General features: G+C 45.5%; 1 protein-coding gene across 1 annotated transcript; it reads right to left on the reverse strand.

Annotated features, from left to right (window-relative positions):
* Positions 1–45,012: 45,012 nt before the first annotated feature.
* Positions 45,013–47,581, reverse strand: LOC125535593 (protein ETHYLENE-INSENSITIVE 3-like 2). Its single transcript, XM_048698660.1, has 2 exons — positions 47,421–47,581; positions 45,013–47,170 (listed from the first exon to the last, which is right to left on the reverse strand). Exon 2 carries the CDS (start codon positions 47,064–47,066, stop codon positions 45,204–45,206), a length of 1,863 nt encoding a protein of 620 aa, XP_048554617.1. The 5' UTR covers positions 47,067–47,170; positions 47,421–47,581; the 3' UTR covers positions 45,013–45,203.
* Between the last annotated feature and the right edge of the window lie 24,508 nt (positions 47,582–72,089).

Below are 72,089 nucleotides of genomic sequence, written 5' to 3' on the forward strand. Positions count from 1 at the left end.
GCCTGTCCCCGTAAGTTAGTGCCACTTTGGGTTCACGACTAGTCATGTCGACCCGGGTTCTCTGTCATATGGATGCTAGCGACACTATCATATACGTGAGCCAAAAGGCGCAAACGGTCCCGGGCCATGGTAAGGCGACACCCGTGGGAATACCGTGCGTGAGGCCGCAAAGTGATATGAGGTGTTACAGGCTAGATCGGTGTGACTTAGAATCGGGGTCCTGACAATATCATTTAACTTAGTAAGATGTGCCACAACAGTTTCAGATTCATAGCCATAAAACGAATCAGATTCAACCAAAGTAATTATATCAGGATCAACACAGAATTCATAATCCTTATCAGGAACACAAATAGGTGAAGTAGCAAAAGCAGGGTCGGGTTTCATTTTATCTCTAAGTGATTCTTTGTTCCATTTAACTAATAACCTCTTGAGGTCATGTCTATCTTTGCAAGCTAAAATAGCGGCAGAAGATTCCATATCAAAAAGATAGCCCTCAGGAATAACAGGCATATTTTCATCATCACTATCATCATCGTATTCAGATATAATAATTTCTTTTTCTCTAGCCCTAGCAATTTGTTCATCAAGAACTTCACCAAGGGGCACAGTAGTATCAGGCGTAGAAGCAGTTTCATCATAAGTATCATGCATAGCAGAAGTGGCATCATCAATAACATGCGACATATCAAAACGAATAGCAGAAGCAGGTGTAGGTGTCTCAAACTTACTCATAACAGAAGGTGAATCAAGTGCAGAGCTAGATGGCAGTTCCTTACCTCCCCTCGTAGTTGAGGGATAGATCTTGGTTTTTGGATCTCTGAAGTTCTTCATAGTGTCCAGCAGATATAAATCCCAAGTGACTCAAAGAATAGAGCTATGCTCCCCGGCAACAGCGCCAGAAATTTGTCTTGATAACCCACAAGTATAGGGGATCGCAACAGCTTTCGAGGGTAGAGTATTCAACCCAAATTTATTGATTCGACACAAGGGGAGCCAAAGTATATTCTCAAGTATTAGCAGCTGAGTTGTCAATTCAACCACACCTAGAAACTTAGTATCTGCAGCAAAGTGTTTAGTAGCACAGTAATATGATAGTGGTGGTAGCAGCAACAAAAGTAAAGACAGCAAAAGTAATGTTTTTGGTATTTTGTAGTGATTGTAACAGTAGCAGCGGGAAAGTAAATAAGCGTAAACCAGTATATGGAAAACTCGTAGGCACCGGATCAGTGATGGATAATTATGCCGGATGCGGTTCATCATGTAACAGTCATAACATAGGGTGACACAGAACTAGCTCCAATTCATCAATGTAATGTAGGCATGTATTCCATATATAGTCATACGTGCTTATGGAAAAGAACTTGCATGACATCTTTTGTCCTACCCTCCCGCGGCAGCGGGGTCCTATTGGCAACTAAGGGATATTAATGTTGGGGAACGTAGTAATTTCAAAAATTTCCTACGCACACGCAAGATCATGGTGATGCATAGCAACGAGAGAGGAGAGTGTTGTCTACGTACCCTCGTAGACCAAAAGTGGAAGCGTTAGCACAACGCGGTTGATGTAGTCGTACGTCTTCACGGCCCGACCGATCAAGCACCGAAACTACGGCACCTCCGAGTTCTAGCACACGTTCAGCTCGATGACGATCCCCAGACTCCGATCCAGCAAAGTGTCGGGGAAGAGTTCCGTCAGCACGACGGCATGGTGACGAGCTTGATGTTCTACTGTCCCAGGGCTTCGCCTAAGCACCGCTACAATATTATTGAGGATTATGGTGGAGGAGGGCGCCACACACGGCTAATAGATCTCAAGGATCAATTGTTGTCTCTATGGGGTGCCCCCTGGCCACGTATATAAAGGAGTGGAGGAGGGGGGAGAGGGCCGGCCCCTATGGCACGCCCTGGAGGAGTCCTACTCCCACCGGGAGTAGGATTCCCCCCTTTCCAAGTAGTAGGAGTAGGAGTCAAGGCAAGGGAAGAGAGAAGAGAAGGAAGGAGGGGGCGCAGCCCCTCCCCCTAATCCAATTCGGACTAGGCCTTGGGGGGCTCCCAACCTCTCCTCTCTCTTTCCCCTAAAGCCCAATAAGGTCCATATACTCCCCGGCGAATTCCCGTAACTCTCCGGTACTCCGAAAAATACCCGAATCACTCGGAACCTTTCCGATGTCCGAATATAGTCGTCGAATATATCGATCTTTACGTCTCGACCATTTTGAGACTCCTCGTCATGTCCCCGATCTCATCCGGGACTCCGAACTCCTTCGGTACATCAAAACTCATAAACTCATAATATAACTGTCATCGAAACCTTAAGCGTGCGGACCCTATGGGTTCAAGAACAATGTAGACATGACCGAGACACGTCTCTAGTCAATAACCAATAGCGGAACCTGGATGCTCATATTGGCTCCCACATATTCTACGAAGATCTTTATCGGTCAGACCGCATAACAACATATGTTGTTCCCTTTGTCATCGGTATGTTACTTGCCCGAGATTCGATCATCGGTATCTCAATACCTAGTTCAATCTCGTTGCCGGCAAGTCTCTTTACTCGTTCCGTAATACATCATCCTGCAACTAACTCATTAGTTGCAATGCTTGCAAGGCTTAAGTGATGTGCATTACCGAGAGGGCCCAGAGATACCTCTCCGACAATCGGAGAGACAAATCCTAATCTCGAAATACGCCAACCCAACAAGTACCTTCGGAGACACCTGTAGAGCACCTTTATAATCACCCAGTTACGTTGTGACGTTTGGTAGCACACAAAGTGTTCCTCCGGTAAACGGGAGTTGCATAATCTCATAGTCATAGGAACATGTATAAGTCATGAAGAAAGCAATAGCAACAAACTAAACGATCAAGTGCTATGCTAACGGAATGGGTCAAGTCAATCACATCATTCTCCTAATGATGTGATCCCGTTAATAAAATGACAACTCATGTCTATGGTTAGGAAACATAACCATCTTTGATCAACGAGCTAGTCAAGTAGGGGCATACTAGTGACACTCTGTTTGTCTATGTATTCACACATGTATTATGTTTTCGGTTAATACAATTCTAGCATGAATAATAAACATTTATCATGATATAAGGAAATAAATAATAACTTTATTATTGCCTCTAGGGCATATTTCCTTTAGTCTCCCACTTGCACTAGAGTCAATAATCTAGTTCACATCGCCATGTGATTTAATACCAATAGTTCACATCACCATGTGATTAACACCCATAGTTCACATCGACATGTGACCAACACCCAAAGGGTTTACTAGAGTCAATAATCTAGTTCACATCGCTATGTGATTAACACCCAAAGAGTACTGAGGTGTGATCATGTTTTGCTTGTGAGAGAAGTTTAGTCAACGGGTCTGCCACATTCAGATCCGTAAGTATTTTGCAAATTTCTATGTCAACAATGCTCTGCACAGAGCTACTCTAGCTAATTGCTCCCACTTTCAATATGTATCCAGATTGAGATTTAGAGTCATCTGGATCAGTGTCAAAATTTGCATCGATGTAACCCTTTACGACGTACCTTTTTTCACTTCCATAATCGAGAAAACATATCCTTATTCCACTAAGGATAATTTTGACCAAAGTCCAGTGATCTACTCCTAGATCACTATTGTATTCCTTTGCCAAACTCAGGGCAGGGTATACAATAGGTCTGGTACACAGCATGGCATACTTTATAGAACCTATGGCTGAGGCATAGGGAATGACTTTCATTCTCTCTCTATCTTCTGCCGTGGTCGGGTTTTGACTCTTACTCAACTTCACACCTTGTAACACAGGCAAGAACTCCTTCTTTGACTGTTCCATTTTGAACTACTTCAAAATCTTGTCAAGGTATGTACTCATTGAAAAACTTATCAAGCGTCTTGATCTATCTCTATAGATCTTGATGCTCAATATGTAAGCAGCTTCACCGAGGTCTTTCTTTGGAAAACTCCTTTCAAACATTCCTTTATGCTTTGCAGAATAATTCTACATTATCTCCGATCAACAATATGTCATTCACATATACTTACCAGAAATGCTGTAGTGCTCCCACTCACTTTCTTGTAAATACAGGCTTCACCGCAAGTCTGTATAAAACTATATGCTTTGATCAACTTATCAGAGCGTATATTCCAACTCCGAGATGCTTGCACCAGTCCATAGATGGATCGCTGGAGCTTGCATATTTTTGTTAGTACCTTTAGGATTGACAAAACCTTCTGGTTGCATCATATACAACTCTTCTTTAATGAATCTATTAAGGAATGCAGTTTTGTTTATCCATTTGCCAGATTTCATAAATCGCGGCAATTGCTAACATGATTTGGACAGACTTAAGCATAGATACGAGTGAGAAACTCTCATCGTAGTCAACACCTTGAACTTGTCAAAAACCTTTTCGCGACAATTCTAGCTTTGTAGATAGTAACACTACTATCATCATCCGTCTTCCTCTTGAAGATCCATTTAATCTCAATGGCTCGCCGATCTTTGGGAAAGTCAATCAAAGTCCATACTTTGTTCTTATACATGGATCTCATCTCAAATTTCATGGCCTCAAGCCATTTCGCGGAATCTGGGCTCATCATCGCTTCCTCATAGTTCGTAGACTCATCATGGTCAAGTAACATGACCTCCAGAACAGGATTACCGTACCACTCTGGTGCGGATCTCACTCTGGTTTACCTACGAGGTTCGGTAGTAACTTGATCTGAAGTTACATGATCATCATCATTAGCTTCCTCACTAATCAGTGTAGTAATCACAGGAATAGATTTCTGTGATGAACTAATTTCCAATAAGGGAGCAGGTTCAGTTACCTCATCAAGTTCTACTTTCCTCCCACTCACTTCTTTCGAGAGAAACTCCTTTTCTAGAAAGGATCCATTCAAAGCAACGAATATATTGCCTTCGGATCTGTGATAGAAGGTGTACCCAACATTTTCTTTTGGGTATCCTATGAAGACGCACTTCTCCGATTTGGGTTAGAGCTTATCAGGTTAAAACTTTTTCACATAAGCATTGCAACCTCAAACTTTAAGAAACGACAGCTTTGTTTCTTGCCAAACCATAGTTCATACGGTGTCGTCCCAACGGATTTAGATGGTGCCCTATTTAACATGAATGCAGCTGTCTCTAATGCATAACCCCAAAACGATAGTGGTAGATCGGTGAGAGACATCATAGATCGCACCATATCTAATAAAGTACGGTTATGACGTTCGGACACACCATTACACTGTGGTGTTCCAGGTGGCGTGAGTAGTGAAACTATTTCACATTGTTTTTAACTGAAGGCCAAACTCGTAACTCAAATATTTTACTTCTGCGATCATATCGTAGAAACTTTTATTTTTGTTATGATGATTCTCCACTTCACTCTGAAATTCTTTGAACTTTTCAAATGTTTCAGATTTGTGTTTCATCAAGTAGATATACTCATATCTGCTCAAATCATCTGTGAAGATCAGAAAATAATGATACCTGCCATGAGCCTCAATATTCATCGGACCACATACATCAGTATGTATGATTTCCAAAAAATCTGTTGCTCGCTCCATTGTTCCAGAGAACGGAGTCTTAGTCATCTTGCCCATGAGGCATGGTTCGCAAGCATCAACTGATTCATAATCAAGTGATTCCAAAATCCCATCAACATGGATTTTCTTCATGCGTTTTACACTAATATGACCTAAACGGCAGTGCCACAAATAAGTTGCACCATCATTATTAACTTTGCATCTTTTGGTTTCAATATTATGAATATGTGTGTCACTACGGTCGAGATCCAACGAACCATTTTCATTGGGTGTGTAACCATAGAAGGTTTTATTCATGTAAACAGAACAACAATTTATTCTCTTACTTAAATGAATAACCGTATTGCAATAAACATGATCAAATCATATTCATGCTCAACGCAAACACCAAATAACACTTATTTAGGTTCAACCCTAATCCCAAAAGTATAGGGAGTGTGCGATGATGATCATATCAATCTTGGAACCACTTCCAACACACATCGTCACTTCACCCTTAACTAGTTTCTGTTCATTCTGCAACTCCCATTTCGAGTTACTACTCTTAGCAACTGAACCAGTATCAAATACCGAGGGGTTGCTACGAACACTAGTAAAATACACATCAATAATCTGTATATCAAATATACCTTTGTTCACTTTGCCATCCTTCTTATCCGCCAAATACTTGGGGCAGTTCCGCTTCCAGTGACCAGTCCCTTTGCAGTAGAAGCACTTAGTCTCAGGCTTAGGACCAGACTTGGGCTTCTTCACTTGAGCAGCAACTTGCTTGCGTTCTTCTTGAAGTTCCCCTTCTTCCCTTTGCCCTTTTCTTGAAACTAGTGGTCTTGTCTACCATCAACACTTGATATTTTTCTTGATTTCTACCTTCGTTGATTTCAGCATTACGAAGAGCTTGGGAATCGTTTCCGTTATCCCTTGCATATCATAGTTCATCATGAAGTTCTACTAACTTGGTGATGGTGACTAGAGAATTCTATCAATCACTATTTTATCTGGAAGATTGACTCCCACTTGATTCAAGTGATTGTAGTACCCAGACAATCTGAGCACATGCTCACTGCTTGAGCTATTCTCCTCCATCTTTTAGCTATAGAACTTGTTGGAGATTTTATATCTCTCAACTCGGGTATTTGCTTGAAATATTAACTTCAACTCCTGGAACATCTCATATGGTCCATGACGTTCAAAACGTCTTTGAAGTCCCGATTCTAAGCCGCTAAGCATGGTGCACTAAACTATCAAGTAGTCATCATACTGAGCTAGCTAAACGTTCATAACGTCCGCATCTGCTCCTGCAATAGGTCTGTCACCTAGCGGTGCGTCAAGGACATAATTCTTCTGTGCAGCAATGAGGATAAATCTCAGATCATGGATCCAATCCGCATCATTGCTACTAACATCTTTCAACTTAGTTTTTCTCTAGGAACATATCAAAATAAACATAGGGAAGCAACAACGCGAGCTATTGATCTACAACATAGATATGCTAATACTACCAGGACTAAGTTCATGATAAATTTAAGTTCAATTAATCATATTACTTAAGAACTCCCACTTAGAAAGATATCCCTCTAATCCTCTAAGTGATCACGTGATCCAAATCAACTAAACCATGTCCGATCATCACGTGAGATGGAGTAGTATCAATGGTGAACATCAATATGTTCATCATATCTACTATATGATTCACGCTCGACCTTTCGTTCTCCGTGTTCCGAGGCCATATTTGTTATATGCTAGGCTCGTCAAGTTTAACCTGAGTATTCCGCGTGTGCAACTGTTTTGCACCCGTTGTATTTGAACGTAGAGCCTATCACACCCGATCATCACGTGGTGTCTCAGCACGAAGAACTTTCGCGACGGTGCATACTCAGGGAGAACACTTGTACCTTGATAATTAGTGAGAGATCATCTTATGAAGCTACCGTCGAACTAAGCAAAATAAGATGTATAAAAGATAAACATCACATGCAATCAAAATATGTGACATGATATGGCCATCATCATCTTGTGCCTTTGATCTCCATCTCCAAAGCATCGTCATGATCTCCATCGTCACCGGCATGACACCATGATCTCCATCATCTTGATCTATATCAATGTGTCATCACATGGTCGTCTCGCCAACTATTGCTCTTGCAACTATTGCTATCGCATAGCGATAAAGTAAAGCAATTATTTGGCGCTTGCATCTTATGCAATAGAGAGACAACCATAAGGCTTTTGCCAGTTGCCGATAACTTCAACAAAACATGATCATCTCATACAACAACTTATATCTCATCATGTCTTGACCATATCACATCACAACATGCCCTGCAAAAACAAGTTAGACGTCCTCTACTTTGTTGTTGCAAGTTTTACGTGGCTGCTACGGGCTTAGCAAGAACCGTTCTTACCGACTCATCGAAAACCACAACGATAGTTTGTCAAGTTAGTGATGTTTTAACCTTCTCAAGGACCGGGCGTAGCCACACTCGGTTCAACTAAAGTTGGAGAAACTGACACCCGCTTGTCACCTGTGTGCATAGCACGGAGGTAAAACCAGTCTCGCGTAAGCGTACGCGTAATGTCGGTCCAGGCCGCTTCATCCAACAATACCGCCGAACCAAAGTGTGTCATGCTGGTAAGCAGTATGACTTATATCACCCACAACTCACTTGTGTTCTACTTGTGCATATGACATCTACGCATAAAACCTAGGCTCGGATGCCATTGTTGGGGAACGTCGTAATTTCAAAAATTTCCTATGCACACGCAAGATCATGGTGATGCATAGCAACGAGAGAGGAGAGTGTTGTCTACGTACCCTCGTAGAGCGAAAGCGGAAGCGTTAGCACAATGCGATTGATGCAGTCATACGTCTTCATGGCCCGACCGATCAAGCACCGAAACTACGGCACCTCCGAGTTCTAGCACACGTTCAGCTCGATGACGATCCCCGGACTCCGATCCAGCAAAGTGTCGGGGAAGAGTTCCGTCAGCACGACGGCGTGGTGACGATCTTGATGTTCTACCGTCGCAGGGCTTCGCCTAAGCACCGCTACAATATTATCGAGGATTATGGTGGAGGAGGGCACCGCACACGGCTAATAGATCGCAAGGATCAATTGTTGTCTCTATGGGGTGCCCCCTGGCCACGTATATAAAGGAGTGGAGGAGGGGGGAGAGGGCCGGCCCCTATGGCGCGCCCTGGAGGAGTCCTACTCCCACCGGGAGTAGGATTCCCCCCTTTCCAAGTAGTAGGAGTAGGAGTCAAGGCAAGGGAAGAGAGAAGAGAAGGAAGGAGGGGGCGCAGCCCCACCCCCTAGTCCAATTCGGACTAGGCCTTGGGAGGGCGCCCAACCTCTCCTCTCTCTTTCCCCTAAAGCCCAATAAGGCCCATATACTCCCCAGCGAATTCCCGTAACTCTCCGGTACTCCGAAAAATACCCGAATCACTCGGAACCTTTCCGATGTCCGAATATAGTCGTCGAATATATCGATCTTTACGTCTCGACCATTTTGAGACTCCTCGTCATGTCCCCGATGTCATCCGGGACTCCGAACTCCTTCGATACATCAAAACTCATAAACTCATAATATAACTATCATCGAAACCTTAAGCATGCGGACCCTACGGGTTCGAGAACAATGTAGACATGGCCGAGACACGTCTCTAGTCAATAACCAATAGCGGAACCTGGATGCTCATATTGGCTCCCACATATTCTACGAAGATCTTTATCGGTCAAAACGCATAACAACATACGTTGTTCCCTTTGTCATCGGTATGTTACTTGCCTGCGATTCGATCGTCGGTATCTCAATACCTAGTTCAATCTCGTTATCGGCAAGTCCTAATCTCGAAATACGCCAATCGAACAAGTACCTTTGGAGACACCTGTAGAGCACCTTTATAATCACCCAGTTACGTTGTGACCTTTGGTGGCACACAAAGTGTTCCTCCGGTAAATGGGAGTTGCATAATCTCATAGTCATAGGAACATGTATAAGTCATGAATAAAGGAATAGCAACAAACTAAACGATCAAGTGCTAAGCTAACGGAATGGGTCAAGTCAATCACATCATTCTCCTAATGATGTGATCTCGTTTAATCAAATGACAACTCATGTATATGGTTAGGAAACTTAACCATCTTTGATCAACGAGCTAGTCAAGTAGAGGCGTACTAGTGACATTCTGTTTGTCTATGTATTCACACATGTATTATGTTTCCGGTTAATACAATTCTAGCATGAATAATAAACATTTATCATGATATAAGGAAATAAATAATAACTTTATTATTGCCTCTAGGGCATATTTCCTTCAATTAAGGCCTCCTTTTAATAGAGAACCGGAACAAAGCATTAGCATATAGTGAATACATGAACTCCTCAAACTATGGTCATCATCGGGAGTGGTCCCGATTATTGTCACTTCGGGGTTGCCGGATCATAACACATAGTGGGTGACTATAGACTTGCAAGATAGGATCAAGAACTCACATATATTCATGAAAACATAATAGGTTCAGATCTGAAATCATGGCACTCGGGCCCTAGTGACAAGCATTAAGCATAGCAAAGTCATAGCAACATCAATCTCAGAACATAGTGGATACTAGGGATCAAACCCTAACAAAACTAACTCGATTACATGATAAATCTCATCCAACCCATCACCGTCCAGCAAGCCTACGATGGAATTACTCATGCACGGCGGTGAGCATCATGAAATTGGTGATGGAGGATGGTTGATGATGACGACGACGATGAATCCCCCTCTCCGGAGCCCCGAACGGACTCCAGATCAGCCCTCCCGAGAGGTTTTAGGGCTTGGCAGCGGCTCCGTATCGTAAAACGCGATGATTTCTTCTCTCTGATTTTTTTCTCTCCGAAAGCAAATATATAGAGTTGGAGTTGGCGTCGGAGGGCATCCAGGGGGCCCACGAGGTAGGGGGGCGCGCCCTAGGGGGGGGCGCCCCCCACCCTCGTGAACAGGGTGTGGGCCCCCTGGTCTTCATCTTTGGCGAGGATTTTTTATTATTTTTTCTAAGATGTTCCGTGCAGTTTCAGGTCATTCCGAGAATATTTGTTTTCTACACATAAAACAACAGCATGGCAATTCTGCTGAAAACAGCGTCAGTCCGGGTTAGTTCCATTCAAATCATACAAGTTAGAGTCCAAAACAAGGGCAAAAGTGTTTGGAAAAGTAGATACGACGGAGACGTATCACGCCCCGCTCCCCCCCGCGCCATCCCGCGCCCGCTCGCTGCATCCGCCCGCCGCGCCCCGCCTCTGCCTCGCGCCCGCGCCCGCCGGAGCTCTGCCGCTCGGGCCGCTCACTGCACCCGCCTCCTCCTCCAAGCGCCGCACTGCCGCCCGCCTGCGCCGGTGCCGCGCCGACGACCAACTCCGGCACCCCGTCGCGTCCCGGCGGTCGTCGTCCTCGTGCCGGGGTTCGCCCCATCGGGCGGCTAGCGCCGCATGCCCGTAACCGCACCGCCCGATCCGCTAAGGCCCTCTGGGCCTATGACGGCTGGGCCCCGCCCCCATGTGCCAATGACAGGTGGGCCTTGCCTAGAACGAAAACGATTTTAAAAAAAGCAATTAAAAATAAATAAATAAAAAGTAAATAAAATGTTAATTAATTAATTAATTAAATAAATTAACTTAATTAATTCTGTTTAATTAAACTAAATAAACATTAGGTACCTAATTAACTAATTAAACTGATTAATAGGTTGATTAGGTAATTATACCTATGACATGCGGGACCCACACGTCAGCCACCCAGTCAACATCTCTGTTGACTGCTGACGTCATGCTGGCATCAGCATGCACTGTTCTGGATAATGTTAAATTAAAATAATTAAATAAATGCTAAAATTAATTTAAATTTTTTAAAATCAATATAAAATAAACCGTAGCTCGGATGGAAAGACTTTTTACATGAAAGTTGCTCAGAACGATGAGCCGAATCTGGATACGCCGCCCGTTCGCCCACCACGCATCCCTAGCATAGCGAACATGCAACTTTCCCCCTCCGGTTCATCTGTCCGAAAACGCGAAACACCGGGGATATTTTCCCGGATGTTCCCCCCCTTCACCGGTATCACCTCATACTGTGTTAGGTCACCCTAGCACCGCGCATTGCCATGTTATGCTTTGTGTTGCTTTGTTTGCTCTGTTATTTATTGTGTTCCCCCTCCGTTACTTCTTTCCAGTAGACCCCGAGACCGCTGCCGGTACCCCCGATCGACTACGGTGTTGACGACCCCTCCTTGCCAGAGCAACCAGACAAGCCCCCCTCCTTGATCACCAGATATCGCCTACTCTTCTCTATACTGCTTGCATTAGAGTAGTGTAGCATGATACCGCTTTCCGTTAATCCTATCCTGATGCATTGATGACCCACAAGTATAGGGGATCTATCGTAGTCCTTTCGATAAGTAAGAGTGTCGAACCCAACGAGGAGCAGAAGGAAATGATAAGCGGTTTCCAGCAAGGTATTCTCTGCAAGTACTGAAATAAGTGGTAATAGATAGTTCTATGATAGGATAATTTGTAACGAGCAATAAGTAACAAAAGTAAATAAAGTGCAGCAAGGTGGCCCAATCCTTTTGTAGCAAAGGACAAGCCTGGACAAACTCTTATATGATGTAAAGCGCTCCCGAGGACACATGGGAATATCGTCAAACTAGTTTTCATCACGTTCATATGATTCGTGTTCGGTACTTTGAAAATTTGGTATGTGGGTGGACCGGTGCTTGGGTGCTGCCCTTACTTGAACAAGCATCCCACTTATGATTAACCTCTATTGCAAGCATCTTCAACTACAACAAAATTAATAAGGTAAACCTAGCCATAGCATGAAACATATGGATCCAAATCAGCCCCTTACGAAGCAACGCATAAACTAGGGTTTAAGCTTCTGTCACTCTAGCAACCCATCATCTACTTATTACTCCCCAATACCTTCCTCTAGGCCCAAATAATGGTGAAGTGTCATGTAGTCGATGTTCACATAACACCACTAGAGGAGAGACAACATACATCTCATCAAAATATCGAACGAATACCAAATTCACATGACTACTAATAGCAAGACTTCTCCCATGTCCTCAGGAACAAAAGTAACTACTCACAAAGCATAAACATGTTCATAATCAGAGGGGTATTAATATGCATATAGGATCTGAACATATGATCTTCCACCAATTAAACCAACTAGCATCAACTACAAGGAGTAATTAACACTACTAGCAACCTACTAGCACCAATCCCGGACTTGGAGACAAGAATTGGATACAAGAGATGAACTAGGGTTTTGAGATGAGATGGTGTTGATGAAGATGTTGATGGAGATTGCCCTCTCCTGATGAGAGGAGCGTTGGTGATGACGATGGCGATGATTTCCCCCTCCGGGAGGGAAGTTTCCCCGGCAGAACAACTCCACCAGAGCCCTAGATTGGTTCCGCCAAGGTTCCGCCTCGTGGGGGCGGAGTTTCGTCCGAGAAGATGGCTTATGATTTTTTCCCATCGAAAGACTCCATATAGCAGAAGATGGCCACTGGAGGGCCACTAGGGGGCCCACAAGGTAGGGGGCGCGCCTTGGGGGGTAGGGCACGCCCCCACCCTCGTGGGCAGGGTGTGGTCCCCCTGGTGAGTTTCTTCCGCTGAGTATTTTTTTATATATTTGGAAAACACCTTCCGTGAAGTTTCAGGACTTTTGGAGCTGTGCAGAATAGGTCTCTAATATTTGCTCCTTTTCCAGCCCAGAATCCCAGCTGCCGGCATTCTCCCTCTTTATGTAAACCTTGTAAAATAAGAGAGAATAGGCATAAGTATTGTGACATAATGTGTAATAACAGCCCATAATGCAATAAATATCGATATAAAAGCATGATGCAAAATGGACGTATCATGCATAGCCTGTCATTATTGCTACAGTTATTGATACCTTACCTGCAATCCTTAATGCTTAGTATAGGGTGCTAGTTTATCATCAGTGGCCCTACATTCTTGTCCGTCTGCCATGTTATACTATCGGGTCGTGATCACTTGGGAGGTGATCACGGGTTTATACTTATGTATATATTATATGATACTTGTGGTGACTAAAGTCGGGTCGGCTCGTAGAGTACCCGCGAGTGATTCACGGATTGGGTCCGAAATGACGTTTGTCCCGACGGCCCTCTGAGTGGATCTTTGTGGCGGAGCGACAGGGTAGGTTGAGACCACCTAGGAGAGAGGTGGGCCTGGCCCTGGTCGGCATCCGTGGTTATTTCAAAATAACACGCTTAACGAGATCTGGGTATTTGATCTGAGTCTGGCCACTGGCCTATACGCACTAACCAACTACGCAGGAACAATTATGAGCACTCGACGTCGTGGTATCAGTCGAAGCCATCGTGACGTCAGCAACTGAGCGGCGCGCGCCGGGTTGGACTGGAATGCCTGCTCTTGTATAAGGGATGCTAGGTTTGCTCGTCGGCCGCGTACGCAACGTGCATGTGTGCAATGGGCGATGGGCCCAGACCCCTACGCCATAGGATTTAGACCGGCATGCTGACCTCTTTGTTGTGCCTAGGTAGGGCTGCGACGTGTTGATCTTCCGAGGCCGGGCATGACCCAGGAAAGTGTGTCCGGACAAACGGGATCGAGCGTGTTGGGAAATGTGGTGCACCCCTGCAGGGAAGTTTATCTATTCGAATAGCCGTGTCCCTCGGTAAAAGGATGACTCAGAGTTGTACCTTGACCTTATGACAACTAGAACCGGATACTTAATAAAACACACCCTTCCAAGTGCCAGATACAACCTGGTGACCGCTCTCTAACAGGGCGACGAGGAGAGGATCGCCGGGTAGGATTATGCTATGCGATGTCACTTGGTGAACTTACCTTCTACTCTCTTCTTCTGCTGCAAGATGGAGGTTACCAGAAGCGTAGTCTTCGATAGGACTAGCTATCCCCCTCTTATTCCGGCATTCTGTAGTTCAGTCCACATATGTTACCCCTTTTCCATTTGATACCAATGCATACATATGTAGTGTAGTTCCTTGCTTGCGAGTACTTTGGATGAGTACTCACGGTTGCTTTGCTCCCCCTTTTTCCTCTTTCTATACCCGATTGCTGCGACCAGACGTTGGAGTCCAGGAGCCAGACGCCACTGTCGATGACGACTGCTACTACTCGGGAGGTGCCTACTACTACGTGCAGGCCGCTGACGACGACCGGGAGTAGTTTAGGAGGATCCCAGGCAAGAGGCCTGCACCTCTTTCGATTTGTATCCCAGTTTGTGCTAGCCTTCTTAAGGCCAAGTTGTTTAACTTATGTCTGTACTCAGATATTGTTGCTTCCGCTGACTCATCTATGATTGAGCTCTTGTATTCGAGCCCTCGAGGCCCCTGGCTTGTAATATGATGCTTGTATGACTTATTTTTATTTGTAGAGTTGTGTTGTGATATCTTCCCGTGAGTCCCTGATCTTAATCGTACACGTTTGCATGTATGATTAGTGTACGGTCAAATCGGGAGCGTCACACAAGGCCATATATTTCATGATTACGAAGTTCCGTTTTGCCCTTCTTTGCACGAAGAAGTTACTATACTTTTTCATCTAGATGTGAGACATGTCACATTCTTGCCTCAAACAAACCCAAAGGTCAAAAAACAAAATACCTATGCTACCACAAGCATATGCCGTCAATAAAGAAAACCTCACCCCACAACTGCAGACAAAAGGAGTAAATCATACTCACATCAAGCATGTGATGCAAGAACGATATCCCTGTGCTGCAGTTGGCAATGCCGGTGTCGTCAAGGCACAAGGCGAGACTGAAATTTTTGAAAGCAATAAGAAGACGCTAGTAGGGAAACTGAACGACACAAAGTAGATGATCAAATATAAACTAGGCTTTCTACTAGGCACAAATCTTATCATGAGGCTGCAGCAAAGCAGAAATAGGAGAAATCAAATCAATGGCACAGAAATAACCTGCGTAGTCTTCAGGCGCCACCGGAGAGCCGTTCACTCCGACGCCGCCGGCAGACATGGCAGGCGTCCTCCGGCGAAGCAACGGCCCGTACGGCCGAGCGGGGAAGGCGACCCCGGCTCGGCTCCTCGGCGAGGATCTGGGGAACGGAAAGGCCCACTCGGAGTGTAGTGGGGAGAGGGAGAGGGAGGGGGAGACGGACGGCGTGGTGGTCATCAGCGAGAGCCTGCGGCGGGCGCGAAATCCAGCGGGCCTGTGCTGGGGTTGGAGCTAGTGACCGGGCAGTTCGGGCAAAGCTGCACTGAGCTCAAGCTCGGATCGAATATGCTCGGCAACAACGCGGCGACGGGACGGAATCCGAAGCTGGGGAAGATGGGGTGGGGCTGTCGAGAGACCGGGAGGGGCGGCATCGAGCCCAGAGAACCTCGGGGCGGCGATGGAGTGTGCTCGAGTGAGGACCGGAGGAGGAACAGGGGTCGTCGGCGGCTGCCGGTGTCAAAACCGGCGGATCTCGGGTAGGGGGTCCCGAACTATGCGTCTAAGGCGGATGGTAACAGGAGACAGGGGACACGATGTTTTACCCAGGTTCGGGCCCTCTTGATGGAGGTAAAACCTACGTCCTGCTTGATTTATTCTTGATGATATGAGTATTACAAGAGTTGATCTACCACGAGATCGGAGAGGCTAAACCCTAGAAGCTAGCCTATGGTATGATTGTATGTTGTCCTATGGACTAAAACCCTCCGGTTTATATAGACACTAGAGGGGGCTAGGGTTACACAAGGTCGGTTACAAAGGAGGAGATATACATATCCGTATTGCCTAGCTTGCCTTCCACGCCAAGTAGAGTCCCATCCGGACACGAGACGAAGTCTTCAATCTTGTATCTTCATAGTCCAACAGTCCGGCCAAAGGATATAATCCGGCTGTCCGGATACCCCCTAATCCAGGACTCCCTCAGTAGCCCCCAAACCAGGCTTCAATGACGACGAGTCCGGCGCGAAGTGTTGTCTTCGACATTGCAGGGCGGGTTCTTCTCCATATTTCGAACATTTGTAAAGCAGTGTCCGACCCCATAAATGTTTGGACCTCTTGGCTTCTGTGCCCAATAAGGGCTATTTTCCACGCGTCGAATGAATACGAGGCGCCAGGGCATTTTTACATTCGCCCCTAGCCAGATAAATAAATTTTCTATTAAAAGGACGGGGATTCTCAGATCCGATCCACACCATCCTCCCCCAGCGAGAATCCATCAGAGCGTGCTTCGAAAAGGTCCATTCCAGCATGGCCGACCTCCGCAGCTCCTCCTCCCGCCCCCGTAGCCCTAAGCTCGGTGATTGGGAGAGGTGTTCCATCCCACACAGTCGATTAATCGAACTACAGACTAAGGGATTCCTCCCTCCAGCATACATGGTGCCCGTTCGAGCCGGGCTTGCCACCTACAATGGCGGGGAGCAAGCGGAGAGCTTCCCCAGTCCCTCTACGGGGGAGCGGGTCTGCCTTGTTCCCTATTTATTAAGGGGACTCAGATTTCCAATTCATCCATTCCTCCGTAGGCTCCTGGAGTTCTACGGCCTCCAACTACACAATTTCACCCCTGCCTCCATTCTACACATCGTCGGCTATGTTGCTCTCTGCGAGTTGTTCCTGGGCTGCGAGGCTCACTTCAAGCTATGGAAAAGGCTATTTTGCCTCGTCCCTCGCACACAGAGGGGGTCACTTTATCAAGTGGGGAGAGCCGAAATATGGCGCATCGCTGGTACCGGATACCTGTCCGGCACCCCGAAGAAGTCGTCCGAAGACTGGCCTTCGGAATGGTTTTATATGGAGGACGTTCCCCTTCCGGACCCTGTTCGGCGGGGTCTTCCCGAGTTCAGCAATGCCCCTTTGAAGAAACGCCGAAGTTGGCTCCCATGGAGCCCCCAGGTGGAAGACAATGGAGAAGTCCTCTACCTGATGAACCGGATTAAAGCACTGGCTCAATCAGGATTGACAGTAATCGAAGTTATGTCGATTTGCATAATGCGGGGAGTGCAACCACTTCAATATCGTGGGCACCCCTTGTGGTGTTTTAACGGGACGGATGATGCCACCCACTGCGGGCGTAAGGGTCCGGGCAATGCTGCCGCTTAGCAAAAATTCTGTCAGAATTGTTCAAGGGAGAGGAAGAGGAGTTCATCCACATCAAGCCACGGGATGGATTCTCCATGTACAATCCTCCAAGCTGGGTAAGTTATATCTCCTTACTCCCATTTTTCCCGCATTCTTTGTCGTAAATATTCACCTTGCCACTTTGTGGCAGGAACTGTGAAAAGCCATAAAGGAGGTCAGCAGCCCTTCTCCACAACCCGAGGACCCTGACCGGGCCCTCGACTCCGGACTCGAAGAAGATCCGGTTATATTCTTGGAGCTGATAGATCGGCAGTTCTATCAGTTAAGCTACGATGATGCCATGGTGGCCATTACAGCCGACTATCCCGGACTGCTTCCTGCATCGCACGTAAGAAAACCAAAAAATCCCAACTCCAAAAACTAGGATCCCCTGTTAGACACTTCACCTACCATATGCATATGGCGTTTTTACAGGGAAGGCATTCGGGACGCCTTGCCAAACCCGCAGCAACTCGCCAACAAGAGGCAGTGAGGCCGGGCAGGCCAAAAAGGAAGGCGGTCAGGATGGAGACGCCGGCGCAAAGGTATAATAGAAACCCCCCTCCATGGTTGTCGTCTTTCTCGAAATGTAACGACGCCCGTGTTTCTTTAACCGAAAAAATGCTCGTCGGAATATGTCCGACGATGTTGCTAATCACGCTTCCACCAGTCGGGCGCCAGGACCGGACATAGAGACGGAAGCCGATATGGGGCGGGCGCCGGATAATCCCCCTACAGAGGATGTGGATAGATTATCCGCTACAAACTCAGAAGTGGAAAGCGCCATGAATCATAGGCGTCGCCGGGCCATACTCCGCAACGCTTGTTTCTCACCAGAGGCATTTGATGCCTTCAATTTTGGAGAGGCGTACCTCCGTGCTGCTCAAGATGGTCTAGCCATTGCCACGGATCAGTATGTAAAGGATGTACGGGTAAGTAAATCTGACGATTTATGTGTATCAGTAGCCCCTGAGACTTGAAACAGTTAGCAGAACTGATTTAAGGATCATCTTTATTGTGCAGGTTCTTACAGAGAAGAATACTAGGCTGTCACAGGAGCTGGAGGAATGCAAGACCCAACTGCGGGCCGCTGTTGCCGCATTGAAGGAACCGAAAAAGTCCCCCGCTGGTAACATTTACTTTAAAGAATGATGGTTTCCATATAGTGTGCGGCGTGGCTGCAGATCTAACAAAGATGTTGCAGATGAATCCGGAGAAAATCCGGAGGACCAGCATGTCGTGCGACAGCTAGAGGCTAGCAGACGCGTGCTGACTGAGGTTAGGCGGGAGAAAAACAATCTCCAAGACGCCAATATCAAGCTGAGCGTGGAACTAAAAGACGTTCGAGCCCAGCTTGCAGACTCCGAGAAGGAGAATAAGCGGCTTCGACGCGGCATTTTCAATAAGTGCTTGAACGAATCCTTTTGAAGGAGTTCGGCGAAGAAGCCGACTAACAACGTTATGTCTGTAGGTATGCTGATGGGTCGTCCCGCGGAGGAAATTCCCGGGTCTGCGGGTGATCTTCTATCCGAGCTCTCACATCTGCATGAACAAGTTCGGCAGGTGATGCAATGTGTTGCTCAGGCCTTGTGGCCATCCGTCTCCCTGCCAGAAGGCGTTGCAGAGCTTACGGAGAAGCTCAAGGGAGCTCGGCGGCGCTTCCGATTATGGAAGATATTGGCCTGCCGTCAAGGTGCCAGAGAAGCCTGGGCCATGGTGAAGACGCGGTATACCAAGGCTGACCCAAATCACATGGCCGAGGTCAGACCTGTGGGGCCCGGCGGAAAAGAGATCCCCGTTTGCTTAGTTTATGGGCAAGTAGAATTAGCCGCAAAGTATTCCCAACAGGATTGTAGGCTAGACCGCCTGTTGGATGGTATAGAAGAGGAATTTAGTCAGTCTGCATGACTATGTAATTAAAGTGACATGTGTAATGCTTTCTAGCCGGATTGTAGATCATTTGTCATGGCGGACCTTTTCGCTTCAACCTTAGGACCCGATAGTCCGGAGTGTATCCGAATACCCGCTCAGTTATATAAGAACCGGGGTATGCGTGGAGACCAAGCGTAGGGGTCATTAGTGCTTGAACAGACAAGTGCCCAACTAGTTATGTTATATTACATGGGTAGTAAGAAACATCTTCCAGGGAGAATAGTTCCGTTAAGGGTTCCTTTCCCTAGGTATGCATGCCCTAAAGTGCATGTCCGGACTGTGATAGGAAACACAGGAAAACACATCTGGGGGCACATATGGAAAATAAATAGAAATCATCTTTTGTTCACTGACCGAATATTCCCTTAAGAACGCTAGCTTTCGGCTTCACCCAGTCTGAGGTACACATCCGGCTAACCCGGCAGTAACAATCGCAGAGGTGCTCCCCTTATGCCCTAGCCGAATTAACGGGAACGTAGGGCATAAATACAAGAGCCAGGCAACCCAGCTTGGCCAAAACTTAAGTCATATCGATGCATATAATGGCGAAAAAAGGTACATGCGGAAGTATAATACATGTGCGGGGCATGAGGCCCAGATAAATAATTAAGCTTCTGTGAAAGAAGCCCCCAGGTATGATGAGCGCGGCTAGCGCATCCATAATGTGCAAGCGAGGCACAAGTTGGCCCTTGAAGGCCTAGAGAAAGAATAAAAAGAAATAAAGAAAGGAAAACAAGACAGATAATGTATATGCAAAAAATGGACAGAGGAAGGGGACGAACATAGAGTCCGGCGCTAGGCGTAGAATCTTCGGAGCCTGGCCGTGTTCCATGGGTTCGGCTCGAGTCGATTAGTCGATGCATCCCGCAGTCAGTACGCTCCACCGGTTAGAACTTGGTCAATAATGAAGGGACCTTCCCATTTGGGCTGGAGCTTGTTCTTTTTCTTATCCGGCAGGCGTAGAACTAGTTCTCCAACATTATAAGTTTTGGCCCGTACTTCTCTGCTTTGGTATCTGTGAGCCTGTTGCTGATAAAATGCAGAACGGGCTTTTGCTATGTCGCGCTCGTCCTCTAGGGTGTCCAGACTGTCCCGCCGATCGAGCTCGGCTTCTCTTTCTTCGTACATGCGCACTCGAGGTGAGTCATGAATTATGTCACAGGGCAAGACTGCCTCTGCGCCGTACACCATAAAGAAGGGTGTATATTTAAGGGGTCCAACTGAAGGAAATATGCCCTAGAGGCAATAATAAAGTTATTATTTATTTCCTTATATCATGATAAATGTTTATTATTCATGCTAGAATTGTATTAACCGGAAACATAATACATGTGTGAATACATAGACAAACAGAGTGTCACTAGTATGCCTCTACTTGACTAGCTCGTTGATCAAATATGGTTAAGTTTCCTAACCATAGACATGAGTTGTCATTTGATTAAACGAGATCACATCATTAGGAGAATGATGTGATTGACTTGACCCATTCCGTTAGCTTAGCACTTGATCGTTTAGTTTGTTTCTATTGCTTTCTTCATGACTCATACATGTTCCTATGACTATGAGATTATGCAACTCCCGTTTACCGGAGGAACACTTTGTGTGCCACCAAACGTCACAATGTAACTGGGTGATTATAAAGGTGCTCTACAGGTGTCTCCAAAGGTACTTGTTGGGTTGGCGTATTTCGAGATTAGGATTTGTCACTCCGATTGTCGGAGAGGTATCTCTGGGCCCTCTCGGTAATGCACATCACTTAAGCCTTGCAAGCATTGCAACTAAATGAGTTAGTTGCGGAATGATGTATCACTAGATCAATAGCTCGCGTTTAGCTCCCCTGTTTTATTTTTGATATGTTCCTAGAGAAAACTAAGTTGAAAGATGTTAGTAGCAATGATGCGGATTGGATCCATGATCTGAGGTTTATCCTCATTGCTGCACAGAAGAATTATGTCCTTGATGCACTGCTAGGTGACAAACCTATTGCAGGAACAGATGCAGATGTTATGAACATTTGGCTAGCTCAATATGATGACTACTTGATAGTTTAGTGCACCATGCTTAAACGGCTTAGAATCGGGACTTCAAAGACGTTTTGAACGTCATGGACCATATGAGATGTTCCAGGAGTTGAAGTTAATATTTCAAGCAAAAACCCGAGTTGAGAGATATGAAGTCTCCAACAAGTTCTATAGCTAAAAGATGGAGGAGAATAGCTCAAGCAGTGAGCATGTGCTCAGATTGTCTGGGTACTACAATCGCATGAATCAAGTGGGAGTTAATCTTCCAGATAAAATAGTGATTGATAGAATTCTCTAGTCACCATCACCAAGTTAGTAGAACTTCATGATGAACTATGATATGCAAGGGATAATGGAAATGATTCCCAAGCTCTTCGTAATGCTGAAATCGACGAAGGTAGAAATCAAGAAAAATATCAAGTGTTGATGGTAGACAAGACCACTACTTTCAAGAAAAGGGCAAAGGGAAGAAGGGGAACTTCAAGAAAAACGGCAAGCAAGTTGCTGCTCAAGTGAAGAAGCCTAAGTCTGGTCCTAAGCCTGAGACTAAGTGCTTCTACTGCAAAGGGACTGGTCACTGGAAGCGGAACTGCCCCAAGTATTTGGCGGATAAGAAGGATGGCAAAGTGAACAAAGGTATATTTGATATACAGATTATTGATGTGTATTTTACTAGTGTTCGTAGCAACCCCTCGGTATTTGATACTGGTTCAGTTGCTAAGAGTAGTAACTCGAAACGGGAGTTGCAGAATGAACATAGACTAGTTAAGGGTGAAGTGACGATGTGTGTTGGAAGTGGTTCCAAGATTGATATGATCATCATCGCACACTCCTATAATTTTGGGATTAGTGTTGAACCTAAATAAGTGTTATTTGGTGTTTGCGTTGAGCATGAATATGATTTGATCATGTTTATTGCAATACGATTATTCATTTAAGTAAGAGAATAAATTGTTGTTCTGTTTACATGAATAAAACCTTCTATGGTCATACACCCAATGAAAATGGTTTGTTGGATCTCGATCGTGGTGATACACATTTTCATAATATTGAAGCCAAAAGATGCAAAGTTAATAATGATAATGCGACTTATTTGTGGCACTGCCGTTTAGGTCATATTGGTGTAAAGCGCATGAAGAAAATCCATGCTGATGGGCTTTTGGAATCACTTGATTATGAATCAGTTGATGCTTGCGAACCATGCCTCATGGGCAAGATGACTAAGACTCCGTTCTTCGGAACAATGGAGCGAGCAACTGACTTATTGGAAATAATACATACTGATGTATGCGGTCCGATGAGTGTTAAGGCTCACGGCAAGTATCGTTATTTTCCGACCTTCACAGATGATTTGAGCGGATATGGGTATATCTACTTATTAAAATACAAGTCTGAAACATTTGAAAAGTTCAAAGAATTTCAGAGTGAAGTGGAGAATCATCGTAACAAGAAAATAAAAAGTTTCTACGATATGATCGCAGAGGTAAAATATTTGAGTTAAGAGTTTGGCCTTCAGTTAAAACAATGTGAAATAGTTTCACTATTCACGCCACCTGGAACACCACAGTGTAATGGTGTGTCTGAACGTCATAACCGTACTTTATTAGATATGGTGCGATCTATGATGTCTCTTACCGATCTACCACTATCGTTTTGGGGTTATGCATTAGAGACAGCTGCATTCACGTTAAATAGGGCGCCATCTAAATCCGTTGAGACGACACCGTATGAACAATGGTTTGGCAAGAAACCTAAGCTGTCGTTTCTTAAAGTTTGAGGTTGCAATGCTTATGTGAAAAAGTTTCAACCTGATAAGCTCTAACCCAAATCGGAGAAGTGCGTATTCATAGGATACCCAAAAGAAAATGTTGGGTACACCTTCTATCACAGATCCGAAGGCAATATATTCATTACTTTGAATGGATCCTTTCTAGAAAAGGAGTTTTTCTCGAAAGAAGTGAGTGGGAGGAAAGTAGAACTTGATGAGGTAACTGTACCTGCTCCCTTATTGGAAAGTAGTTCATCACAGAAATCTGTTCCTGTGACTACTACATCGATTAGTGAGGAAGCTAATGATGATGATCATGTAACTTCAGATCAAGTTACTACCGAACCTCGTAGGTAAACCAGAGTGAGATCCGCACGAGAGTGGTACAATAATCCTGTTCTAGAGGTCATGTTACTTGACCATGACGAGCCTACGAACTATGAGGAAGCGATGATGAGCCCAGATTCCGCGAAATGGCTTGAGGCCATGAAATCTGAGATGAGATCCATGTATGAGAACAAAGTATGGACTTTGATTGACTTGCCCAATGATCGGCGAGACATTGAGATTAAATGGATCTTCAAGAGGAAGACGGACGTTGATAGTAGTGTTACTATCTACAAAGCTAGAATTGTCGCAAAAAGGTTTTTGACAAGTTCAAGGTGTTGACTACGATGAGAGTTTCTCACTCGTATCTATGCTTAAGTCTGTCCGAATCATGTTAGCAATTGCTGCATTTTATGAAATCTGGCAAATGGATAAACAAAACTGCATTCCTTAATGGATTTATTAAAGAAGAGTTTTATATGATGCAACCAGAAGGTTTTGTCAATCCTAAAGGTACTAACAAAGTATGCAAGCTCCAGCGATCCATCTATGGACTGGTGCAAGCATCTCGGAGTTGGAATATACGCTTTGATAAGTTGATCAAAGCATATAGTTTTATACAGACTTGCGGTGAAGCCTGTATTTACAAGAAAGTGAGTGGGAGCACTACAACATTTCTGATAAATATATGTGTATGACATATTGTTGATCGGAGATAATGTAGATTTATTCTGCAAAGCATAAAGGAATGTTTGAAAGGAGTTTTTCAAAGAAAGACCTCGGTGAAGCTGCTTACATATTGAGCATCAAGATCTATAGAGATAGATCAAGACGCTTGATAAGTTTTTCAATGAGTACATACCTTGACAAGATTTTGAAGTAGTTCAAAATGGAACAGTCAAAGAAGGAGTTCTTGCCTGTGTTACAAAGGTGTGAAGTTGAGTAAGACTCAAAACCCGACCACGGCAAAAGATAGAGACAGAATGAAAGTCATTCCCTATGCCTCAGCCATTGGTTCTATAAAGTATGCCATGCTATGTACCAGACCTATTGTATACCCTGCCCTGAGTTTGGCAAGGGAGTACAATAGTGATCTAGGAGTAGATCACTGGACATTGGTCAAAATTATCCTTAGTGGAATAAGGATATGTTTCTCGATTATGGAGGTGACAAAAGGTTCGTCGTAAAGGGTTACGTCGATGCAAGTTTTGACACTGATCCAGATGACTCTAAGTCTCAATCTGGATACATATTGAAAGTGGGAGTAATTAGCTAGAGTATCTCCATGCAGAGCATTGTTGACATAGAAATTTGCAAAATACTTACAGATCTGAATGTGGCAGACTCTTTGACTAAACTTCTCTCACAAGCAAAACATGATCACACCTCAGTACTCTTTGGGTGTTAATCACATAGCGATGTGAACTAGATTATTGACTCTAGTAAACCCTTTGGGTGTTGGTCACATGTCGATGTGAACTATGGGTGTTAATCACATGGTGATGTGAACAATTGATGTTAAATCACATGGCGATGTGAACTAGATTATTGACTCTAGAGCAAGTGGGAGACTGAAGGAAATATGCCCTAGAGGCAATAATAAAGTTATTATTTATTTCCTTATATCATGATAAATGTTTATTATTCATGCTAGAATTGTATTAACCGGAAACATAATACATGTGTGAATACATAGACAAACAGAGTGTCACTAGTATGCCTCTACTTGACTAGCTCGTTGATCAAAGATGGTTAAGTTTCCTAACCATAGACATGAGTTGTCATTTGATTAAACAAGATCACATCATTAGGAGAATGATGTGATTGACTTGACCCATTCCGTTAGCTTAGCACTTGATCGTTTAGTTTGTTGCTATTGCTTTCTTCATGACTTATACATGTTCCTATGCCTATGAGATTATGCAACTCCCGTTTACCGGAGGAACACTTTGTGTGCCACCAAAGGTCACAACATAACTGGGTGATTATAAAGGTGCTCTACAGGTGTCTCCAAAGGTACTTGTTGGGTTGGCGTATTTCGATATTAGGATTTGTCACTCCGATTGTCGGAGAGGTATCTCTGGGCCCACTCGGTAATGCACATCACTATAAGCCTTGCAAGCATTGCAACTAATGAGTTAGTTGCGGGATGATGTATTACGGAACGAGTAAAGAGACTTGCCGGTAACGAGATTGAACTAGGTATTGAGATACCGACGATCGAATCTCGGGCAAGTAACATACCGATGACAAAGGGAACAACGTATGTTGTTATGCGGTCTGACCGATAAAGATCTTCATAGAATATGTAGGAGCCAATATGGGCATCCAGGTCCCGCTATTGGTTATTGACCAGAGAGGTGTCTCGGTCATGTCTACATAGTTCTCGAACCCGTAGGGTCCGCACGCTTAACATTCGTTGACGATATAGTACTATGTGAGTTATGTATGTTGATGACCGAATGTTGTTCAGAGTCCGGGATGAGATCACGGACATGACAAGGAACTCCGGAATGGTCCGAAGATAAAGTTTGATATATGGGATAGTAGTGTTTGATCTCCGTAAGGGTTCCAGAATTCACCAGAAGGGGTTCCGTATGTTTCCCGAAATGTTTGGGCACGAGAACACTTTATCTGGGCCAAAGGGGAAAGCCCACGAGGATTTTGGAAAGTGCAAAAGGAAGTTTTGCGGAGACCAGAGGCTAGACGCCAGGAACCCTGGCGTCTACGGGGTAGACGCCGGGAACCCTGGCGTCTAGCCCTGGAGTCCGAGAAGGACTCTTGCCTTTCGGGTGAAACCGACTTTGAGGAGGCTTTTACTCCAAGTTTTGACCCCAGGGCTCAACATATAAATAGAGGGGTAGGGCTAGCACCAAAGACACATCAAGAAACACCAAGCCATGTGCCGGCAACCCCATCCCCTCTAGTTTATCCTTTGTCATAGTTTTTTTAGTGCTTAGGCAAAGCCCTGCGGAGATTGTTCTTCACCAACACCGTCACCACGCCGTCGTGCTGCCGGAACTCATCTACTACTTCGCCCCTCTTGCTGGATCGAGAAGGCGAGGACGTCACCGAGCCGAACGTGTGCAGAACTCGGAGGTGCCTTGCTTTTGGTACTTGGATCGGTCGGACGTGAAGACGTACGACTACATCAACCGCGTTGATATAACGCTTCCGCGAACGGTCAACGAGGGTACGTAGACAACACTCTCCCCTCTCGTTGCTATGCATCACCATGATCTTGCGTGTGCGTAGGAATTTTTTTGAAATTACTACGTTCCCCAATACCAACCATGTCAAGCCCCCAGACCGCGAAGGGCCACGTAATGGGGATTGTTTGGAGGGCGGTGGGTGGCATGTGGCTTTGATTTGCAAAGAGCTGGCAACCGGCGCAACGTTGGACCAAGTCCTGTGCATCTGCCGGGGCCGTTGGCCAATAGAATCATGTATGGAAGGCCTTGCTTACAAGAGCCCGGGCTACGGCGTGGTGACCGTTGAGTCCGGCGTGAATTTCTGCCAAAAGGTTCCGCCCTTTCTCTTCGGAGATGCACCTTTGAAGGACTCCGGTAGTGCTTTTCTTGTACAATTCTCCCTCATGGACCCTGTAGGCCTTGGATCGCCGCACTATGAAGCGTACCTCATTTTGGTCCTCCGGAAGTTCCTGTCTAGTTAGGTAGGCGAGGAATGGTTCTGTCCACGGGGCAATGATAGCCATTATTACGTGGGCTGAAGGTGTTATTTCGGTGGCGGAGCCTCCGATTGTGTCCGAGTGTTCGGTATCGGGTATTTTGGCCGGGTCTGGACTATTGTTACCGGTGTCCCCTTCCCATACTACGGATGGCTTGAACAGCCTCTCCAAAAATATGTTGGGGGGACCGCATCGCGTTTTGCGCCGATGCGGGTGAGGATATCCGCCGCCTGATTGTTTTCCCGAGCCACATGGTGAAATTCGAGCCCCTCGAACCGAGCTGACATTTTTAGGACGGCGTTTCGATAGGCCGCCATTTTCAGATCCTTGGCATCAAAGTCTCCATTTATTTGGGATATTGCGAGGTTTGAATCCCCACGCACCTCCAAGCATTGAATGCCCATGGAGACTGCCATCCGAAGACCATGCAATAGAGCTTCGTATTCGGCTGCGTTGTTGGAGTCTGTATACAATATTTGCAGTACGTACTGAACGGTATCTCCGGTTGGGGACGTCAGGACGACGTCCGCCCCTAGACCAGCCAACATTTTAGAACCGTCGAAGTGCATGATCCAATTGGAGTATGCACCGTACTCTTTAGGGAGTTCGGCCTCCGTCCACTCGGCGACAAAGTCGGCCAATACTTGCGACTTAATGGCTCGCCAAGGTTTGTATGTTATGTTGAACGGGACGAGCTCAATGGCCCATTTGGCAATCCGGCCCGTAACGTCGTGGTTGTTTATAATATCATTAAGTGGCACTTCCGAGGCTACTGTAATCGAACTCTTGAAAGTAGTGTCGCAGCTTTCGGGATGCCATGAATACCGCATAAGTTATCTTTTGATAATGTGGGTACCGTGATTTGCATGGAGTGATGACAGTGGATACATAGTATACCGGCTTTTGAAGAGGGAATTTATGTCCGTTAGCTTCTCGTTCGACGACAAGCACTGCGCTTACAACTTGATGAGTTGCCGCAATATACAACAACATTGGCTCGCCAATGTTTGGTGCGGCCAGGATTGGGTTGGTTGCCAAAATGGCTTTTATTTCTTCCAATCCGGCTGTGGCAGCGTCTGTCCACTCGAAGTGTTCGGTGCGCCGAAGGAGGCGATAAAGGGGTAAAGCCTTTTCTCCTAAGTGGGAGATAAAGTGGCTGAGAGCCGCCACACATCCAGTCAGTTTCTGAATTTGTTTGAGGTCCGTTGGGATAGCCAACTGTGACAGAGCTCGGATTTTGGCCGGATTAGCTTCAATCCCTCTACTGGACACAATGAAGCCCAGGAGCTTTGTGACGCCCCCGTTTTGACCGTACACTAATCATACACGCAAACGTGTACGATCAAGATCAGGGACTCACGGGAAGATATCACAACACAACTCTACCAATAAAATAAGTCATACAAGCATCATATTACAAGCCAGGGGCCTCGAGGGCTCGAATACAAGAGCTCGATCATAGACGAGTTAGCGGAAGCAACAATATCTGAGTACAGACATAAGTTAAACAAGTTTGCCTTAAGAAGGCTAGCACAAACTGGGATACAGATCGAAAGAGGCGCAGGCCTCCTGCCTGGGATCCTCCTAACTACTCCTGGTCGTCGTCAGCGGGCAGCACGTAGTAGTAGGCACCTCCGATGTAGTAGGAGTCGTCGTCGACGGTGGCGTCTGGGCTCCTGGGCTCCAACATCTGGTTGCGACAACCAGGTAGAAGGGATAGGGGGAAAAGAGGGAGAAAGCAACCGTGAGTACTCATCCAAAGTACTCGCAAGCAAGGAGCTACACTACATATGTATGCATTGGTATCAACTGGAATAAGGCTATCATATGTGGACTGAACTGCAGAATGCCGGAATAAGAGGGGGATAGCTAGTCCTTTCGAAGACTACGCTTCTGGCACCTCCGTCTTGCAGCATGTAGAAGAGAGTAGATGATAAGTTCACCAAGTAGCATCACATAGCATAATCCTAACCGATGATCCTCCCCTCGTCGCCCTGTGAGAGAGCGATCACCGGTTGTATCTGGCACTTGGACGGGTGTGTTTTATTAAGTATCCGGTTCTAGTTGTCATAAGGTCAAGGTACAACTCCAAGTCGTCCTGTTACCGAAGATCACGGCTATTCGAATAGTTTAACTTCCCTGCAGGGGTGCACCACATAACCCAACACGCTCGATCCCATTTGGCCGGACACACTTTCCTGGGTCATGCCCGGCCTCGGAAGATCAACACGTCGCAGCCCCACCTAGGCACAACAGAGAGGCCAGCACGCCGGTCTAAACCTAAGCGCACAAGGGTCTGGGCCCATCGCCCATAGCACACCTTCACGTTGCGTACGCGGCCGGAGAGCAGACCTAGCAACCTCCATTACAAAGGAAGTCACGTTACGCGGTCCAACCCGGCGCGCGCCGCTCAGTCGCTGGCGTCACGAAATGCTTCGGCTGATACCACGACGTCGAGTGCCCATAACTGTCCCAGCGTAGATGGTTAGTGCATATAGGCCAGTAGCCAGACTCAGATCAAATACCAAGATCTCGTTAAACGTGTTAAGTATCCGCGAACATCGACCAGGGCCAGGCCCACCTCTCTCCTAGGTGGTCTCAACCTGCCCTGTCGCTCCGCCTCAAAGTAACAGTCGGGGGCCGTCGGGAACCCAGGCCCACCTCTACCGGGATGGAGCCACCTGCCCCTTCAGCCCCCATGTCCGAACAGTATCACAGGTAATGTATCAATGTAGAGTATATAGTATATGCCCGTGATCACCTCCCGAAGTGATCACGGCCCAGTAGTATAGCATGGCAGACGGACAAGAGTGTAGGGCCACTGATGGAACACTAGCATCCTATATAAGCAGTAGGATAGTAGGTAAGGGTAACAACAGTAGTAGCAAGGACAGGCTATGCATCAGGATAGGAATAACGGAAAGCAGTAACATGCTACACTACTCTAATGCAAGCAGTATAGAGAAGAGTAGGCGATATCTGGTGATCAAAGGGGGGGCTTGCCTGGTTGCTCTGGCAAGAGAGAGTGGTCGTCAACAACGTAGTCGTACTGGGTAGCAGCGTCGTCGGTCTCGGTGTCTAGCGAGAGAAGAGGGGGAAGAAACAATAAATATAATGCAAGAATATGCATAGTGATGCATGACATGACAAGTAACGGCGTTAGAGGTGCCCTAACGCGGTAGTAGGTGATACCGTTGAAGGGGGATGACATCCGGGAAAGTATCCCCAGTGTTTCACGTTTTCGGACCGGTGAACCGGAGGGGGAAAGTTGCGAGTTCGATAGGTTAGGGATGCGTGGCGGATGAACGGGCTGCGTATCCGGGTTCGTCTCATCGTTCTGAACAACTTTCATGTAGAAAGTATTTTCATCTGAGCTACGGTTTATTTTATATTAATTTTAAAAGACTTAATTCATTTTTAGGATTTATTTAATTATTTAAATTCAACATTATCCGGAACAGTAAAGGATGACGTCAGCATGACATCATGCTGATGTCAGCAGTCAACTGTGCAGTTGACTGGGTCAACTATGTGTGGGTCCCGCATGTCATTGATTGATTAGGCTAATCAGGGGTTAATTAAGTTAACTAGTAATTAGGTTAACCTAATCAAGATTAATTAATTTAATTTAATTAATTTAATTTAATTAATTAATTTAATAATTATTATTTATTTAATTATTTTTATTATTATTACTTTTTTTTAATTCTTTTTTTTAATTAAAACATTCTGGGCATGGGGCCCATCTGTCATAGGCCCCAGGGCATACAGGGCGCGGGTGATGGTTACGGGCGCACGCCCAGGGGCACGCGGGCGTCGGCGCAGGCGGCCAGGGCGGGGCACGACGACGGCCAGGGATGGGCACAGCCCGGCTGGCCCTGGACGCCGGCCGGGACGGAGGAGGTCGCCGACCAGGGCAGGGGTCGCGGCTGGCGGGGCCTGGCAGCGGCGCGCGGGCTGCGGCAGCCAGAGCGGGCAAAGGCAGGAGCGGCGGGGCTGAAGCAGCGAACGGCACGGGCGGCGGCGCGTCGACGGGGAGCAGAGGCGGCCACGCGCGAGGCGAGGATGGCGCGACGCGCACGCAGTGAGGCACCAGCGGGCGAGCGGCAGTGGCTGTGGGAGGCCAGCGGCACGGCCGGCCGATGCGTGTGTGGCGAAGCGGGGAAGAGGAGAAGGAGCGGTGCTCACGGCGAGGTTGTAGGGCCAGTGGCAACGAGGAACGAGGAGGAGGTCGAGGACGACGGCGGAGCGGTCCGGCGAGGGCGTGTTCCGGCAAGGCGGCGTCGTGATGGCGGCGTCGTAGCTCGAGGGGGTCCGGCGGGGAAGAGACGATGGGGCGGCGCCGGCGAGGTCCAGCGAGCGCCTGGTGTCGCCGGGGCGGCGGGGTAGGTAGCGGGGCGCCGGGAGCCGCGGTCGTCGTGCGGGGGCGAGGGGATCGGGAGTTCCTGATCCAGATCCAGGGGGGAAGTGGTGCGAGTGGGGTGGGGGTGAGTTAGGGTTTCTGGGGTGTGGGGGTTAAGGGAGTGTGTGGGGGGGCCGGCTGGGCCGTGGGGTGGGCTGGCCCGTTCGGGCGGCTGAGGCCAGCTGGGCCACTTGGCCCAGTGAGAGGGGGGGGGTTGCTTTGCCCTTTTTGTTTTGTTTTGTTTTTATCTATTTGCATTTCTGCTTTTAAACCTTTTAAACTATTTAGACATTTTATAAAAATGTGTTTGCTGCCCCATAATTACCTATGTAATCTTTGGCAACCACCGAACATTTTTGTTTCAATTTTTGAAAACTTTTATTGCCGACATTAATTTTAATTTTAAATTTGAATTTGACGCAGTTTGAACTGACGGGCGTTTAGCTACAGTAATTGGGATGACATGGCATGATTAGCGTGGGATTACTGTAGCAAGATTATCCGGGCGTTACAAATCTCCTCCACTATAAGAAATCTCATCCCGAGATTTAGGAGGTAGGAGGAAACAGTGCGGGGTATTCATCACGAAGACGATCCTCGCGTTCCCAGGTGGCTTCGTCTTCAGAGTGATTCGACCACTGGACCTTGAGGAACTTGATCGCCTTCTGACGTGTGCGGCGTTCAGCTTGGTCGAGAATGCGGACCGGATGCTCTTTATAGGAGAGGTCTTGTTGCAATTCAAGCACTTCATGATCCACTGCTCGGATTGGGTCCTTGAAGCAGCGTCGAAGCTGCGACACGTGGAACACATCGTGAACCTGAGAAAGGTTCGGCGGAAGCTCCAGTTGATATGCCACCTTTCCACGCCTCTCGAGAATATTGAAAGGACCAATATAGCGGGGAGCTAGCTTTCCTTTGATCCCGAAGCGGTGTGCACCCTTCATTGGTGTAACTCGAAGATAAGCATTTTCGCCAGGTTGATACACCATGTCTTGGTGATGACGGTCATACTGACTTTTCTAACGTGACTGAGCAGTCTTGAGATTCTCGCGAATAATGCGAACTTGTTCTTCGGCCTGTTGGATAATATCCGGACCAAAGAGTGGACGTTCCCCAGTTTCTGACCAGTTCAGAGGGGTTCGACACTTTCGTCCATATAGCACTTCGAAGGGGGACATCTTCAGACTAGCTTGATAGCTATTATTATAAGAGAACTCGGCATATGGAAGAGATTCCTCCCATTTCTTGCCGAATGAGATTACACAAGCTCGAAGCATGTCTTCGAGAACTTGGTTGACACGTTCAACCTGTCCTTGCGACTGAGGATGAAACGCAATACTGAACGACAGATGAGTTCCCATAGCTTCTTGGAAACTCGCCCAAAACCTTGAAGTGAATAAGCTGCCACGGTCTGAACTGATAACTAGTGGAATACCATGAAGTGAAACAATTCTGCCCATGTAGAGAGTAGCAAGCTGACTAGCAGTGATTGTCTCTTTGACCGCCAGAAAATGTGCAACTTTAGAGAGCCGGTCAATGACGACAAGAATAGAATCATTACCTTTTTGCGACTTGGGAAATCCAGTGACGAAGTCCATCTCAACATGGTCCCATTTCCATTCAGGAATAGAGATAGGTTGCAGAGTTCCGGCAGGCCTTTGATGCTCTGCTTTGATTCGGTGACAAACGTCACACTCAGCAACATAACGAGCAATGTCCTGCTTCATATTAGACCACCAGAATCTTTGACGAATATCCTGGTACATCTTTGTACTACCAGGATGGATGGACAGAGGCGTATCATGAGCTTCTTGCATAACCCTTTTAGTCTTATCCAGGTTTTTCTTCGAACATGGTACCACTAGGCGGCCTTTGAAATACAAGGCGCCATCGTCGGCGATAGTGAAGAATGAGGGCTTTCCTTCTGCTAGATGGCGTTTAATCTTATGGACCTCAGAGTCATAACCTTGAATAGTCTTTATACCAGCTACGAGATCTGGTATGACAGTCAGGGTATTTAGAGAACCCTTAGTAATAACAAGAAGATTCATCTTGCAGAATTCCGGGGGAGGGGGAGTGAGTGCTCCAGGAGGAACAATATGGAGGTTCAGCTTTCTAAATTCTTCGACAAGCGAGGGCTGAACTTTATGAACCTGGAGGTGGTTGCAGTAAGACTTGCGGCTCAAGGCATCAGCCATTACATTAGCCTTGCCGGGGGTATAAGATATACCCACGTCAAAGTCTGCAACAGTCTCCATCCATCTCTGCTGACGGAGGTTCAGATCTGGCTGAGTAAACAGATACTTCAGACTTTGGTGATCGGTGAAGATCTCGCAACGATTACCGAGAAGGTAGTGTCGCCACTGCTTCAGTGAATGAATGACGGCAGCAAGCTCGAGGTCGTGAACTGGGTAGTTTTCTTCGTGAGGGCGCAGTTGACGAGAGGCATAAGCAATCACTCTGTGCTCTTGCATTAGGACACAACCTAATCCTTGACGGGAAGCGTCGCAGTAAATGACGAAGTCCTTCTTAGTATCAGGTGGTGCAAGCACGGGGGCATAAGTCAACTTGTCTTTGAGCGCCTGGAAACTTTCCTGACACTTGTCTGTCCATTCAAACTTGACACCCTTATGCAACAGATTAGTCAGAGGCCTGGCAATCTTGGAGAAGTTCTCGACGAATCGACGGCAATAGCTGGCGAGACCGAGAAAACTTTGGACTTGCTTGACATTCTTCGGAGGAGTCCAATCGAGAATAGCCTGAACTTGTTCAGGGTTGACGGCAATACCATCCTTGGAGATGACATGCCCAAGATAGGTTACTTCGGGGAGCCAGAATTCACACTTGGAATACTTAGCATACAGTTGGTGATCTCGAAGCTTTTCTAGCACCAGACGAAGATGTCCAGCATGTTCTTCCTCGTTCTTGGAAAATACAAGGATATCGTCCAGATAAACCACGACGAACTTGTCGAGGTAATCCATGAATATATAGTTCATCAGACGAGAGAAGGTGGCGGGAGCATTCGTTAAGCCGAATGACATGACGGTGTACTCGTATGATCCATACCGAGTCACGAAGGCGGTTTTTGGGATGTCCTCCTCACGAACACGGATCTGGTGGTAACCCAACCTCAAGTCGAGTTTGGAGAACACTGATGAGCCAGCCAATTGATCATAAAGATCATTGATCCGAGGAAGAGGGTATTTATTCTGAATGGTAGCTTGGTTTATAGGATGGTAGTCTTGGACCAATCGGTTTGTCCCATCCTTCTTCCTAACAAAAAGAGAAGGTGCTCCCCAAGGAGAGCAACTTGGGCGAATGAAACCTTTGACAAGAGATTTGTCGATTTCCTCCTTAAGCTCAATGAGTTCATGTGGCGGCATCTTATAGGGTCGTTTAGCTATAGGGGTGGTGCCGGGTTTCAAGTCGATGATGAACTCGACAGCTCTAGCAGGGGGAATCCCTGGAAGTTCTTCTGGGAAGACATCTTGGAATTCACGAACGACGGGAATGTTTTCAATGCCCTCGACTGGCGCAGCGTTCAACGCATTCAAGACATAAAGTCGTGCCTCGGCGTTCTGAACTAGATGAGCTAGGTAAGCTATTATTTCGTCAGAAGGGTGTAGCAGATGGACGACCTTAGTGGCGCAAACTATAGAAGCAGTATGCGCTTTCAACCAATCCATTCCCGGAATGAGGTCGATGTTAGACGACTTCAGGATAATGGGAGAGGCATAGAATTCCAGCCCTTCAATTTCCACGGGGACATCGATGCCAACCAGTGAGGTTTGACATTGTCCCACGGGGGTTTTTACCAATACCGAAGTGTTCATCTCCTCACATTTAACGTCATGCTTGTATGCAAAATCTTCTGACATGAATGAATGCGATGCTCCTGAATCGAATAAAACGGATGCTGGTACTGAATTTACGAGGAGTGTACCCATCACAGTAGCAGGCTGGTCTTGAGCTTCGTTGAGATCAACGTGGTTGGCATGAACACGACCATAAGACTTGGCACTGTTGTTGCGGGGCTGGTTGCTTCCACGGCCAGTTGCGGGAAGGGACAGTTGATTCTGATTCTGATTGCAGTTCCTGGCAAGGTGACCTGGTTGACCACACTTGTAGCACAGACCATTATTAGGAGTGGGAACAGGAGCTTGTAGTGGTGGAGCTGGAAGTCTTGGCTGCCTAGTTGGAGGAGCAGGCAGACGAGGTGCAGCATAGGTCTGCCTTGGGGCAGGTGCATTCGGCTGGTACATGCTGTTGGGAATCCATATCTTGCGCTTCTGCGAAGACGGGCCCGAAGATGAGCCCGTGTCACGGTTGCGCCTGTGAGAGCTCTGGTATTCCTGCAGACCAGTTTCGACATTGATGGCTTTGTTCACCAGAGTGGCGAAATCAGCAAAGTCATGCACTAGAAGTGCGAGCTTGATGTCAGCTTGAAGGCCATCACGGAACTTCTCCTGTCTGCGTGCATCAGTTGCAATGTCTTCTTCAGCATAGCGGGACAAGTCAAGAAACTCCCGCTGGGTAAGCTTCCACAGTTTTGTTGCCTTGGGTGAGGTTGCGGAACTCACGCTTCTTCCGGTCCATGACTCCCTGAGGAATGAAGCGAGCACGGAAGGCAGCTTGGAAGTCTGGCCAGGTGATGATTGTTCCAGCTGGCAGAGTACGCCTGTGGCTGTCCCACCATTGAGCTGCGGGTCCTTTCAGGAAGAAGGAAGCAAAGGTGACATAGCTGGCAGGGGCTACATCAGCAGACTCCATCTCATAGGTGATGTCACGGAGCCAGTCATCAGCATCCAGAGGCTGAGTTGAGCTGCGGTACACAGTTGGGTTGAGGCGCATGAAATCCTGCAGAGTCACTGGGTTGGCTGCTGGTTCATATTGGGGCGAGGAAACTGAGCCATCATATTCTCCATGAACTGGCGATTCAGCTCAAACTGTTGGATCATACCAGCCATGTACTCAGGCGGTGGTGGGGTTGCCACCACGACCACGACCACCTGGTCTAACCATCCTGCTAATATTAACAGGGGTAGTTCAGCATTGAGAAATTTGCAAACAAGAATCATTCATGATGAAACATGCACAACGAAAGCAGCACGATAGATACTACATAGTAGTCGGCATATCTTACAAAAGAGATCATGCATAGAGTTCGTTACACAGTGTTCAGTACATAGGCTAAGACATCATAGGCGGCACACAGGCTCGCGGCGAATGCATCTAACACTAATAAGCAAGTCTACGTCAGTCCCATGCGGTACTGCGGAGGTAGGTGTAGCCCGACAGCTGGTAGTGACGCGAAGGGAAGACCTCCACGCGAGTAGCCTGGGGTCCGCGGATACTCTGGTGCGGAACCCGATGCGCAGGTGGCAGGAGAGGACCAAGTGCGGGAGAGTAGCCTCCCACATCTGGCCAGCCGACGCCCTGGGGCATCACGGTCCTGGCAGGGTAGATCGCAGAACGCGACAGATCACCAGATCGGACAGAGGGGTGCAACAAGCGTCAGAGCACGATACAGGTGCTGACGGGTGGTGTACAACTCATGGCGAAGAGCTCGGTTAGCTCTATCCAGCCCATCAGCATGCAGAACCAGGTTCTGATGGTAGAAGGGCTCTCGGGTGACAGTGGAGTAGGCAGCAGTGTAGTATCCCTCCGCACCAACATCGGATGCGATAGCAATGTGCCTGAAGGGGGAGGTATCCAACTCCTGATACTCTCCACGAAGACGTGTCAGAGCAGCATAAGCAGCATCGTGGACCGCCATATCGATAGTCACTCCAACACCATGAGCAGTGTGCAGCACGGTAGTGGAGTCATACTCCCGAGAGTAGAGGTGGACGATGGCACGATACTGCTCCTGGTTGAAGTCCTGATACTCCTCATAGACGGTGTACTCAGGGTGCCAGCGATAACCCAGATAGGTCATCATCTCAACCAACACAGCAGGTGATCCTGAGGCACCAATGGCCGTCGTGTGGCGCACGACCTGCCTCGTGGGTTCCATCTGAAAACAAAGATGTTTTCACAGGAGTCAAATGACAATGTGGATAATGTTCAAATACTACTCTAAAGAATAACTAGGGCTTATCCAACTTTGGGGTGAACGTGGTCACGGGATCCTAGTGTTAGAGTTAGTAAAATCGTTTAACCCGAGTAGGAGAGAGTTCAGTGTCCCAGAGTAAGGATCGAGGAGTAAAAGAGCCTAATACCACCCAGATGGCGATGTGGGCCCGTAAGGCACACAGCCATGTTAGTAAAAGTTTTTAATGTCTAGACTCAACTTCGGCCAAGGAGTGTGGAAGGGGATTCCTACAGGCAGTCGGCTCTGATACCAACTTGTGACGCCCCCGATTTGACCGTACACTAATCATACACGCAAACGTGTACGATCAAGATCAGGGACTCACGGGAAGATATCGACAACACAACTCTACAAATAAAATAAGTCATACAAGCATCATATTACAAGCCAGGGGCCTCGAGGGCTCGAATACAAGAGCTCGATCATAGACGAGTCAGCGGAAGCAACAATATCTGAGTACAGACATAAGTTAAACAAGTTTGCCTTAAGAAGGCTAGCACAAACTGGGATACAGATCGAAAGAGGCGCAGGCCTCCTGCCTGGGATCCTCCTAACTACTCCTGGTCGTCGTCAGCGGGCATCACGTAGTAGTAGGCACCTCCGGTGTAGTAGGAGTCGTCGTCGACGGTGGCGTCTGGCTCCTGGGCTCCAACATCTGGTTGCGACAACCAGGTAGAAGGGATAGGGGGAAAAGAGGGAGAAAGCAACCGTGAGTACTCATCCAAAGTACTCGCAAGCAAGGAGCTACACTACATATGTATGCATTGGTATCAACTGGAATAAGGCTATCATATGTGGACTGAACTAGAATGCCGGAATAAGAGGGGGATAGCTAGTCCTTTCGAAGACTACGCTTCTGGCAGCCTCCGTCTTGGCAGGCATGAAGAGGTAGACTGAAAGTCCAAGTACATCGTATAGCATAATCTAACCGATGATCCTCCTTGTCTGCCCTGTGAGAGAGCGAACACCGGTTGTATCTGGCACTTGGAAGGGTGTGTTTTATTAAGTATCCGGTTCTAGTTGTCATAAGGTCAAGGTACAACTCCAAGTCGTCCTGTTACGAAGATCACGGCTATTCGAATAGATTAACTTCCCTGCAGGGGTGCACCACATAACCCAACACGCTCGATCCCATTTGGCCGGACACACTTTCCTGGGTCATGCCGCCGCGAAAGATCAACACGTCGCAGCCACACCTAGGCACAACAGAGCGGTCAGCACGCCGGTCTAAACCTAAGCGCACAGGGGTCTGGGCCCATCGCCCATAGCACACCTGCACGTTGCGTACGCGGCCGGAGAGCAGACCTAGCAACCTCCATTACAAAGGAAGTCACGTTACGCGGTCCAACCCGGCGCACGCCGCTCAGTCGCTGGCGTCACGAAGTGCTTCAGCTGATACCACGACGTCGAGTGCCCATAACTGTCCCCGCGTAGATGGTTAGTGCGTATAGGCCAGTAGCCAGACTCAGATCAAATACCAAGATCTCGTTAAACGTGTTAAGTATCCGCGAACGACCAGGGCCAGGCCCACCTCTCTCCTAGGTGGTCTCAACCTGCCCTGTCGCTCCGCCTCAAAGTAACAGTCGGGGGCCGTCGGGAACCCAGGCCCACCTCTACCGGGATGGAGCCACCTGCCCCTTCAGCCCCCATCTCCGAACAGTATCATAAGTAATGTAACTGTGTAAAGTATATAGTATATGCCCGTGATCATTTCCCGAAGTGATCACGGCCCAGTAGGATAGCATGGCAGACGGACAAGAGTGTAGGGCCACTGATGGAACACTAGCATCCTATACTAAGTAGTAGGATAGCAGGTAATGGTAACAACAGTAGTAGCAAGGACAGGCTATGCATCAGGATAGGAATAACGGAAAGCAGTAACATGCTACACTACTCTAATGCAAGCAGTATAGAGAAGAGTAGGCGATATCTGGTGATCAAAGGGGGGGGCTTGCCTGGTTGCTCTGGCAAGAGAGAGGGGTCGTCAACACCGTAGTCGTACTGGGTAGCAGCGGCGTCGGTCTCGGTGTCTAGCGAGAGAAGAGGGGGAAGAAACAATAAATATAATGCAAGCATATGCATAGTGATGCATGACATGACAAGTAACGGCGTTAGACGTGCCCTAACGCGGTAGTAGGTGATACCGGTGAAGGGGGATGACATCCGGGAAAGTATCCCCGGTGTTTCGCGTTTTCGGACCGGTGAACCGGAGGGGGAAAGTTGCGAGTTCGATAGGTTAGGGATGCGTGGCGGACGAACGGGCTGCGTATCCGGATTCGTCTCGTCGTTCTGAACAACTTTCATGTAGAAAGTATTTTCATCTGAGCTACGGTTTATTTTATATTAATTTTAAAAGACTTAATTCATTTTTAGGATTTATTTAATTATTTAAATTCAACATTATTCGGAACAGTAAAGGATGACGTCAGCATGACATCATGCTGATGTCAGCAGTCAACTGTGCAGTTGACTGGGTCAACTATTTGTGGGTCCCGCATGTCATTGATTGATTAGGCTAATCAGGGGTTAATTAAGTTAACTAGTAATTAGGTTAACCTAATCAAGATTAATTAATTTAATTTAATTAATTCTTTAATTAATTAATTTAATAATTATTATTTATTTAATTATTTTTATTATTATTACTTTTTTTAATTCTTTTTTTAAAATTAAAACATTCTGGGCATGGGGCCCATCTGTCATAGGCCCCAGGGCATACAGGGCGCGGGCGACGGTTACGGGCGCACGCCCAGGGGCACGCGGGCGTCGGCGCAGGCGGCCACGGCGGGGCACGACGACGGCCAGGGATGGGCGCAGCCCGGCTGGCCCTGGACGCCGGCCGGGACGGAGGAGGTCGCCGACAAGGGCAGGGGTCGCGGCTGGCGGGGCCTGGCAGCGGCGCGCGGGCTGCGGCAGCCGGAGCGGGTAAAGGCAGGAGCGGCGGGGCTGAAGCAGCGAACGGCACGGGCGGCGGCGCGTCGACGGGGAGCAGAGGCGGCCACGCGCGAGGCGCGGATGGCGCGACGCGCGCGCAGTGAGGCACCAGCGGGCGAGTGGCAGTGGCTGTGGGAGGCCAGCGGCGCAGCCGGCCGATGCGTGTGTGGCGAAGCGGGGAAGAGGAGAAGGAGCGGTGCTCACGGCGAGGTCGTAGGGCCAGTGGCAACGGGGGACGAGGAGGAGGTCGAGGACGACGGCGGAGTGGTCCAGCGAGGGCGTGTTCCGGCAAGGCGGCGTCGTGATGGCGGCGTCGTAGCTCGAGGGGGTCCGGCGGGGAAGAGACGATGGGGCGGCGCCGGCGAGGTCCAGCGAGCGCCTGGCGTCGCCGGGGCGGCGGGGTAGGTAGCGGGGCGCCGGGCGCCGCGGTCGTCGTGCGGGGGCGAGGGGATCGGGAGTTCCCGATCCAGATCCAGGGGGGAAGTGGTGCGAGTGGGGTGGGGTGAGTTAGGGTTTCTGGGGTGTGGGGGTTAAGGGAGTGTGTGGGGGGCCGGCTGGGCCGTGGGGTGGGCTGGCCCGTTCGGGCGGCTGAGGCCAGCTGGGCCACTTGGCCAGTGAGAGGGGGGGGTTGCTTTGCCTTTTTTTGTTTTGTTTTTATCTATTTGCATTTCTGCTTTTAAACCTTTTAAACTATTTAGACATTTTATAAAAATGTGTTTGCTGCCCCATAATTACCTGTGTAATATTTGGCAACCACCGAACATTTTTGTTTCAATTTTTGAAAACTTTTATTGCCGACATTAATTTTAATTTTAAATTTGAATTTGACGCGGTTTGAACTGACGGGCGTTTAGCTACAGTAATCGGGATGACATGGCATGATTAGCGTGGGATTACTGTAGCAAGATTATCCGGGCGTTACAAGCTTTCCTGCTGGTTGATGTCTACTACACAATCTTCTTCTTGTAGACTTTGTTGGGCCTCTAAGTGCAGAGGTTTGTAGGACAGTAGCAAATTTCCCTCAAGTGGATGACCTAAGGTTTATCAATCCGTAGGAGGCGTAGGATGAAGATGGTCTCTCAAGCAACCCTGCAACCAAACAACAAAGAGTCTCTCGTGTCCCCAACACACCCAATACAATGGTAAATTGTATAGGTGCACTAGTTCGGCGAAGAGATGGTGATACAAATGCAATATGGATAGTAGATAATAGTTTTTGTAATCTGAAAATATAAAAACCGCAAGGTAACAAGTGATAAAAGTAAGCGTAAATGGTATTGCAATGATGGTAAACAAGGCCTAGGGTTCATACTTTCGGTAGTGTAAGTTCCCTCGACAATACTAACATAACTGGATCACATAACTATCCCTCAACATGCAACAAAGAGTCACTTCAAAGTCATTAATAGCGGAGAACAAACGAAGAAATTATGATAAGGTACGATGTTTTTTTCCTTGAAATAGAACTATGAATCACACTTACTACACAAAACAATCAAATCTTGGCCCATGTTTTTCATGAGACTGTTGGATTCGCCCCTGGGACATGCGACCAGACTTATGTAGCTTATGTGTGACCCTTGATCTATTGGCTCCGGAAAATGAAACATATTGCTTGTAAATCAATTGTTTTTAGAAAGAAAAAAAGGCTTGAGAGAAGTCCGATTCTCAATTAACAAAATCATCAACCGACCAGGCTTACAAGATCACAACTAACGCTACAATGGCACACCACACCACCCAAAGACAGCAAAGGAAACGACAAGATACAAAGGTGTCGGGGAGGAGAAGCATGTAAATCAAATTCAAGAACTCAAGTCTTCGTATAGAAAATTGCAAAATATGTTTTGTATTTCTTAAATTTCGCTCATGCGGTTCAATGATTTTGATCCGGTGTTTGAAAATGGTCGAGCAGCTGTGCGATCGCTCAGTTGTATTAAGGGCATCTCCAACAGTTGTAAGATATGTGTTGGTAAATTTGCCACCTAGGATATAGTGATGATGTGGCATGCATTAAATGTGGAGAGAGAGGAAAGTTGTATATAGATTAAACAACAACCTTTGCACAAACTTCCAAGGTGAAATAGAAAGCAGTCACATTTATTTTCTCATAATCTATTAAATAGCTTGGATACAACCTATTAAATTAGTTGTATGATAGTCATCAACAAGAGTAACATACAATATGTTGAAGATGCTCTAAGTTGTACACTAACCACCAGATCACGCTCGGCGGGGAGATCGCCAATAGGAGGGTGGTGGGTTCCATGGCCTGCCTGGCTAGCCTATCCTTTAACCTTGGCACCGATAATTGTCACTGCAGTTTTCATTCTACCACGAGATGCGAAAGCAGGCCCTCATCTTATCACGCAGAGCAGGAACAGAGCCCTCACCCTCAGCCCACCAAGATGTCGCCTAGCCTGCCTCTCCATTTGTGCAGGCGCATCGCATCCCACGATCACATCGCGGGCCGCCGCTTGGACAGTGCCACGGCATGTTCGAGATAGGAACAGCACAAGAATCAATCCGTCCGTCCGTCAGTCAGTCAGGTGATGAGTGCACTGTGAAGCTATGCCGATGGGGTCGATGATCGCCGGCCTCCTCGCCAATCGCAGGCAGGCGGGCGGGCGACGTGTGATTCACAGGTTCAGTGTAGCTTGATGGGCCACCGCGCCGCCGTACCGCGTCGACGACCGGGCGGGGCGGCGTCGCTTTCGTTCGTGGAGTCGGCCGGCCGGCAGCCCGCCGCTGGTCTCTGACGCGGCATCTATCGTCCTCGCCCACGTTGCCGCGAATTTATTCAGTCTGTCTGTCGGGGTCCCGCCGGGGACTTCAGTGCAGTGCTGATGGATACACTGCTTCTCTCGACGTAGTACCAGCACAGACTCCGGGCCCATAATAGCCACATTATCGTCGTTTTGGATGGAGGTCCGCGTCGTATCTATTCTAGAGAAGAAGAAACACAAATTTGGCAAACAATCTCCAAGGTTAGTACGGAGTACTCCATGTCTGTAGAAAATCTCACACTTGCTGATGAACAGACGAATCTCAGAGTTGATGTGGATTTCCTATGGCCTGAATTCTGCATATCACGGTCAAAGGTTTCAGAAAGGCAACCAAAACATATATGTGGAATACTCTCTATGTTTCGAGCAACATTTTTCGCTTTGTTACTTTCACAAGAGCGGCGATCCCACCTAATTAAGTTCCTCCTCCCACTAGCCGATTAACAAGGACCGTGGACGAGCAGAAACAGAATATCTTTGACCAACTGAATTGTTCTTGAGAGAAGTTCAACGCGGTGCCAGTTAGTTGGTTAGCTCCTCCCTTTTGCACGTCGCGGGAATCTTCAAACAGGCGTGCCTCCTGATTTGTTTAGTCTGGTACTACTACTACAGTAATTAAACAACTGATGGCATGTGTTTCATCAGAAACCAACTGGACGCACAGAGGTGCTAATCAGGGGTGATTTATTTTAAGATAAGGGGCGGATTAGGTGGATCTCGAGAATGATTTGGAGCCGGCAGGGTCCAGATTTGGTGGCCTAAGCCTGCTTAGCCAGTTCGCTTAGAAACCACTCATGAAATGTCCACGGAGGCATCTCCAGTTACATGATGGTCCCTGAATCTGACACTGTTCGTTTATGTTTGCCTGTACGAACTCAGTAAAATTCTCAGATTTCTGCAAAAAACTTAACCGGATTCAACTGAAATCCCCGAGAATTTCACAGAAACCATCCTTCGCCGTGTTGAGCCCGTCAGTCAAAGTCAGCAGCGTCTTCGACCGCGTGTCGCCGTGTGCGGTGCGGGCGCCCCCGTCTCCCGGCTCGCGATGGCCTCTGCCTCAGGTGACAAGTCGCTGTCATGGCGTCCCTGGCGAGCATGTGAGGGGTTCGCCGAGCGAGGTGACGGATGATGGATCGCCACCAACCCGCACGCCATCGATGAACAGCGGAGCGGAAAGGGAGAGGGTGCGTGTGTAAAGCTACCCCGTGGTGGCCATGAAAGGGCACGCTTTGCTGAAGTCTTCTAGATCAGCAAAAGTCGCCTCTCACGAGCGAGGAGAAGAACAGAAAAAGTTCGTCGGTGTTTTGGTTTGGATCCAAAGATTTTCGAAAGATTTTAAGGTGGATGAACGTACGGATCCGAAGAATTTCGAAAGAGAAAATGACAGTTTGATTTCGGTGTGATTTGTGAAAAAATTCCAGTGTTCTCAACATGGCCTGGATTTGACGGATCCTTACAGTTGCAAGACGCCATGGACTGATCGAGAATGGAAGCCTTATGAATTCTAATGGCCTAGAGCTACTGCATGCTAATCATGGGTGGTTCCTCCTTGGTTGTTCAGTAGAACCAGTTGGGCCCAACGTGCTTCTGCGGCTGCGGCTGCTGCATGGCGCCGGCGTAGTCCGCCGCTGACAGGTCGAACCCTTGGCCGAACCTGCTGAGCTCCGGCGCCGCCATGCCGAACGGCGCGTCGTCGCCCATGAAGAACGCCGCGCTCTGCTGCTGCTGCTGCTGCTGCATCACGTTGTTCGCGCCAGCAAGCGACCGTGGAGCCAGAAGGTTGCCGCCGCCGATCTGCATGCCGGGAGCGGCGGCGTCGTTGACTGCGCCTGCACCTCTGTGCGCGGCCACGCCGGTCTCGTACATGCTCATCAGCCCGGCGAGGCATCTCTGGTCGGCCGCGGGCAGGCCGAAGTCGAACCCGCCGAGCGCCTGGCTCTGCGGGCTGTAGGGCGCCCCCGGGAAGAAGGCCGACGGCGGCTTGCTCTGGGCGGCGGCGGCGGCGGGGTGGTTGTACCTGCAGGCGTACTGGTGGGCGGTGCGCGCGTTGCGGTCGAGGAAGCCGAGCGCGTGGCCGGCGTGCGGGCACTGCACGTTCTCGCAGGTGTAGACGCGGGCGCTTCCGTTCAGCATCAGCTCCGGCTCGGCGTCCGCGGTGGCGCTCCGCTTCTGGGCGTGGGTGAAGTCGGCGTCGGTGGTTTCTTCCTTCATCAGCGCAGGCGGCATGATCATGAACTCGTTGCTCGAGGAAGCGTCCATGGTGAGGTCGACGAACGCGGCTGCCTCGGAACGCGCCTTGATCTGGTCCGCGGCCTCCTCGCCGAAGAAGTCGACGTCGTACTCGCCGGAGCTGGCGTCGAACGACAGCGCGCCGGCGGAGGGCCGCGGGGGGAGGCAGGCCCCGGGATGCAGCTTGTGGCTGAGCTCCTCCTCCGCCTTGAGCACGGCGAGCCACGTGACGATCTCCCTGGCGGTCATCTTGTCCTGCAGGCACTTGGACTGCCGCACGAGGCGGCGGACCTTGTCGACGTCGGGCGACATGTGCTTGATGACGGCGGTGAGCACGGCGACCTTCCACGCCTTCTTGAGGTCGTGCGGCTTCTTGTACGGCGGCGGGCCGAGGTCGTCGGGCACGCCCGCCTCGGGCCACCACGCCTCGGACGGCCCCTGCGGCCACCACGGCGGCGGCACGCCCTTCTCGAGCGGGAACCGGCGCTGCGGCGGGTCGCAGTGCTGCATGAGCGAGGAGAGCAGGGAGCCGAGCGTGGTGTCCTGCAGCTCGTGCAGGGAGCGCGGGCCGGCCGCCGCGGCCGCCCCGTCTTCCCCGCCGCAGAGCGGCGCGGCGTTGTCGGACCGGTGCTTGGCGATGGCCGCGGGGGCGTTGCGGTCGAAGCGGACCTTCTCCTTCCACCAGGCGCGGAGGTTGTCGGAGGCGCCGCCCACGGGCTTGCCGTTCTCGGGGACGATGCCGTAGACGAAGCCCTGCGCGCTGCACGCCTCCATCATCTTGAGCATGTACTTGAGGATCCCGTCCTGCGCGCGCGACATCTTCTTGCGCCGCGCCTGCTGGTCCTGCTGCGACGCCGGCCGCCTCGGCCGCCCCTTGCTCGCTGCCGCGCCGCCGTCGGGCCTCTGGCTCTGGCGCTGCTGCAGCTCCTTGAGGCGCTTGAGCCTCATGCGGTCGCGCCACATGCGGCGCTCCAGCTCCTCGATGCCGTCCACGTCGTCGTCGTCGACCTCCTCCTCGCTCTCCTCCTCGTCGGGGAACCTGTCCCGCGCCGGCAGCTCCGGCGCCGGGTCCACGAGGTCGCCCGCCCCCACGAAGCAGCCGGCTCCAAAGAACCCGAAGCCCTTCTCGGCCTCCCCATCCGCCGCGAACGCCATGCGCCGATCCATCATGGCCACCCCTCCCCCCATCATCTCCACCGCTCACCGACCCCGCACACCGACCCCGAAGCAAGCAATCAAGCAACCCCTCCCGCACTCCTCAGCAAGGCTCGCAGCACCAAAGTCTATATAGCCACCTGCGCGCAAGCAACACGACGAAGCAAGCAACAAAAGTGAGCACGGACTCTAGAGCGGGAAGAACACGCGCCCATGCAGCAGCAGAGCAGAGCATCCAAGAAATGGACACGGATCAGAGTTCGCGAGCCACAACCCACAAATGGCCGAACTGACGGATCGGGAGGCCCCGTGACCGCAATCGAGCAGCCGAAAAGTGAAGCGAGCGGGATCTCGGTTGGATCGGGAGGCGAAAAGTGAGATCGATCGTACCTCTTTACAGCGTCTATCGCTGCATCTCTGGTTGCTCTGCTTGCTTTCCCTTGGCTTCGCGGCCGGATGAGGAGGGTGAGGAGGAAGGAGGAAGGAGGCGAGGAGGGACACGTTTTGTTGGGGGCGGAAACAGGAGATGGGGAAAGAGCGGCGAGTGGGGTGGCCATTATATAATGGCGGGCGTCTGGATCTTTTTGACCGACGATTTTGGCGATGACCTGCAAGTTGGTTCCATCGGTCGAGCCATCCACCCGGGTCTCCCATCTCCCCCGTCTCCATGGTGGGTTTGAGTTGCACACGTGGTGGATGCTCATGCTCCTCCGTGCCTGGTGATGGTGGCGTGAGTGTGCTCCTTTTTGGTTTTGCTTTCGCTCAAGGGCGTGTACAACCGACTGGAAGTTTACAGCGTTTTGGTAAACTCGTTGCGGCCTACTCTAAAGGCAACCATAACACTAAGAAAGTTCTTAACCAAACCGCCCGCATAGGTACCTATACGGAAGCCATCCAACACGAGTTGTATCTGTCCGCTCGGCTGTCCAGACACAATTTCTCCCGCAAAATGGAGACAAAGTATGTGTGTGGGGAAGGGGGGAGGGGGTCAGGTGTTTGCGGGAGTCCGGACATCAGCCACGTTGGACTCCGACACCGCAGACCCACTAAATACACTCTCTCGGCCTCTTTTTTTTTCCATTTTGTTACTTCTCCCCCTTACTTTGAATCCGCATCCTCCACCTCCCCTGCCGCCACTTTACATCGAAAGGAACTTTTGTTTACTAGTTTATTTTGCTTTTATCCAAGTCAATATCCATGCCAAACCGTACTATCAAGGGGGGCTCAGAGTGAAAGCTAGATTAAAGACTTCTGGCGTATGATCAATCCAAGCCTAAAATCTTCGAGTGAAGACTTTGAGTGGTACATCGAGTGCATTTGGCTTCTAAGTACAAATGTTAATCTTCGGTACTCCCTAGAGAATTTGCTTCGCAATAAGTTGTCCGTCTTGCACGGTAAGACAAACCATGTGAGAGAGAGCTGCTTTGAAATCCAACGGTTAGCCACGTGTCGTGTTGACATTGTGAGTGCTCCTCCAATGATCGTATCAGCCCTCGGGCTTGCTCCATCGGCTATAAATAGAACACCCACTTTATCCTTAGACAGTTGGCTGCTCCACGCGAAGTGAAAAAGTGATTGTGTGAGCAACCCATTTTTCTCCCACGGATTTAAGAGAATCCTAGTGAGGAAAAACCCAAAGCCTAAAATGCTAAAGTGATTGAGGATCACTGAAGAGTTAGATTGAGCTGATCTCAGCCTATTACTCTTGTGGACTGTGCAACCACTAGACGATTAGACATATGTTCTTAGCACCCAAATGTCACTCTCTAGGGGTCCTACCCCTCTAACAGAAGCTGTTTAAAACACCCACAATACTCACCATGCCCTTAACACCTCAGGGTGGGCAGAACTCGTGACCCGGCGCCCAAAACAGAACATCTCACCAACATCACTAGCAAGAAACAAAACAAAACATCTCAGCCGAAAAAGAATTAAGTTATAAAAGTTTTAGCATGTAATTTTATATTTGTGCATTTTAAAACCTACAATTTTTTTTGAAATGCACTTTTGAGTTTAAGATATGCAATTGGGTTGTCTGTATATTATAGAGCATATAGTTGCACATTTCTTACTTTTTTTTTGCAATTTGGAATTTATACTTGCAAATTTCTAAACCTTACTACTGCATAGACAATTTGTACCTTATTCCTATTTAGTCTCCATTAATTTCGTTGTCGTATTTAAAATTTGTCCACATTGCATAAATTAAGTTTGGAGGCCTTGAAAAGAATTTTTTAATTGAGGAGCAGAGCTCCTAATTTAATTCACTGCAAGGGAGTCTAAATCCCCCCAAACAAAGGAAGAAAATCATATACGACCTGGAGCCCCACTTTTACGTGCGACAAGTGGCGAAACCGAATCTCAAAGCAGCAACCCTTCTTCTCATCGTTTTCCTTTGCCAAATCTCAATTTCTGTAGCCCAAACTCTGCAGCCACCGGCGTGATATGTCAGACTGCACAGCGACGCTCGCGGCCGATGCGCTCCTCGACGCCATCGTCGCCGGCAACACTCGGCGCCGATGCACTCCTCGACGCCATCGTTGCCGGCAACGCTCGCGGCCGTTGCGCTCCTCGACGCCATCGTCGCCGGCAACGCTCGCCGCCGATGCACTCCTCGACGCCATCGTTGCCGGTAACGCCGACGCTGGTCGACGCCAAGCTCGCCGGCGACGTTCGCCACCGATGCGCTCCTTGAAGCCATTCTCGCTGTGTGACGGAGACGCTCGTCCATGCCCAGCATGTTCGTCGGCGACCCAGCTCGGGCACTGATACGTCTCCAACGTATCTATAATTTTTTATTGTTCCATGCTTTTATATTATCAATCTTGGATGTTTTATACGCATTTATCTGATATTTTATATGATTTCTGGGACTAACCTATTAACCTAGAGCCCAGTGCTAGTTTTTGTTTTTTCCTTGTTTTTAAGTATCACAGAAAAGTAATCAAACGGAGTCTAATTGACTTGAAACTTCAGGGAGATCATTTTTGGACCAGAAGAAGCCCACAGAGTATCGGAGGTGGGCCAGAAGAGTCCCAAGGCCACCACGAGGGTGGGGGGCGCGCCCTACCCCCTGGGCGCCCCCTGCCTCGTGGCCGCCTCGGGAACTCCCCTGACTTGTCCCCGACTCCAACACCTCTTATATAACCCAAAACTTCCAGAAAGAAACCTAGATCGGGAGTTCCGCCGCCAAAAGCCTCTGTAGCCATCGAAAACCAATCTAGACCCATTTCGGCACCCTGCCGGAGGAGGGAGTCCCTCTCCGATGGCCATCTTCATCATCCCGGCGCTCTTCATGACGAGGATGGAGTAGTTCACCCTCGGGGCTGAGGGTATGTACCAGCAACTATGTGTTTGATCTCTGTCTCTCTCTCTCTCTCTCGTGTTCTTGAGTTGGCACGATCTTGATGTATCGCGAGCTTTGCTATTATAGTTGGATCTTATGATGTTTCTCCCCCTCTACTCTCTTGTGATGAATTCAGTTTTCCCTTTGAAATTATTTTATCGGATTGAGTCTTTAAGGATTTGAGAACACTTGATGTATGTCTTGCACGTGCTTATCTATGGTGATAACGGGATATCATGTGATCCACTTGATGTATGTTTTGGTGATCAACTTGTGAGTTCCGTGACCTCGTGAACTTATGCATAGGGGTTGACTCTCCGGTAGAAACTTTGGGGCACTCTTTGAAGTTCTTTGTGTTGGTTGAATAGATGAATCTAAGATTGTGTGATGCATATATCGTATAATCATACCCACGGATACTTGAGGTGACATTGGAGTATCTAGGTGACATTAGGGTTTGATACGTCTCCAACATATCTATAATTTTTGATTGCTCCATGCTATTATATTATCTATTTTGGATGTTAATGGGCTTTATTTTACACTTTTATATCATTTTTGGGACTAACCTACTAACCGGAGGCCCAACTCAAATTGCTGTTTTTTGTGCCTATTTTAGGGTTTCGAAGAAAAGGAATATCAAACGGAGTCCAAATGGAATGAAACCTTTGGGAACGTGATTTTCTCAACGAACGTGATCCAGGAGACTTGGAATGTGCGTCAAGAAACAACGGAGGAAGGCACGAGGCAGGGGGCGCGCCTACCCCCCTGGGTGTGCCCTCCACCCTCCTGGGCCCTCCGTTGCTCCACCGACGTACTTCTTCCTCCTATATATATCCACGTACCCCCCAAACATCGAGGAGCAGCACGAAAACCTAATTCCACCGCCGCAACCTTCTGTACCCGAGAGATCCCATCTTGGGGCCTTTCCGGGAGCTCCACCGGAGGGGGCATTGATCACGGAGGGCCTTTACATCAACTCCATGGCCTCTCCGGTGATGTGTGAGTAGTTTATTTCGGACCTACGGGTCCATAGTTATTAGCTAGATGGCTTCTTCTCTCTCTTTGGATCTCAATACAAAGTTCTCCTCGATCTTCTTGGTGATCTATTCGATGTAATCTTCTTTTGCGGTGTGTTTGTCAAGATCTGATGAATTGTGGGTTTATGATCCAGATTATCTATGAACAATATTTGATTCTCCTCTGAATTCTTTTATGTATGATTGGTTTATCTTTGCAAGTCTCTTTGAATTATCAGTTTGGTTTGGCCTACTAGATTGATCTTTATTGCAATGGGAGAAGTGCTTAGCTTTGGGTTCAATTTTGCGGTGCTCGATCCCAGTGACAGAAAGGGAACCGACACGTATTGTATTGTTGCCATCGAGGATGAAAATATGGGGTTTATATCATATTGCATGAGTTTATACCTCTACATCATGTCATCTTCCTTAAAGCATTACTCTGTTCTTATGAACTTAATACTCTAGATGCATGCTGGATAGCGGTCGATGTGTGGAGTAATAGTAGTAGATCCAGAAACGTTTTGGTCTACTTGTCTCGGACGTGATGCCTATATACATGATCATACCTAGATATTCTCATAACTATGCTCAATTCTATCAATTGCTCGACAGTAATTCGTTTACCCACCGTAATACTTATGCTCTTGAGAGAAGCCACTAGTGAAACCTATGGCCCCCGGGTCTATCTTCTATCATGCTAATCTGCCAATACTTAGTTATTTCTATTGCCATTTATTTTACTTTGCATCTTTATTTCTCTTTATCATAAAAATACCAAAAATCTTATCTTATCATATCTATCAGATCTCAGTCTCGTAAGTGACCGTGAAGGGATTGACAACCCCTTTATCGCGTTGGTTGTGAGGTTCTTATTTGTTTGTGTAGGTGCGTGGGACTTGAGCATGATCTCCTACTGGATTGATACCTTGGTTCTCAAAACCCGAGGGAAATACTTACGCTACTTTACTGCATCACCCTTTCCTCTTCAAGAGAAAACCAACGCAGTGCTCAAGAGGTAGCAAGAAGGATTTCTGGCGCCGTTGCTGGGGAGATTCGCGCCAAGTCAAGTCAAGCACAAGTCAAGACATACCAAGTACCCATCACAAACTCTTATCCCTTACATTACATTATTTGCCATTTTCCTCCCGTTTTCCTCTCCCCCACTTCACCCTTGCCATTTTATTTGCCCTCTTTTCCTCTCTCCCTCTCTTTCCGTTCCCCTTCTCCTTCTCTATTTGCCTTTTTGCCCGTTTCTTGTTTGCTTGTGTGTTGGATTGCTTGCTTGTCACGATGGCTCAAGATAATACTAAATTGTGTGACTTTGCCAATACCAACAACAATGATTTTATTAGCACTCAGATTGCTCCTCTTACCGATGCTAAATCTTGTGAAATTAATGCTGCTTTGTTGAATCTTGTCATGAAAGATCCGTTTTCTCGCCTTCCTAGTGAAGATGCCGCTACCCATTTAAACAACTTTGTTGATTTGTGTGATATGCAAAAGAAGAAAGATGTGGATAATGATATTGTTAACTGAAGCTATTTCCGTTTTTGCTTAGAGATCGTGCTAAAGCTTGGTTTTCGTCTTTGCCTAAAAATAGTATTGATTTATGGAATAAGTGCAAAGATGCTTTTATCTCTAAGTATTTTCCTCCCGCTAAGATCATCTCTCTTAGAAACGATATTATGAATTTTAAGCAACTTGATCATGAACATGTTGCACAATCTTGGGAGAGGATGAAATTAATGATACGTAATTGCTCTACACATGGTTTGATTCTAGAAATCTTTTAGATTCGGCCGCGGGAGGCACTTTTATGGAAATCACCTTAGGACAAGCTACCAAACTCCTAGATAATATTATGGTTAATTATTCTCAATGGCACACTGAAAGATCTACTAGTAAAAAAGTGCATGCGATAGAAGAAATTAATGTTTTGAGTGGAAAGATGGATAAACTTATGAAATTGTTTGCTAATAAGAGTGCTCCTACTGATCCTAATGATATGCCTTTGTCTACTTTGATTGAGAATAATAATGAATCTATGGATGTGAATTTTGTTGGTAGGAACAATTTTGGTAATAACGCGTATAGAGGTAATTTTAATTCTAGGCCATTTCCTAGTAATTTCTCTAATAATTATGGTAATTCCTACAACAATTCTTATGGAAGTTATAATAAGATTCCCCCTGATTTTGAATCTAATATTAAAGAATTTATTAGTTCATAAAAGAGTTTCAATGCTTTGATTGAAGAAAAATTGCTTAAGATTGATGAGTTGGCTAGGAACGTTGATAGAATTTCTCTCGATGTTTATTCTTTGAAACTTAGATCTATTCCACCTAAGCATGATATCAATGAGTCTCTCAAATCCATGAGAATTTTCATTGATGAGTGCAAAGAAAGAACCGCTAGGATGCGTGCTAAGAAAGATTGCTTTGTGAAAGCGTGTTCTTCTAGTTTTCATGATAATAAAGATGAAGATCTAAAAGTTATTGATGTGTCCCTTGTTAAATATTTGTTTTGCAATATGAATCTTGATAATGATGGGACTTAAGATGAGCCACCTTTACCTGGAAGGCGTTCTAAAAATTCGGAGTCTTTAGATCTTGATGCAAAAATTGTTAAAAGTGGGATTGAAGAGATTAAAACTTTAAATTGCAATGAACCCACCATCTTGGATTTCAAGGAATTTAATTATGATAATTGCTCTTTGATAGATTGTATTTCCTTGTTGCAATCCGTGCTAAATTCTCCTCATGCTTATAGTCAAAATAAAGCTTTTACTAAACATATCGTTGATGCTTTGATGCAATCTTATGAAGAAAAACTTGAGTTGGAAGTTTCTATCCCTAGAAAAATTTATGATGAGTGGGAACCTACAATAAAAATTAAAATTAAAGATCATGAGTGTTATGCTTTGTGTGATTCCACGATTCCAAAAACTTTGTGTGATTTGCTAGGTTTCCGTGAATTTGATGATTGTTCTCTAAAAACTTGCACCTTGCGGATTCCACTATTAAGAAACCTAGGGGAAAGATTAATGATGTTCTTATTGTTGCAAATATGAAGTATGTTCCCGTAGATTTCATTTTTCTTGATATAGATTGCAATCCTTCATGTCCTATTATTCTTGGTAGACCTTTCCTTAGAACGATTGGTGCAATTATTGATATGAAGGAAGGGAATATTAAATTCAAATTTAAATTAAGGAAAGACATGGAACACTTCCCTAGAAAGAAAGTTAAATTACCATAAGAATCTATTATGAGAGCCACTTATGGATTGCCTACCAAAGATGGCAATACCTAGATCTATCCTTTCTTTTATGCCTAGCTAGGGCGTTAAACAATAGCGCTTGTTGGGAGGAAACCCAATTTTATTTTTATTCCTTGATTTTTGCTCCTGTTTAGTAATAAATAATTTATCTAGCCTCTGTTTTGGTTGTGTTTTTGTGTTTAATTAGTGTTTGTGCCAAGTAGAACCGTTGGGAAGACTTGGGGAAAGTCTTTTTGATCTTGCTGTAAAAAACAGAAACTTTAGTGCTCACGAGAATTGGTGCCATTTTTTATTGGAGAGTGCTATTTAGTTAATTATTTTTGCCGATGCTTAATAGATAAATTCCTCACGTCCAGAAATTTATTTTAGAATTTTTGGGGTTCCAGAAGTAGTCAAAACCTACAGATTACTACAGGCTGTTATGTTTTTGACAGATTCTGTTTTTCGTGTGTTGTTTGCTTATTTTGATGAATCTTTGGCTAGTAAAAGAGTTTATAAACCATATAGAAATTGGAATACAGTAGGTTTAACACCAATATAAATAAAGAATGAGTTCATTACAGTACCTTGAAGTGGTGTTTTGTTTTCTTTCGCTAACGGAGCTCACGAGATTTTCTTTTTTGAGTTTTGTGTTGTGAAGTTTTCAAGTTTTGGGTAAAGATTTGATGGATTATGGAACAAGGAGTGGCAAGAGCATAAGCTTGGGGATTCCCATGGCAACCCAAGGTAAAATTCAAGGACACCAAAAAACCTAAGCTTGGGGATGCCCCGGAAGGCATCCCCTCTTTCGTCTTCGTCTATCAGTAACTTTACTTGGAGCTATATTTTTATTCACCACATGATATGTGTTTTGCTTGGAGCGTTTTGTATGATTTGAGTCTCTGATTTTTAGTTTACCACAATCATCCTTGCTGTACACACATTTTGAGAGAGACTCACATGATTGGGAATTTCTTAGAATACTCTATGTGCTTCACTTATATCTTTTGAGCTATATAATTATTACTCTAGTGCTTCACTTATATCTTTTGAGCTATATAGCTTTTGCTCTAGTTATTCACTTATATCTTTTAGAGCACGGGGGTGGTTTTATTTTATAGAAATAATTGATCTCTAATGCTTCAATTATATTATTTTGAGAGTCCTTTAGAACAACATGGCAATAATAAAAAAATTCATACAAGTGCATTGAATACTAAGAGAAGTTTGATACTTGATAATTGTTTTGTGATATGGAGATGGTGATATTAGAGTCATGCTAGTTGAGTAGTTGTGAATTTGAGAAATACTTGTGTTAAATTTTGTGATTCCCGTAGCATGCACGTATGGTGAACCGTTATGTGATGTGATACGTCTCCGACGTATCTACTTCTCCAAACACTTTTGCCCTTGTTTTGGACTCTAACTTGCATGATTTGAATGGAACTAACCTGGACTAACGCTGTTTTCAGCAGAATTACCATGGTGTCATTTATGTGTAGGAGCAAATGTTCTCAGAATGACCTGAAACTTCACGAAGACACTTTTCAGAAAATAAGAAAAATACCTGCCAAAGATGAAGGCCAGGGGGCCACCACCTTGCCACGAGGGTGGGGGGCGCGCCCCCCTACCTTGTGGGCCCCCTGTTGCCTCTCCGACTCCAACTCCACCTCCATATATTGAGTTTCGGGGAGGAAAAAATCAGAGAGAAGAAATCATCGCGTTTTACGATACGGAGTCACCGCCAAGCCCTAAAACCTCTCTGGAGGGCTGATCTGGAGTCCATTCGGGGCTCCGGAGAGGGGAATCCGTCGTCATCGTCATCATCAACCATCCTCCATCACCAATTTCATGATGCTCACCGTCGTGCGTGAGTAATTACATCGTAGGCTTGCTGGACGGTGATGGGTTGGATGGGATCTATCATGTAATCGAGTTAGTTTTGTTAGGGTTTGATCCCTAGTGTCCATTATGTTCTGAGATTGATGTTGCTATGACTTTGCTATGCTTAATGCTTGTCACTAGGGCCCGAGTGCCATGATTTCAGAGCTGAACCTATTATGTTTTCATCAATATATGAGTGTTCTTGATCCTATCTTGCAAGTCTATAGTCACCTATTATGTGTTATGATCCGTTAACCCCGAAGTGACAATAATTGGGATACTTACTGGTGATGACTGCAGTTTGAGGAGTTCATGTATTCACTATGTGTTTATGCTTTGTTTCGGTTCTCTATTAAAAGGAGGCCTTAATATCCCTTAGTTTCCGTAAGGACCCTGCTGCCACTGGAGGGTAGGACAAAAGATGTCATGCAAGTTATTTTCCATAAGCACGTATGACTATATTCGGAATACATGCCTACATTATATCAATGAACTGGAGCTAGTTCTGTGTCACCCTAGGTTATGACTGTTACATGATGAACCGCATCCGGCATAATTCTCCATCACCGATCCATTGCCTACGAGCTTTCCACATATTGTTCTTCGCTTATTTACTTTCCCGTTGCTATTGCTATCATCACTACAAAATACCAAAAACATTACTTTTACTGTTGTTACCTTTTGCTACCGTTATCACTACTATCATATTACTTTGCTTCTAAACACTTTGCTACAGATATTAGGTTTCCAGGTGTGGTTGAATTGACAACTCAGCTGCTAATACTTGAGAATATTCTTTGGCTCCCCTTGTGTCGAATCAATAAATTTGGGTTGAATACTCTACCCTCGAAAACTGTTGCGATCCCCTATACTTGTGGGTTATCAAGACTATTTTCTGGCGCCGTTGCCGGGGAGCATAGCTCTATTCTTTGAGTCACTTGGGATATATATTTGCTTATCATTATGAAGAACTTGAGAGATCCAAAAACCAAGATCTATCCCTCAACTACGAGGGGAGGTAAGGAACTTCCATCTAGCTCTACACTTGATTCACCTTCTATTATGAGTAAGTTTGTTACACCTACACCTGTTTCTGCTATTCGTTCTGATATGTCGCATGTTATTGATGATGCCACTTCTGCTATGCATGATACTTATGATGAAACTACCTCTATGCCTGATACTACTGTGCCACTTAGTGATTTTCTTGATGAACAACTTGCTAGGGCTAGAGAAATTGAAAATATTGAATCTGATGATGCTGATGAAAGTGATGATGAAGAATCACTTGTTATTCCTAAGGGTTATGTTTTTGATCAAGAAGCTTCTTTAGCTATTTTAGCTTGCAAAAATAGAAATGAACTCAAAAGGTTATTAGCTAAATGGAGTAAGCAATCTCTAAATGCTAGAATGAAACCTGACCCTGCTTTTGCTACTTCACCTATCTTTGTTACTGATAAGGATTATGAATTCTCTGTTGATCCTGATATAATTACTTTGGTTGAATCTGATCCTTTTCATGGTTATGAATCTGAAACTGTTGTGGCACATCTTACAAAACTGAATGATATAGCCACCCTATTCACTAAGGATGAGAGAACTCGTTACTTTTATATCGTTAAAATATTTCCATTCTCATTAAAGGGTGATGCTAAGATATGGTTTAATTCTCTTGATCCTGGTTGTGTGCGTAGTCCCCAGGATATGATTTATTACTTCTGTGCTAAATATTTCCCTGCTCATAAGAAACAAGCTGCTTTGAGGGATATATATAATTTTGTGCAAATTGAAGAAGAGAGTCTCCCACAAGCTTGGGGGAGGCTTCTCAAGCTACTTAATGCTTTGCCTGATCATCCTCTTAAGAAAAATGAAATACTTGATATCTTTTATAATGGACTAACTGATGCCTCCAGAGATTATCTGGATAGTTGTGCTGGTTTTGTTTTCAGGGAAAGAACACCGGATGAAGCTGAAATTCTATTGAATAATATGTTGGCAAATGAAAATAATTGGACACCTCCGGAGCCAATTCTTGAGCCTATTCCTAAACCAACTCCGAAGAAGAGGGGTATTCTATTTCTTAGTCCGAAAGATATGCAAGAGGCAAAGAAATCTATGAAAGAAAAGGGTATTAAAGCTGAAGATGTTAAGAATTTACCTCCTATTAAAGAAATACATGGTATTAATTTACCGCCTGTTGAAGAAAAATATAATCTAAATCCTTTACCTATTGAAGAAACTCATGGTCTTGATAACCCGACACAAGTAGTAAAGGTAAATTCTCTCTATAGATATGATAAAGCTGTAATCCCATTTACTAAAATTGCTAGCCCATGCTTAGATGAGTTTGATAAATTTATGGGTAAGCAAGAAGATTTTAATGCCTATTTTGGTAGACAATTGAAATACAATTCAAATATGCTTGAACACTTGGGTGATTATATGGCTAATGTTAAAGGTGAACTTAAACTTATTAGTAAACATGCTTCTATGGTTACCACTCAAGTACAACAAGTACTTAAAGCTCAAAATGATTTGCTCAATGAATTGAATTGTAAAGATAATGATAATGCTGTTAGAGTGGCTACTAGAACTGGTAGAATGACTTAGGAACCTTTGTATCCTGAAGGCCACCCTAAGAGAATTGAGCAAGATTCTCAGAGAAATAATATAGATGCACCTAGTTCTTCTAAAAAGAAGAAAAAGAAAAATGATAGGACTTTGCAAGCTTCTAGTGATCCTATTGTTGAAACACCTGAGAAGCCAAATGATATTTCTATTTATGATGCTGAAACTCAATCGGGTAATGAACCTGAAACTAGTAATAATGTTAATAATAATGTTCATAATGATGCTCAACCTAGTAATGATAATGATATAGAAATTGAACCTGCTGTTGATCTTGATAACCCACAATCAAAGAATCAACGTTATGATAAGAAAGACTTTGTTGCTAGGAAACATGGTAAAGAAAGAGAGCCTTGGGTTCAGAAACCCATGCCTTTTCCTCCCAAACCATCCAAGAAAAAGGATGATGAGGATTTTGAGCGCTTTGCTGAAATGATTAGACCTATCTTTTTGCCTATGCGATTAACTGATATGCTCAAAACAAATCCTTATGCTAAGTACATGAAAGATATTATTACAAATAAAATAAAGATACCGGAAGATGAAATTTCCACCATGCTTGCTAATTACACTTTTAATGGTGGAATACCAAAGAAACTTGGAGATCCAGGAGTACCCACTATACCATGCTCTATTAAAAGAAACTATGTTAAAACAGCTTTATGTGATCTTGGAGCCGGTGTTAGTGTTATGCCTCTCTCTTTATATCGTAGACTTGATTTGAATAAGTTGACACCTACTGAAATATCTTTGCAAATGGCTGATAAATCAACTACTATACTTGTTGGTATTTGTGAGGATGTGCCTGTTGTAGTTGCAGACTTTAACGGACTTTGTTATTCTTGATATTCCCGAGGACGATAGTCTGCCTATTATTCTTGGAAGACCCTTTTTGAATTCTGTAGGGGCTGTTATTGATTGCACTAAAGGCAATGTCACTTTTCATGTAAATGGTAATGAGCATACGGTACACTTTCTGAGGAAATAACCTCAAGTTCATAGTATCAAATCTATTGGAAAAATTCCATCGATTATATTTGGAGGTTTTGAATTTCCTCTTCCTACTGTCAAGAAGAAATATGATATTCTTATTATTGGGGATGTGCATATCCCCGTTGAGGTAACATAGTGTTATTCAAAATTTCTCCGGTTCCATGTTATTCTGAATGAGTTCGATTAACAAGACTTGATCAACCTTGTTAGTGGATTCCTTTTGATGACCATGAGATGGATGAAACTAGAAGGCACAACCTTCTGTACCCCACTTTTACTTTCTGTTATTTATACTAAATAAAATAAAAATAAATATTTTTCTGTCTGTTATCTGATTATCCATGCAATATAAAAATACCTCGAAAATAAAAGCTCTCCAAATGCCCTGAAAATTAAATATGATTTTTTCTAGAATATTTGAGGATTTATGGAACTGAGAACACACCAGGGGGGCCAACCACCTGCCCACGAGGGTGGAGGGCACGCCCACCCCTCTAGGGCGCGCCCCCTGCCTTGTGGGCCCACGGTGGCCCTCCTTCACTTATCCTTTCACCCATACACTTCATCTTCCTCCCCCAAACACGAATAACCAGCTCAAACCCAAGTCCAAGCTCGTTTTGCTACCATTTTCGATCTCCTTTCTCAAAGCACCTCTCACAAAACTGCTTGGGGAGATTGTTCCTTGGTATGTGACTCCTCCATTGGTCCAATTAGTTTTTGTTCTAGTGCTTTATTCATTGCAAAATTGTGTTTCTTAGGTGACCATGTTCTTGAGCTTGCATGTCAAATTTATATGGTCAAAAGTAGTTTTGATGCATGATATAGGCCCTAGGCGCTTGTAGGAGTAGTTACTATCAATATTATTGAGTTTGGTTTACTTTTATTTTGAAGTTACTAAAAAAATTCAGAATTTTTCAGAAAATGATGAGGAGACTTTTGAGGGGCTCATCGAGCCAAAGCTCGAAGGAAAAGGCACTGAAGCCTAAGTATAATCTGCCTCACACCATGGAGGTTCGGGCGTGTGATTGGCCTTCCGAGGATTTCTTGAGTGTAGTCGGGATTTATGAAGATTTTCATGAATTGGCTTAGACTGCAGGCCTTACCGCTTTCCTCCACGACCAATGCGATCAGTATCTCTTGCTCACAAATACCTTTGTGCAAAACTTTCATTTCCATTCTAGGAGTTCACCACCTACGGTGGAGTTTTATTTATATGATGAGCATAAGGAGATGTCACTCTATGATTTCTGTCGGATTTGTTTAGTCCCTTTTGAGGGCAAGACAGAAGAACCACATCGTGATGATGTGGAGGGATTTATTGACACTATCACTGTAGAGGAAACAAGGAAGGTTTCTGATGCACGAATCACTAGCATACACTTTCCTGTTTTACGTTATTTTGCATTATTTGCTAGTCATTGCTTAATTGGTCGCGGAAACTGTGGAAACCTAAGTATCCCTGATATTATTATTTTGCACCATGGTTTATACGGTGATAACTCTTTTAGTATGGGCTGCATTATTGCCAAACGGTTAAGTCTGAACCGTACCAAGGGCCCCATCTTTGGAGGCATCTATGCTACACGCCTAGCTGCACATTTTAACATACCTATTAGGCATTATGAGAAGGAAGAAAAGGTGCTGCCTCGTGTTTATTTAGATTATAAAAGTATGGTGGCACATGATTTTATTGTTAAGAATAGGGAAGGAGAACTTAAATATCAATTGTTCTTTAACAAACATCATCCTGAGACTATTACCTTGCCTGCTCCTTCTTTGTTTGATTTGACTATAGGCACGTACCTTGTTCCATTGACGGCTATTCACGCCCACCAGAACCCTGCACCAGCCGAGGAGCCAGAGCCGGAACCACAATTTGATCCTTCACGACAGTCTAATTGTCACTGGGATCCGGAGATGATTGTGAGCCAGTGGCAATCAGAGTCTTCCTCTTCTGCATCACAGTATGACCCCAACTATTATTATGGATATCCGCCAGGCCAGCCGTGGCCATAGACCAACTTAGGCCAAAAGCCTAAGCTTGGGGGAGTACGTATTTCTCACCGACATTACATTTATGCTCACACACTCATTGCTAGATGTCGGTGCTCATACTTTTTCATTGTATCATCCATGCTAGTTTATTTTTCCTTTTTATGCTTTCTTCTTGTGTGTTTAATAAACCTTAAGAAAAAAAACAAAAATTAGTTCTAGCTTTTAATTAGTTTACTTTCCATGCTTGTAGTAGTAATTAAAAAGAAAGCCCAAAAAGATTTCATGTTCTTCTTTTGCTTGTTGGGAGCTTTCCCGTGTAAATAGTTTTATTTCTTTTCTTTTCTTTTGGGGTCGATAGGAAAAGACCATAATTAAACTGTTGAAGTGGCTCTTATATGCATTATTGTTGATCTGACAAAACAGCCCACATTGCCTTGTCTTCTCCTGTTTATTGAATGCCTGCAGATTCCATCTTAGTCCAATGCACGTGCACTATTATTATTATTCACATCGTTCGGTCGTGCAAGTGAAGGGCAATTATGATGTTATATGATGAACTGGCCGAGATGAGAAAAGCTGGTATGAACTCGACCTCTTTTGTTTTTGTAAATATGACTAGTTCATCGTTCTTGATTCAGCCTATTATGAATAAACATGTTTGCAATGACAATTAGAGATCATAGCTTCTTGTTCCATGCTTGATTAGCTATGAGTTATAATGGTTTACCTTGCGTGCCAGCATGCTATTAAAATGGTTATGATGTGGTATTATAGGTGGTATCCTCCTCTGAATGATTTAAGTGACTTGACTTGGCACATGTTCACGCATGTAGTTGAAACAAAATCAACATAGCCTTCACGATATTTATGTTCATGGTGGATTATATCCTACTCATGCTTGCATTCGGTGTTGATTAATTTTAATGCATGTTCATGACTGTTGTCGCTCTCTAGCTGGTCGCTTCCCAGTCTTTTGCTAGCCTTCACTTGTACTAAGCGGGAATACTGCTTGTGCATCCAATCCCTTAAACCCCAAAGTTATTCCACATGAGTCCACTATACCTACCTATATACGGTATATACTTGTCGTTCCAAGTAAATTTGTATGTGCCAAACTCTAAACCTTCAAATAAATATCCTGTTTTGTATGCTCGAATAGCTCATGTATCAACTAGGGATGTCTGTATCTTCCATGTTAGGCGGGTTATTCTCAAGAGGAGTGGACTCCGCTCCTCACTCACGAGATAAATGGCTGGTCACCGGGATGCCCAGTCCCATGCTTTATGCAAACTAAATCAAAATAATTGCAAACAAAACTCCCCCTGGGACTCTTGTTAGTTGGAGGCACTCGTTGTTTCGAGCAAGCCATGGATTGATGCTTGTGGTGGAAGGGGGAGTATAAACTTTACCATTCTGTTTGGGAACCGCCTACAATGTGTGTAGCATGGAAGATATCGCCATCTCTTGGTTGTTATGTTGACAATGAAAGTATACCGCTCAAAATATTATTCACCTCTGTTTCAAAACTAAGCTCTGGCACCTCTACAAATCCCTGGTCCCCTCTGCGAAGGGCCTATCTATTTGCTTTTATGCTGAGTTATCATCCTCTTATTAAAAAGCACCAGTTGGAGAGCACCGCTGTCATTTGCATTCATTACTGTTAGTTTACATTGAGTATGACTTGACTAGATCTCTTTTACCATGAATTACAATGTCTAGTCAGTCCTTGGTCTTTAAAGGTGCTCTGCATTTATGTTTTGCGGTCTCATAAAGGGCTAGCGAGATACCATCCTGTTATATCATATTATGATTGTTTTGAGAAAGTGTTGTCATCCGAGTTTTATTATTATGGCTCGCTAGTTGATTATGCTATTGATATGAGTAAACTTGAGACCTATGCGTTATTGCAAATGTGGTTAGTTATAATCTTTGCTGAAAACTTGAATGCTGGCTTTACATATTTACAACAAGAAGAGCAAACAGAGTTTGTAAAAGTTTTTCTTTTTCACTTTCAGTTTGTCAACTAAATTGCTTGAGGACAAGCAAAGGTTTAAGCTTGGGGGAGTTGATACGTCTCCAACGTATCTACTTTTCCAAACACTTTTGCCCTTGTTTTGGACTCTAACTTGCATGATTTGAATGGAACTAACCCGGACTGACGCTATTTTCAGCAGAATTACCAAGGTGTTATTTATGTGCAGGAGCAAACGTTCTCGGAATGACCTGAAACTTCACGGAGACACTTTTCAGAAAATAAGAAAAATACCTGCCAAATATGAAGGCCGGGGGGGGGGGCACCACCTTGCCACGAGGGTGGGGGGCACGCCTGCCCCCTAGGGCGCTCCCCCTACCTCGTGGGCCCCCTGGAGCTCCTCCGACCTCAACTCCAACTCTATATATTTGCTTTCGGGGAGAAAAAATCAGAGAGAAGAAATCATCGCGTTTTACGATATGGAGCCGCCGCCAAGCCCGAAAACCTCTCGGGAGGGCTGATCTGGAGTCCGTTCGGGGCTCCGGAGAGGGGAATCCGTCGCCATCGTCATCATCAACCATCCTCCATCACCAATTTCATGATGCTCACCGCCGTGCGTGAGTAATTCCATCGTAGGCTTGCTGGACGGTGATGGGTTGGATGGGATCTATCATGTAATCGAGTTAGTTTTGTTAGGGTTTGATCCCTAGTGTCCATTATGTTCTGAGATTGATGTTGCTATGACTTTGCTATGCTTAATGCTTGTCACTAGGGCCCGAGTGCCATGATTTCAGAGCTGAACCTATTATGTTTTCATCAATATATGAGTGTTCTTGATCCTATCTTGCAAGTCTATAGTCACCTATTATGTGTTATGATCCGTTAACCCTGAAGTGACAATAATCGAGATACTTACCGGTGATGACCGTAGTTTGAGGAGTTCATGTATTCACTATGTGTTAATGCTTTGTTCCGGTTCTCTATTAAAAGGAGGCCTTAATATACCTTAGTTTCCGTAAGGACTCCGCTGCCACGGGAGGGTAGGACAAAAGATGTCATGCAAGTTCTTTTCCATAAGCACATATGACTATATTCGGAATACATGCCTACATTATATCAATGAACTGGAGCTAGTTCTGTGTTACCCTAGGTTATGACTGTTACATGATGAACTGCATCCGGCATAATTCTCCATCACCGATCCATTGCCTACGAGCTTTCCACATATTGTTCTTCGCTTATTTACTTTCCCGTTGCTATTGCTATCATCACTACAAAATACCAAAAACATTACTTTTACTGTTGTTACCTTTTGCTACCATTATCACTACTATCATATTATTTGCTACTAAACACTTTGCTACAGATATTAAGTTTCCAGGTGTGGTTGAATTGACAACGCAGTTGCTAATACTTGAGAATGTTCTTTGGCTCCCCTCGTGACGAATCAATAAATTTGGGTTGAATACTCTACCCTCGAAAACTGTTGCAATCCCCTATACTTGTGGGTTATCATGATGAAGTCGGAGCATGAATTGTTTATTGATTGTCTTCCTTATGAGTGGCGGTCGGAGACGAGAGATGGTCTTTTCCTACCAATCTATCCCCTTAGGAGCATGCGCGTAATACTTTGCTTTGATAACTTGTAGATTTTTGCAATAAGTATGTGAGTTCTTTATGACTAATGTTGATTCCATGGATTATACGCACTCTCACCCTTGCACCATTGCTAGCCCCTCTAGTATCGCGCAACTTCCGCCGGTACCATAAACCCACCATATACCTTCCTGAAAACAGCCACCATACCTACCTATTATGGAGTTTCCATATCCATTCCGAGATATATTGCCATGCAACTTTCCATCGTTCCGTTATTATGACACACTTCATCATTGTCATATTGCTTGCATGATCATGTAGTTGACATCGTATTTGTGGCAAAGCCATCATTCATAATTTTCATACATGTCACTCATGCATCATTGCACATCCTGGTACACCGCCAGGCATTCACATAGAGTCATATTTTGTTCTAAGTATCGAGTTGTAATTTTTGACTTGTAAGTAAATAAAGTGTGATGATCATCATTATTAGAGCATTGTCCCAGTGAGGAAAGGATGATGGAGACTATGATTCCCCCACAAGTCGGGATGAGACTCCGGACGAAAAAAAAGAAAAAAAGAAAAGAGGCCAAAAAAAGAAAGAAGGCCCAAAGAAAAAAATTAAAAAAAATAAGAGAAAAGGAGAGAAGGGACAATGTTACTATCCTTTTTCTGCACTTGTGCTTCAAAGTAGCACCATGATCTTCATGATAGAGAGTCTCCTATGATATCACTTTCATATACTAGTGGGAATTTTTCATTATAGAGCTTGGCTTGTATATTCCAATGATGGGCTTCCACAAATTGCCCTAGGTCTTCATGAGCATGCAAGTTGGATGCACACCCACTTAGTTTATTTTGTTGAGCTTTCATATACTTATAGCTCTAGTGCATCCGTTGCATGGCAATCCCTACTCACTCACATCGATATCTATTGATGGGCATCTCCATAGCCCGTTGATACGCCTAGTTGATGTGAGACTATCTTCTCCTTTTTTGTCTTCTCCACAACCACCATTCTATTCCACCATATAGTGCTATATCCATGGCTCACGCTCATATATTGCGTGAAGATTGAAAAAGTTTGAGAACATAAAAAGTATGAAACAATTGCTTGGCTTGTCATCGGGGTTGTGCATGATTTAAATATTTTGTGTGGTGAAGATAGAGCATAGCCAGACTATATGATTTTGTAGGGATAACTTTCTTTGGCCATGTTATTTTGAGAAGACATAATTGCTTAGTTAGTATGCTTGAAGTATTATTATTTTTATGTCAATATTAAACTTTTGTCTTGAATCTTATGGATCTGAACATTCATGCCACAATAAATAAAAATTACATTGAGAAATATGTTAGGAAGCATTCCACATCAAAAATTCTTCTTTTATCATTTACCTACTCGAGGACGAGCAGGAATTAAGCTTGGGAATGCTGATACGTCTCCAACGTATCTATAATTTTTTTATGTACGATTGGTTTATCTTTGCAAGTCTCTTCGAATTATCAGTTTGGTTTGGCCTAGTAGATTGATCTTTCTTGCAATGGGAGAAGTGCTTAGCTTTGGGTTCAATCTTGCGGTGCTCGATCCCAGTCACAGAAAGGGAACCGACACGTATTGTATTGTTGCCATCGAGGATAAAAAGATGGGGTTTATATCATATTGCATGAGTTTATCCCTCTACATCATGTCATCTTCCTTAAAGCATTACTCTGCTCTTATGAACTTAATACTCTAGATGCATGCTGGATAGCGGTCGATGTGTGGAGTAATAGTAGTAGATGCAGAATCATTTCGGTCTACTTGTCTCGGACGTGATGCCTATATACATGATCATACCTAGATATTCTCATAACTATGCTCAATTCTATCAATTGCTCGACATTAATTCGTTTACCCACCGTAATACTTATGCTCTTGAGAGAAGCCACTAGTGAAACCTATGGTCCCCGGGTCTATCTTCTATCATATTGATCTTCCAATACTTAGTTATTTATATTGCCATTTATTTTACTTTGCATCTTTATTTCTCTTTATCATAAAAATACCAAAAATATTATCTTATCATATCTATCAGATCTCACTCTCGTAAGTGACCGTGAAGGGATTGACAACCCCTTTATCGCGTTGGTTGCGAGGTTCTTATTTGTTTGTGTAGGTGCGTGGGACTTGAGCATGATCTCCTACTGGATTCATACCTTGGTTCTCAAAAACTGAGGGAAATACTTATGCTACTTTACTGCATCACCCTTTCCTCTTCAAGGGAAAACCAACGCGGTGCTCAAGAGGTAGCAGGGTTTTGGTTGATTTGCATCTTAAGGTGTTATTTTACTAGGAACTCTAGGGCTGTTTGTGACACTTATAGGAATAGCCCAACGGATTGATCGGAAATAATAACTTTGAGGTGGTTTCGTACCCTACCATAATCTCTTCGCTTGTTCTCCACTATTAGTGACTTTGGACTTTTGGAGTGACTCTTTGTTGCATGTTGAGGGATGGTTATATGATCCAATTATGTTATTATTGTTGAGAGGACTTTCAGTAGTGAAAGTATGAACCCTAGGCCTTGTTTCCTAGCATTGCAATACCGTTTACGCTCAGTTTTATCATTAGTTACCTTGCTGTTTTTATATTTTCAGATTACAAAAACCTTTATCTATCATCCATATTGCACTTGTATCACCATCTCTTCGCCGAACTAGTGCACCTATACAATTTACCATTGTATTGGGTGTGTTGGGGACACAAGAGACTCTTTGTTATTTGATTGCAGGGTTTCTTGAGAGAGACCATCTTCATCCTACGCCTCCCATAGATTGATAAACATTAGGTCATCCACTTGAGGGAAATTTGCTACTGTCCTACAAACCTCTGCACTTGGAGGCCCAATAATGTCTACAAGAAGAAGGTTGTGTAGTAGACATCAAGCACCGCCCTGTTAGTCCCCGTTGGTGTGGAGGACCTAGGCAGCTAGCTGTGGGCGGAGAGGCTGCTACTTGATCCGGAGCTGCGCCATCACCGGCGAGATGTAAAGAGGTGGACATGTTTTTCTGAACGTGGGAATCGGAGTGGGCTGCAAGATGAAAACGACGGCTCTTGCTTTGAGATTCGGTATGACAGGTGTCAGATGCAGAAGTGGGTCTCCAGTTTAGGCACATACGACCTGGTCGTATAGGATTTTTTCCCCAAACAAAATCTTATTAAAACACTCACAACACTCACCACATAATCAACCCCTCAGGGTGGGCAGCAGATAAGTAATCTGGTGACCCAACGCCCCAAAACATCTTACCTACGTCACTAGTAAGAAACAAAACAAAACATCTATGTCGAAAAGGCTATAACTATACAAGTTTCGATGTGTAATTTTTTATTTGTGGATTCTAAAACCTAAAATTGTATTTTTTTTAAAATGTAATTTTGACTTCAGAAATATGCAATTGGGTTGTTTGTATATTTTGAAGCATGTACTTGCACATTTTTTACTTCTTTTTTGCATTTTGGAGTTTATAGTTGCAAATTTCTAAAATTTACTACCACATGGATTTTTTGTGCAACTCATTCCTATTTAGTCTCCATTAGTTTGGTGGTATGTCTATTTTAATTTTGTCCACATTAGATAAATTAAGTTTGGAGGCCTTGAAGAGAACTAGTATGAGTCTTTAAGGATTTGAGAACACTTGATATCTGTCCTGCACGTGCTTATCTGTGGTGACAATGGGATATCATGTGATCCACTTGATGTATGTTTTGGTGATCAACTTGCGAGTTTTGTGACCTCGTGAACTATGCATAGGGGTTGGCACACATTTTCGTCTTGACTATCTGGTAGAAACTTTGGGGCACTCTTTGAAGTTCTTTGTGTTGGTTGAATAGATGAATCTGAGATTGTGTGATGCATATCGTATAATCATACCCACGGATACTTGAGGTGACACTGGAGTATCTAGGTGACATTAGGGTTTTGGTTGACTTGCATCTTAAGGTGTTATTTTACTACAAACTCTAGGGCTGTTTGTGACACTTATAGGAATAGCCCAATGGATTGATCGGAAAGAATAACTTTGAGGTGGTTTCGTACCCTACCATAATCTCTTCGTTTGTTCTCCGCTATTAGTGACTTTGGAGTGACTCTTTGTTGCATGTTGAGGGATGGTTATATGATCCAATTATGTTATTATTGTTGAGAGAACTTGGACTAGTGAAAGTATGAACCCTAGGCCTTGTTTCCTAGCATTGCAATACCGTTTACGCTCACTGTTATCATCAGTTACCTTGCTGTTTTTGTATTTTCATATTACAAAAACTTTTATCTATCATCCATATTGCACTTGTATCACCATCTCTTCGCCGAACTAGTTCACCTATACAATTTACCATTGTATTGGGTGTGTTGGGGACACAAGAGACTCTTTGTTATTTGATTGCAGGGTTGCTTGAGAGAGACCATCTTCATCCTACGCCTCCCACGGATTGATAAACCTTAGGTCATCCACTTCAGGGAAATTTGCTACTGTCCTACGAACCTCTGCACTTGGAGGCCCAACAACGTCTACAAGAAGAAGGTTGTGTAGTAGACATCAAGCTCTTTTCTGGCGCCGTTGCCGGGGAGGTTAGCGCTTGAAGGTATATCTTTAGATCTTGCAATCGAATCTTTTTGTTTCTTATTTTATCACTAGTTTAGTTTATAAAATAAAACTACAAAAAATGGAATTGAGTTTGCCTCATACGCTTCATCTTTTTAATATTTTTCCTGAGAATGATGGAAAGGAAAATTGTGCTCAAGTGCTAGAAGAAGAAGTCTATAAAATGTTTGGCACTAAATCTTAGAATGATGAGCATGATTGCAATGTTGTTCTTATAAACTCCTTGAATATCCATAGTACTAATGATGATTGCACTAGTCATAATGAAAATGTCTCTTATAAGCATGTCAATTTTTGTGGAGTGCATAGAGTTTGCAAGTACACACCAAATAGGGAAGATAGATTTTGCAAGAGGCATAAGTATTTGGAAACTAAATGGTTGCAAGAAAGGCTAGATGATTGTGCTGAAAGATTCAATATTTATCGCCATCCTTGTGAACTTTGCAATGAACATGGTCATTTAAAGCTCCAATGCTATTTGTTTCATGATCAAATTGTGTCCAAAAATTGTGATAACTTGATTAGCCTTGAGCATCATAAAGAGCTTAGTCTTATTTTTGGGTATGAAGAAATGAAACGTATAACTAGAAGAAATTTTTATGTATTGTGCGGTGAATTGCATTGAAAATCCTTATATTGCCTATTACATAAAGACAAGAAAACAAATAGAAGATGAAGAGAATACTAATGAAAGGGAAGAGACATCCCAATATTCTCCTATTATTTCTTATGATGAATCAGGTAACGAGAGGAGCCTCCTATTCAACCAATCTCATTAATAAGGAGCTCCAAAAAGAGGATAAAACCCACACATGATGTGAAGAAGAAAAAAAAAGATGGAGAAGCAAAGGTAAAAATGTATCCCTCCCAAATAATGTTGCTCCTATGACTCATTGTGATGATGGTAATTGTTATACTATTGGTGCTATCCATACTATTAATGATGAGAGCGATTATGCTTATGATATGAAAAGGCCCAAGCTTGGGGATTGATACGTCTCCGTTGGATCTACTTTTCCAAACACTTTTGCACTTGTTTTGGACTCTAACTTGCATGATTTGAATGGAACTAACCCGAACTGACGCTGTTTTCAGCAGAATTGCCATGCTGTTATTTATGTGCAGAAACAAAAGTTCTCGTAATGACCTGAAACTTCACGGAACGTCTATTTGGAAATAATAAAAAATCCTTGCAAAAGATGAAGACCAGGGGGCCCACACCCTAGCCACGAGGGTGGGGGCGCGCCTGCCCCCCTAGGGTGCGCCCCCTACTTCATGGGCCCCCTGGAGCTCCTCCGACCTCAACTCCAACTCTATATATTTGCTTTCGGGGAGAAAGGAATCAGAGAGAAGGATTCATCGCGTTTTACGATACGGAGCCACCGCCAAGCCCTAAAACCTCTCGGGAGGGCTGATCTGGAGTCCGTTCGGGGCTCCGGAGAGGGGAATCCGTCGCCATCGTCATCATCAACCTTCCTCCATCACCAATTTCATGATGCTCACCGCCGTGCGTGAGTAATTCCATCGTAGGCTTGCTGGACGGTGATGGGTTGGATGAGATTTATCATGTAATCGAGTTAGTTTTGTTAGGGTTTAATCCCTAGTATCCACTATGTTCTGAGACTGATGTTGCTATGACTTTGCTATGCTTAATGCTTGTCACTAGGGCCCGATTGCCATGATTTCAGATCTGAACCTATTATGTTTTCATC

The sequence above is a fragment of the Triticum urartu genome, chromosome 2, assembly GCF_003073215.2.
Source record: "Triticum urartu cultivar G1812 chromosome 2, Tu2.1, whole genome shotgun sequence".
NCBI classification, from domain to species: Eukaryota; Viridiplantae; Streptophyta; class Magnoliopsida; order Poales; family Poaceae; genus Triticum; species Triticum urartu.

What these genes read in the sequence shown, in the direction of transcription:
- LOC125535593 (XM_048698660.1), bottom strand. Translation starts at nt 47,066, where the DNA reads ATGATGGGGGGAGGGGTGGCCATGATGGATCGGCGCATGGCGTTCGCG.